This window comes from Adiantum capillus-veneris, chromosome 1 (genome assembly GCF_014529385.1).
Source record: "Adiantum capillus-veneris isolate H3 chromosome 1, ASM1452938v2, whole genome shotgun sequence".
Classification (NCBI taxonomy): Eukaryota; Viridiplantae; Streptophyta; class Polypodiopsida; order Polypodiales; family Pteridaceae; genus Adiantum; species Adiantum capillus-veneris.
In genome coordinates this window covers 127,557,409-127,629,497 of record NC_140931.1, presented here as the reverse complement: position 1 = coordinate 127,629,497, position 72,089 = coordinate 127,557,409, and the positions used below count along the sequence as shown (strand labels likewise).

Below are 72,089 nucleotides of genomic sequence, written 5' to 3'. Positions count from 1 at the left end.
GAAAAACAAGGCAGGCCAGGCAAGTGTAGCGGCCAAGCAAGGTCAAAGCTTTGGACAGCAATCAAAGAGCAGAATTAAAGCTTGCAGAATCCAAGGGCAATTGAAGAAGATAAAACGACAGGAAAAACTTTTCTTCATGGTCATTGGTCTAAAGATTAGTTGATAGGCTTATTAAGCCCCGGTGTCGTTAACGACCCGATTAATTTGTAAAGGGAGCTTAAACTCCTATTTATCAGTTCCTCCAAGTGTTGGTGCTACTAACAGCCCGCCTTGGCTACCGATTACATTGTACTCAGAGTTTGAATTGATTAATTGAAGACTACGGTGATTGCCAAAGACATATGCATCTGTTTTTCTTGTTCTCTCTCACACCTCCCACGACCAGAGGCCCGGTGCCTGCCCGGCTCACGTAGCGAACACATATCCCCCGACAACGGGTAGGACGTACCTAGTAAAAATATTCTCAAATAAGAATTGTGATGTTGGTTTTGCATCATTATTTTGTTATTCTTTGGCTTCCACCATTTAATCAAATAATTTGTTGCTATTATAATATATTGAGTGTGTGTGCGATATGCAAGAGATATTATGGGGCCTACAAAATCTATGCCCCACTTGGCAAAAGCTCAAACTCCTATTATTGGTCGTAATGGAATCTCATCTTTCCATAGAGGTGCCTTACTGTGTTGGCACTCATCACACCATTTTACATACATCTTTGCTTCTATGAACAAGGTTGTCCACCATATTCCTGCAAGAAATATCAACGTTGTTGTTTTGTCAGCCAAAAAATGTCCTCCTGGCTGGTCTGCGTGTGCTTGTTCTAGGATGGAGAAATATTCACCCTCAGTAGCACAATCTCAATTGGTTGTCTTTCACCTTTGATACAGTTGATTTGAGGTCAACACAGAATGCATCGCTTCCTCTTCAATAGTTCTCATCCGTGCCTTCCTCAATCCCTCCGGAAAGGTCTTGATTTTTAAATACTCAATAATGTAGGTATTCCATTTAAGATCTCCAATTACTTTAAAGAGTGTGGCATGTTCCACTGGTGGTCATCTCATACATGATTCACATCATTTTATGTAATCATGGATGCTTTCTCCCATGTTTAGCCCGTAGACACCAAGTCTCATGAGTCTTAGGAGTGTTTGCTTTTTCCCATTATGAAACCCCATATGTTGTATATGGGTAGGTATTGCTTGTGCTCGTTCGGCTCTACACATAGTCTCAAGATATCGTCATTACATTTCTTGTATAGCCGTCCAACTAAAACCTAGAGATTTCTGGTAGGAGTGATTGACGGTTTTCTTTCTACTTGTAATGATCCTATGGATAGTGGAGGAATGACTTCTTCACTCCACCTTGGAATCATTTCAATGGTGAATAGATACAAATCTGGAAGGTCATCATCAATACCTTTGGGTGCTTCTCCATGGAGCAATCTCAAAAGATGGGGTGCTCCTTGGTGTGTTGTACCTTTCTTGACAATCATGTGGTGAAATTAAACTCAAGAAATATGATAAACCATTAAACAATCTTTCTCGTATTACAAGGTTTGTTTACCAAGTACAATAGTGCATAGTGGTCAACGAAGAAAACAAACTTGTTCATGAGAAGATAATGTCTAAAATTTTTGATGGCATATATCATCCCTAGGCCTTCTCTTTTTGTAGTGGTATAATTCTTCTCTGCACTGTTTAGCTGCCTACTAGAGTAACAAATGGAAAAATCCATGTTTTTCTCTCCAAGTTGAGCTAATATGCATCCTATGACATAGGCTGATACATTCACATGGACATGGAAGATCTTGTCCCAATCAGGGGCTTGCAAAATTGGAGCAGAGATTAATCCTTGCTTCAATAAACTTCTTGCATTCTTTCGTCCACGCAAACTTAGTGATAAGCGCATAAAGAGGCTTAGCTATAATATCCTACATGTATATGAAACGTATATAATATCCAGAATGGCCCATAAAGGCTTGCACCTCCTTTACTTTGGTTGGTCTTGAAAGTGCAGCAATCACCTGTATTTTATCTTGATTAGTGAAAATCCTATTTTTGAACACAACATGTCCCAAGATTTTACCTTGCCTTACCATGAAGACACAATTCTCATGATTTAAGCAAATACGGTAATATTTGCACTTCTCAAAGACTTTCTCCAAGTGTTTTATGTGCTCGTTTCTCAATTGACAATGCATTCACAGATCATCCCTATTTATTTCCAAAAATTGTCTGAGATATTCCTTTAATGCATTACTCATTAGTCTCTAAAAGGTGACAGGTGCATTGGTCAAGCCAAAGGGAATCACCCTATATGCAAATATGCCCCATTTCATTTTAAAGTCCATCTTATTCTGATGTTCTGGTTTGATGGTTAATTGATTGTAGCATGAGAATCCGTCCAAAAAACTATAAGCTTCTTTCCCTTCAACTCTCTCAATCACATGATCTGTTATCAGTAGGGGATAGTTGTCTTTGATAATAGCAGCATTTACCTTTTTGAAATTCACAAAGACTCGTAATTTTCCATTTTTCTTGGGTACTACCACAATCGGGGACACCCAATCAGTGTGTTAAATCTCATAGATAAACTTTGCGTCCTTGAGTTTGTCTTTCTCTTTCTTAATCTTTTTGGAAAATGTCTCATTGTATGTATAGGGATGTTGTCTGCAAGGTTTGGCATCACTCTTAAGGGGTATCGTGTGTTGACAAATTTTTGGATTTGTTCCCTTAAGATCCTTGTATGACCATGCAAACACATCTCTATATTCTTGGAGAGTTGCTATCAATAGCTGCTCTTCTTCTTTGGTAAGGTCAATGGAAATGTATGTCGGCTTTGGTTCCTCTCATGGTTCTGCTAGGTCTATGCAATTGGATTTTTTTGGATAGCTCGTTGATCCCTGAGTTCGATGTCATTATTAGAGCTCCTAGAGCACTCATCCTCCATGTTTCCCTCTAAAGGTCCATCTTGGGAGTCTTGGAATACTTCCTCATCATTCTTGCTAAGGTCTCTTATGAAGATCTCATCTATTATGCATCTGTAATTTGTAACCCTCTCCATGTTGGGTTCTTTTGACCTTGATTCTGAAGTCAAGATAACATTTGTCATCTGGAAGGGAATTATATCATATCCTTCCTCATCACAGAACTTGGTTAGTGTCACCTCATTTACACACACATCAAGGGTGGCCACTATTTGTTGCCATCCAAATGGTTTGAGGATCTCTTTCGGAAAAGGCTCTGGTACATACTCCTTATTCTTTACTGGTCAGTCGAGAATGCAATCTTATTTTCTTAGAATTCCACACCCCAACACTCCGCACATCCAAATATGTGCTTTGCTTTGCAGCCAAGTAGGTATCTCCCCTTCCTGTTCATTTGTGGAGTTTAATTCGTCCCCATAGGTTTGCTCAACATCTCTTTAACTATGATCTTTTACACTTATTTTGTAATGACCTCTTTGTGTCTCAAGTAGATATATTCATAGCCCCAATCTTGTAACATTTTGAGATGACGCACGAATGGTCTTCCCGATATGATATCAAAGTTGCTACTCTTGTCAAAATTCATTATAGCAAAGGTGTGTTCATACGCAATACCACAAGAGGATACAATGATTTGTTCTAATATTCTTATTGGTCTCTCCATGTATTCGTCCGCTAATTGCAGTTTCATTCGGTTTTTCCTTAGAGTAGGCTTTTCCCATTTTCCACACATTCCCTTGGTTGCTATGGCAATTCCAACCCCACTCTCTAATATTGCAATCGTCTTTACTCCTTTGTATTCCACAGGTAAGGCTGTGTTTCCTTCTTCTCCCTTGCAGTAGTCTCCCACCTTATTTACTGGTATAGGTTCTGATTTATACTCTTCTGGTGTTTGGTTGTTTGATATTTTTGAAGGAATGATTTGTTGAAAACCATCAGCCCTATTTTCTTCAAAACAATTTCCACTTCTTCCCAAAGATGAGGTATAATCTATAGTAACTCGGATAGAGTTAGCATACAGTGGATAGGAGACGACATCAGCTCATGAAGAGTCTTATTGTCCATCATCTTAGGACCAAATTTCCATTTAGATGGTACTTTCCTAAATTTTTATCTTGTTTCATGGTCACCAATGAATGAAGGTAAAGTTTTTAAAGTCTGAGGTTTGCTGCTCTCCAATATTGTTATCCCTACATCACTATATAGTGATGTAGGGACATAAATTCTACCCCGGATATCACGGAGATAGAACTCATGGTCTAGATTTATCTTAGTGATAGGGGCTGACTCAAGGGTTTCACTTCCATCTTTTTTGTTTCTGATATCCTCCCACAGATACTATGGCCATGGTTCTTCTACTTTTGGTATTGGCATCACTGCTTGTCAGCCTACACCGTCTGTGATATTGGCTACTTCCCTCATATCTGGTGCCTTAGCTTCTAGCTCTTCCTGGTCTTTGTTTTCAATGCCTTGGTTCTAATTCCTCATCTACTTTGTCCTTGTCACCAGTCAATTCCCATTTGTCCACAATGAAGGGGTTATGCACGACTAGATACAACATTCCTTCCCGGTCAAAGTATCTATCTCCGTTATAGTCCACATCCACAAGGTCCTTGAACTCACTTGGTTTGATCTCCAATTTAACATAGTAGTAGTCCATACCATCCTTATAGATTTTAACTTTTAGCTCATTCTTGAATTGAGATTTTAGATACAATAGCTTGAAATCTGATGCTGGCCTAGAAGGACCTTCCCCCGTGGAAAATCCTTCCTTGAAGCTCACCCTGTTGAAGCCCTCTGTCATTATGGTGTATGATCTTTTCAATGGTGTATCAGATAGACCTTCCTCAATAATGGTCTTTAGCGGATATAGTGGTTTTTTATCTCAGTCTTGGGTTTCAATCTTGGTACAATCTTCCTGATCGCAACTACATGAAGAAATGACTTTACAAAACCCCAACCTTGTTACCTCATTGGCTGCTTTCTATTTACGCTAGTTTGACTTACTTGTTGAGTTGCACCCTCTACCTCTTGCACCATGTAAAAAATGCTTGATGGCTATGAGTTTACAGTCGCTTTGTTAGTCCAAGCTTACAATCGACAAAATTTTATCCCTCACGTTCACAAAATTCACAATTTTACTTGTAACACCCACAACTTAAGTTCAATTTCAATTTTGAAAGGACCACCAGGGTCTTGGAGACTATCTCTGGCTCTGGTGCAATTCTTGTTTCAGTATGTCTTAGAGGAACATGGATCACAATCCATATACCTCAAAGGAAAAATGGGATGATTTTGATCCCACACCTAGCCCTTGGCCTAAAGATCTCAAGTTTATGCGTTTTCTAATATTTGGGTCTGTTTAGGGTGGAAAAAATTCAAACCCTAGCCCTATTTTGGCTCTTTTTTATCTGAACAAATTTTGCCTCTTTTGACCCCTTTGTGAACTTCTTTTCACTTCCTTGCTTTGGAAACTTTTTGTTCCAATGGTTTAAGCTCCTCACTAGTCTAATTCTTGTTCACGATTTCGAGCCAAAGTGCATTTTCTTGGTACCATTAGGATCAACAAGTTTACTAGATGCTATGCTATTCAAGTTTTGGATTTGAACTAGTTTTTGTCAGCCAAAAGTGAATTCTCAAGTCTGTTCTGGCAGTTTACGACTATCTGCTGTTTTTTAACCTTTTTCACCACTTTTGTAAACTTTTTTGTCAATGGTTCTTTTGGGAAATGTGTTTCAAATCGTATCAATTACCCACTTGTCAATTTTCATCGCAAGATCATGATGAGGTACAAGGATTGTGATCCATGTTTGACCTCATTTTGGCATGAAGCTTGGTCAACTTATAGTCCTTGTTATGGTGCACTCTTTCCCAAATCTTTTTGAATTTGAATTACTTTTGCTCAAAATTTTGTGTGAGTTTTGTGGTTTATGGCTATCCAGCAAAATTTTGGTGTTTTGATCAACTTTTTGCACTTTTTATGTGGTCCCTTTTGGCAAGGTTGTTCCACTAGTTATCAGGAATGTACTGGTTTAATATCAGTCCCAAATGTCAAAAAGGTACATGGATCACGATCCATGTTGGGAAGCACTTTGCCATGAATTTTGTCTTGTTGGTTCTCTATAACCTGTAGATGCCAAATCTCACCCCTTTTTGAATTTGGAACATTAAAACTTCAATTCTCCCAAATTTTACTAGATTTCCAAGGTTTTATGCAGATTTGTCCAATTTTATGATTTTGGATGTGCTTTAGCAATCTATTTATGCGGTCACACTCAGCATTTTGGTATCTGAGAGCAAGCTTTAGCAATGGGTGACAATTTCTAGTCAGTTGACATAGATCATGATCCATGTCCTTGATAAAACTGGAAAGAAATTGTTCAGTTTGTTTCCTACAAGTTTGTTTATCCCTTTTTGCAAGTTGTTTTTGAGTTTGAATCAGCTTTGATGCTCTGACCGTCAAATTTTGAATTTTTCAGAGTTATGGTCTTTTGTACCAAAATATGGGTTTCGACAATTTTTACTCAGATTCCTATAACCCCATTTGATGGTTGAAGTTGTTATTTAACCTACTCCTATGAATTGAAATGAATCTATGATCGAAAATGAATAAAACGGTGCAAAAATAACAATGAAATGGATGGAGAAACAGTCCTTTCCAAGCATAGAGAAAATCAAAGAATATAATGCCTTTTGTATCTCACTCAAAGCTCTCTTTGCTCATAAAGAGTAGAACGAGCCAGTCCCAAACTCCAGTCTCTACCAAGCACTAAACTCTTGTCTAGCTGTTTTACTGCCTAAGTGTAGATGGAATGGGTGTCAATTTTTTTGAAAAGGATGCTTTTTTGTACAACTAGGTCACTCACCTCCTAAGGATCAAATCCTCGACAACGGCACCAATGTTAGCGGGTCATTACGATGGACGTCTACAGCATAGCTATCTGGCACTAACATATGTCAATACTGAGGGAAGAGACTCGGGATGGGGCAGGGAGACTCTTTGAGGTTGTCGATCTCAAGAAGTGAACCTATGAAACTATGCAATCGACTAATATAGAAAATCTATCACTCTCTAGTCTGAAAATGTGCCTATGTCCAGTTTCACCACTCAAGGTCATCACGCTTTTTCAACATCCAAACCAGAGTTGAAATGCAGCGAAACTTAAGGAGGAGTATCACAACACGTAAATGCACAATCCTACCAAGTTCTGTGGTCATCAAAGGAGGTACCAAAATCACGATCCATCCCAAAAAAAAAGTGCAAAAAACTGCAACAAAGATAGCTCTATGGTTGAAAACACTTTTCCAAGGTCAAAACATCAAAAAGTAACCACTTTAGCACTCAAATCTATGCATTTAGCTCACAAATAGGTTGTCCTGAACCACACTTAAATTCAAGAGCAAGAGACAAGGAGCACAATACACTAATCAAAATCAATTTTTGATTACTAGACAAAGAGAAAGATTGATTACAAGTTGTAGCAGAGTTGCAGCTCTCAGTCAACATCTAAAAACTCATAATGATAATGTTACTTTAGAAACTAAGGTTTTGATCCAAAGACTTGGGACCCTTTTCCCATGGCCATTGGCCACTTTACACAACTTGTAGGTTTTGAGCAAAAAATAGAGAATAATAGGCTTTGTGAATACACTTCAAGAATCATTACTTTCTAATGATACAATTCTTCTTCTTCAAAAAAAAAAGATAGAGTACAATGAAGTGTGTCTTGTAGCCAGCTCTTTGGGTGTCCGTCCACTACATCCTCCAAACACATCCACTTTTTGATTACCATTGGTCTAGCTGGATTTGTGAGACCTTTGCAGTTTAAGGAAAAATCTAAAAGATTAGGGCAAATCATTTTTTACTGTTTTTATTGGGCTTTTGCATAGATATTGAAGCCCTATTGGGATCATTAGATTTCTCAACTTTTTTTTTGTTTTGATTACCTGCACGTTGGGAAGGGACTCCTCTTTTGATTAGATCATTATAATATTCACTAAACGAATTGGGGAACTTGGCAAGGTCTCTTTGGTGTGGTTGTTCTTGTCTTCCAATTCTTTAGCAAATTGTAGTACATGATCTGAAACTTCTTTATTGACAGTTGAGTGCTCTTGATACAATCATCAGCATCATTGTCGAAATTTGAAAGACCTCTTGATGTATCATTGGGACTTTTGGGGGTTTGGGAGAAGGGTGTGAAGCCTTGGGTGAGCTAGTCTCACCTTTGTAACTTTGAGAGGGCTTATCTGATCCTTCCACATTGGGTTCAGGGTGAGGAAAATAAGGATCAAACACACCTTCAAGAAGAACATCAAAATAACCAAAGTTAGAATTATTAGCTCCTCTAAGACTTAGATGCATTTGTTTTATTGACAGGCGGCGGAAAGATCTTTTGAGGGGTGGCCTTAACTTCTTTAGCTACTTGGTTCATTTGTTTTAGCTGGGCTAGAGTAGGGCAGTCTTCTATAAGATGTCCCTACTGAAAGTAGTGGAAGCAGGAATAGGGTAAGTTTCTATATAAGAATTTTTGTTCATGCAATAGATTACCATCACAATCTTTGACGGGCACAACCAACTTGGGAGACTTGCATAGATCCACCTCTATAAGAAAATGTGGGTCCCATTTGGGGTTGATCCCCCCTCTAGAACTTTGCCCAAGAACTGTGCCTACATAAGCCTCAATGCTCCTTAACCAAGGGTAGTACTGAAAGCAGTGGAATCAGGAATAGGGTAAGTTATTGTATACCACTTTTTGTTCATGCAATAGATTACCATCACAATATTTGATGGGCACAACCAACTTGGGAGCCTGGCATAGATTCACCTCTATAAGAAAATGTGGCTCCCATTTGGGGTTGATCGCCCCTCTAGACTTTTGCCCAAGAACTTTGCCTACAGAAGCCTCGATGCTCCTTAACCAAGGGTAGTACTAAAAGCAGTGGAAGCAGGAATAGAGTAAGTTCCTGTATACCACTTTTTGTTCATGCAATAGATTACCATCACAATCTTTGATGGGCACAACCAACTTGGGAGCCTTGCATAGATCCACCTCTATAAGAAAATGTGGGTCCCATTTGGGGTTGATCCTCCCTCTAGACTTTTGCCCAAGACCTTTGCCTACATAAGCCTCGATGCTCCTTAACCAAGGGTAGTACTAAAAGTAGTGGAAGCAGGAATAGGGTAAGTTCCTGTATACCACTTTTTGTTCATGCAATAGATTACCATCACAATTTTTGATGGGCACAACCAACTTGGAAGCCTTGCATAGATCCACCTCTATAAGAAAATGTGGGTCCCATTTGGGGTTGATCCCCCCTCTAAACATTTTGCCCAAGAACTTTGCCTACATAAGCCTCGATGTTCTTTAACCAAGGATAGTACTGAAAGCAGTGGAAGCAGGAAAAGCGTAAGTTCCTGTATACGACTTTTTGTTCATGCAATAGATTACCATCACAATCTTTGATGGGCACAACCAACTTGGGAGCCTTGCATATATCCACCTCTATAAGAAAATGTGGGTCCCATTTGGGGTTGATGCCCCCTCTAGAATTTTGGCCCAAGAACTTTGCCTACATAAGCCTTAATGCTCATTAACCAAGGGTAGTACTCTATAGGTAGGTTAGGGAAGTCAACCCATACAAGAGCTTTAGTAGGTTTATCCCCTCTTGGATTGAAACCTATAAACCATTTAAAAAATACAATGGGGGTGTTTTCAATTAGCCATTTCCCCTCAGTAATCACCTGAAGAGCATTATTAGCATTTAAAGAAAAAAAAAAAAAAATTGCGGATGCCCTCTCTTTGCATCAACTGAAAATAGCCTAGAGCATATGCAATTGCATCTGGGTAGACACCCTTGCTTTGCATCCGCTGAAAAACGCCCAGAGCTCCTTGGCCTTGCCCAAGTTGGGCATATCCTGAAATCAATGCACTCCTCGAGACAACATTGCATCATGAGATATGCCCTCTCTTTGCATCAGTTGAAAATAGCCTAGAGCGTATGCGATTGCATTTGGATGGACGCCCTTGCTTCTCATCCGCTAAAAAACGCCCAAAGCTCCTTGGCCCTGCCCAAGTTGGGCATATCCCGCAATCAAGCACAAGAAGCAGAGACTAAAATATCATTGTAAATTATATTGCCCCTTGAGAAAACATTTCATAAAAACAAATACCCTCTCTTTGCATCAATGGAAAACAGCCTAGAGCGTAGGCGATTGCATCTGGGTAGACACCCTCACTTCGCATCTGCTCAAAAACACCTAGAGCTCCTTGACCTTGACCAAGTTGGTCATATCCTACAATCAATGCACTCCTTGAGACAACATTGCATCATGAGAGATGCCCTCTCTTTGCATCAGTTGAAAATAGGATAGAGCATATGCTATTGCATTTGGATGGATACCCTTGCTTCGCATCCATTGAAAAACACCCAAATCTCCTTGGCCCTGCTCAAGTTGGGCATATCTTGCAATCAGGAATGAGAATCATAGACTAACACGATCATTGTAAATTCTATTGCCCCTTGAGAAAACAATGCATCATGGAAGATGCCTCTCTTTGCATCGGTGGAAAACAGCCTAGAGTGTATGAGATTGCATTTGATTAGACACCCTTGCTTTGCTTTTGTTGAGAAACGCTAGCTTAGAGCTCCTTGGCCTTGCCCAAGTTGGGCATATCCCGCAATCGATGCACTCCTTGAGACAACATTTCATCATGAGAGATGCCCTCTCTTTGCATCAATTGAAAACAGCCTAGAGCGTATGCGATTGCATTTGAGTAGACACCCTCACTTTGCATTTGTTGAGAAATGCTTAGAGCTCCTTGGCCTTGCCCAAGTTGGGCATATCCCGCAATCAATGCACTCCTTGAGACAACATTTCATCATGAGAGATGCCCTCTCTTTGCATCAGTTGAAAATATCCTAGAGCGTATGCGATTGTATTTGGATGGATACCCTAGGTTTGCATCTGCTGAAAAATTCCCAAAGATCCTTGGGCCTACTCAAATTGGGCATATCCCACAATCACGCATGAGAAGTAGAGACTAACAATATCATTGTAAATTCTGTTGCCTCTTGAGAAAACATTGCATCATGGCAAATGCCCTCTTTTTGCATCAGCTGGAAAAAGCCTAGAGCATATGCGATTGTATCTGGGTAGACACCCTCGCTTTGCATCCGTTGAAAAATACCCAGAGCTCCTTGGCCTTGCCCAAGTTGGGCATATCCTGCAATCAATGCACTCCTTGCGACAACATTGCATCGTGACAGATGCCCTTTCTTTGCATTAGCTCAAAATAGCCTAGAGCATATGTGATTGCATTTGGATACACATGCTTGCTTCACATCCGCTGAAAAACGCCCAAAGCTCCTTGGTCCTACCCAAGTTGGGCATATCCTGCAATTAGGCATGAGAGGTTGAGATCCTCAAATGCAACCACCACACTCAAAAGGGACAACAAAAAACGTTGAAATGTAGCAGTGAGTACTGCAACATTTTTTCGGCCGTGGATCTGCTAAAAATAGCCGAGAGCTCCTTCGCCCTGCCCAACTTGGGCATATCCCGCAATCAGTGCATATTAAGAGACAACATTCTGGACAAAAATCTCCGAAAGTACTTTTTGTGATTTATGAAATGCACCACATTATGCATACATGTTGACCAAGGTAGTGCCGAGCACGACATTTTGTTTCAAGAACCACTGACTAACAATATCATTGTAAATTCTATCGCCCCTTGAGAAAACATTGCATCATGGCAGATGCCCTCTCTTTGCATCAGCTAAAAACAGCCTAGAGTGTATGCGATTGCATCAAGGGTTATAGGAAGCTTTCTTTCAAGGTGAAGTGAAGGTACGACCCCAAATCATGATCAAATCTTCACACCACGAACCTGACGCTTCCTTGCAAGGTGAGGAGATGCAGGGTTCCTCAGCTTCTAGCACTTCAATCGATGGCGTGAATTGCAAGATTTAGTTTGAGGTTGATGCATAGATCACTTCCACTATCATGCAACACCACAATCGCCCTCAACTGCATATCCCTGTGTTGTTGGCCTGCATGCTCCATTTTCCTGTATGTAACAAACGGGTGACATGGCAATGTCTTGGACACACTTAAAAGTGGGGCAATAGAGGTGACACACACACACCCCGGTTGGCAGCACCGAAAAATGCAGCAGTAGGCTGACGTTGCAATACCGTATGGATTCCGCTTTCCACGCTGGCTGTTGTATGAAAATCCTGCTTTTTGCGATGCACTGTCGACGTGGCAAAGTTGTACAAAAACCTTGCTTTTTGTGCTCGCTAAAACTTACACTGACTGAAATTGAGAAGCTTTTGGAAACATTGCTTTATTTTTACAAGCTTTTAAAAGAGAAGATTTTTTGGCTTTGCTTTTGGGCATCCCTTGTAACATATAAATAAGTGGGCAGTGCCCTCACTTCTCAGAGCATCTGGACGTAGAGTCTGAGAGTGAGAACCCTCCCACTCTCTTGTACTTTGAACACAGATTAATACAAAAAGAAATACCAAAAGAGGCGCCAGTCTTTGGGGCCAATATCTTGTTAAGTATGGAGCCTGATTTACCCTTGTAATTTTCTGTGGTAAAAGCGCACATTTGTAAGGCCCCCATTATGAGGAGAAGCCATCGTGCGTGAAGGAAAATCACTCACTGGAAACCAAAATTTTCACGGATAAGAATCAGGGGCAACTTTAAAGGCCTCGGGGATGGAGGCCCCCGAGACTTTTTTTTCGCCGGAATATTCTTTTTCGCCGGAATATTATGGCCGGCCGGCGGCTGAAAAGTGGTCGGAAAACAACCGGTCGGTTGGCCGGTGGCCGGTAGTCAATGGCCGATGGCCGGTGGTCGGAAGTCAATGGCCGGTGGCCGAATTCAAAAGCGGACTTGTGTTCTCAAGGGCGGCCACACATGGGCGGATTGGAGGGTCCGATTTGGACTTATTCGCACAAGGGCGGCTACACATGGCTGTCTCTCATAAGAGAGGGCAACCCTTTTGGCCTATAAAAGGAGGCCATTTCTACACACATTTAATAGTGTGAAGTTGATGCAACAAGGTGAGTGTGAGGTGGTGAGAGTGAAGCAAGGCGGGAGCTCCATTAAGGGTATAATCCCTTTGTAAACTACTTCTTGTTTTGAAGTACTAAAGCCATTGAGTGGCTGCTTTCCCGTGGACGTAGCCCACATTGGGTGAACCACGTATATCGTGTGTACTCTCTCTCTCTCTCTACTCTATAATCTCGTGTATATAAATCTGTCTCTCTCCATTAAGTAATCTACTCAATTATCTATTTAGCTACGTCTTATTTCCTAACAACTGGTATCAGAGCAAGGTTTGCTCGTAGCTAAATTATCTCAAGGAAAGGATTCCTGAATTGAGTGGGAGTTATGGCGGAGGAAGTGAAGCTCAAGATTGAGAAGCTCAACGGCAAAAACTACCAACATTGGAAGATGCAGATTGAAGACTATCTCTACCAGAAGGACCTCTATTTGCCACTAGGTGGTCTTGCGAAGAAGCCTGCAACAATGGCAGATGAAGCATGGATTGTCCTTGATCGAAAGGCACTGGGAACAATCAGGTTAAGCTTGGCGTCAACGGTGGCCTTCAATGTTTCGGAGATGAAGACCACGGAGGACTTGATGAAGTCACTTGACGACTTCTACGAGAAATCATCGGCATCCAATAAGGTATTTCTTATGAAGCGCTTGTTCAATCTAAAGATGGCAGAGAATGGTGTAGAACACCTGAATGAATTTAACACAAACATAAGTCAACTTCGACCAGTGAAAATCAATTTCGATGACGAAGTGCGAGCTCTCCTTATACTATCATCTCTACCGGATAGTTGGGACAGCCTTGTGATGGCTGTAAGTAATTCTATCTTTGGCACAAATACTCTTAAGTTTGATGATGTTGTGGGTATTCTCCTAAGCGAGGAAATGCGAAGGAGAAGCACAGGAGAATCATCAAGTGCTGCACTATGAGTGGAAACAAGAGGAAGGCTTAAGGAGAGGTTCAAAAACCAAAAGGGTCGTGATCGCTCAAGGCGGAGCAAGTCACGCACAAAGTTAGTTCTTGAATGTTGGAACTGCGGCAAGAAGGGCCACATCAAGAAGGATTGCTGGTCCAAGAAGAAGAAGGAGACAGAGTCTCAAGACAACAAGCCAACATCGGAGGCCAATGTGGCAGGTAAAGTAGAGCAAGATGCTCTAATTCTCTCATTAGACAATGTGTCTAATTCCTGGATAGTAGATTCTGGGGCTTCATTCCATGCCACACCACACAAGCAACATTTCCAAGACTACACCAAAGGTAATTTTGGGTATGTATACTTGGGAGATGATGAAGCTTGTGAGATTGTCGGCAAAGGTACAGTTTCTGTCAAAACTGCTAGCGGAAATGAATGGAAGCTTAAAGATGTTAGGCATGTTCCTTCTCTTTGCAAAAATTTGATCTCTACAAGACAATTGGACGATGAAGGTCACAACATTGCATTCGGAAACAAACGGTGGAAGATCTCAAAGGGATCTTTGGTGGTTGCCAAGGGTGAAAAAGTCGGTACACTTTACTTGTGTACTGTTAGCACGCAACCTTCAGCTTGTGCAGCAACTACAGAAGTTGATAGTGCGGTGTGGCACTACCGACTTGGGCATATGAGTCCCAAAGGAATGCAAATACTTCAAACAACGAAGCTTCTACCAGGTTTGAAAGAAGTGGACTTAGAGTTCTGTGAAGATTGTGTTTATGGTAAACAAAAGAGGGTAAAATTTCAAAAATCAGGAAATGAAAGAAAAAATAAAAAACTTGAGTTGGTTCATTCTGATGTTTGGGGTCCTGCAAGTACACCATCACTTGGTGGCTCATTGTACTATGTAACATTCATAGACGATGCGACTAGAAAAACATGGGTTTATGTCATGAAGAATAAATCCTATGTATTTTCCATATTTCAAAGGTGGAAAGCCTTTGTGGAGAATGAAACAGGTACCAAGGTTAAATGCCTCAGATCCGACAATGGAGGCGAATATTGCAGCCAAGCTTTTGAAAGATTTTGTGCTAGCAATGGCATTCGGAGGCAAAGGACAACCCCAAGGACACCTCAACAAAATGGGATTTTGGAAAGGATGAACAAGACAATCATGGAACGAGCACGAAGAATGCGGCTACATGCAGGCCTACCGCTTGAGCTTTGGGCGGAAGCTGTAAGTACGTCTGTGTACTTAATCAATCGGTCACCCTCAACGGCATTGGATGGGGGAGTTCCAGAAGAGGCATGGACATGTAAACAGGTGAATTATGCATTTCTCAAAGTGTTTGGGTGTGAGGCTTTCATGCACATAGATAGAAGCCTAAGATCAAAGTTAGATGCAAAGTCCAAAAAGTGTTTCTTCATTGGCTATGGAGAAGGAGACTTTGGGTATCGCCTATGGAATCCTGAAGATGGTAAAATCTTAAGGAGTAGGGATGTAATTTTTAACGAACAAAATATGTACAAAGATTACTTGGAAAGAAAACAAACAAAAGAAACAGGTGATGAGTACATGGAGCTTGAGGACGGTGAAGACTCAAGGACTGCAAACGGTGACAATGTGCAACAAGATCAACCAAATGAGGAGCCTCAACCTATTCCCCGAATATCTACAAGAGCAAGTAGACCTCCAGAAAGGTTTGTTTCTTCCTTCAACCATCTCTTGATCTCAGATTCTGGAGAGCCGGAATCATATGAAGAAGCTATGCAACATGAATCCAAAGAAGAATGGACGAAGAGCATGCAAGTGGAGATGGACTCAGTACATCGCAACCAAACATGGGATTCGGTTGAGTTGCCTAAAGGTAAGCGGGCACTTCAAAACAAATGGGTGTACAAGCTAAAGAAAGAAGCAGGTGGGAAGAAAAGGTACAAGTCTAGGCTTGTGGTAAAAGGTTTTTTTCAAAAGAAAGGTATTGACTTCAATGAAATATTTTCTCCTGTTGTAAAAATGAACTCAATTAGGATTGTCTTAAGCCTTGTGGCTGCTCATGATCTAAATCTCGAGTAAATGGATGTAAATACGGCATTCCCTCACGGTGACTTAGAGGAGGAAATCTACATGCTTCAACCAAAGGGGTATGAAGTAAAAGGTAAGGAGAAAATGGTTTGCAGATTAAAGAAGAGCTTGTATGGTTTAAAGCAAGCATCAAGACAATGGTACTTCTGGTTTGATCGATGGATGTTGGATCATGGATTCACAAGATGCAACTCGGATCACTGCGTCTACACAAAGAATTTGGGAGATGGGAAATTCATCATCCTAATGTTGTATGTTGATGACATGTTGATTGCAAGTGCTAATATGCAGGACATCAAAGACCTAAAAGAGGAGCTATCCAAATCTTTTTCAATGAAAGATTTAGGTGTTGCAAAGAGGATACTTGGTATGAAAATATCAAGGGACAGGACGAAGAAGACAATAAAGCTATCTCAAGAAGATTACATCAAGAAGGTACTAGAAAGGTTTGCAATGCAAAATGCAAAACCAGTTTCTACACCTTTGGCTGGTCATTTTAAACTAACGAAGGATATGTGTCCAAAGACACAAGAGGAGATAGCCTATATGTCTAAAGTTCCATATGCTGCAGCGGTAGGTTCTCTAATGTATGCTATGGTCTGGACAAGGCCAGACATTGCACATGCAGTGGGAGTTGTGAGTAGGTTCATGGACAACCCAGGTAAAGAGCATTGGCAAGCTGTGAAGTGGATACTTAGGTATCTAAAAGGGACAACAACAAATGCTTTGTATTTTGGAGGAACTGATATTTTTCTAGAAGGGTATGCTGATGCAGATATGGCAGGTGACAAATATACTCGAAGGAGCACTACTGGCTATGCGTTCACGGTTGGAGGCACAACAGTAAGCTAGGCTTCAAAGCTGCAGAAAGTGGTTTCACTTTCTACCACGGAAGCAGAGTATGTAGCAATGACGGAGGCAAGCAAAGAAATTCTGTGGCTTCACAGATTCTTAGAAGAGCTTGGATTCAAACAAGACAATTGTGTCTTGTACAGTGATAGCCAAAGCGCTATCCATCTTGCGAAGAACTCAGCCTTTCATTCAAGGACAAAGCACATTGAGGTGAGATATCACTTCATACGCACTCTTTTGGAAGAGGGACAGCTAAAGCTAGGAAAGGTGCATACAAGTGAAAATCCTGCAGACATGTTTACAAAGGTGGTCAACAAGGAGAAGTTGAGCTTTTGCTCATCTTCAATCGGCATTCAAGGATAAGAAGCCAGAATGGAAAGCAGTCACAAGTTTGGTTTGGAGATCAGTCTCCAAGTGGGAGATTGTTAAGTATGGAGCCTGATTTACCCTTGTAATTTTCTGTGGTAAAAGTGCACATTTGTAAGGCCCCCATTATGAGGAGAAGCCATCGTGCGTGAAGGAAAATCACTCACTGGAAACCAAAATTTTCACGGACAAGAATCAGGGGCAACTTTAAAGGCCTCGGGGGCGGAGGCCCCCGAGACTTTTCTTTTCGTCGGAATATTCTTTTTCGCAGGAATATTATGGCCGGACGGCGTCCGAAAAGTGGTCGGAAAACAACCGGTCGGTTGGCCGGTGGCCGGTAGTCAATGGCCGATGGCCGGTGGTCGGAAGTCAATGGCCGGTGGCCGGTGGTCGGAAGTCAATGGCCGGTGGCCGAATTCAAAAGCGGACTTGTCTTCTCAAGGGCGGCCACACATGGGCGGATTGGAGGGTCCGATTTGGACTTATTTGCACAAGGGCGGCTACACATGGCTGTCTCTCATAAGAGAGGGCAGCCCTTTTGGCCTATAAAAGGAGGCCATTTCTACACACATTTCATAGTGTGAAGTTGATGCAACAAGGTGAGTGTGAGGTGGTGAGAGTGAAGCAAGGCGGGAGCTCCATTAAGGGTATAATCCCTTTGTAAACTACTTCTTGTTTTGAAGTACTAAAGCCATTGAGTGGCTGCTTTCCCATGGACGTAGCCCACATTGGGTGAACCACGTATATCGTGTGTACTCTCTCTCTCTCTCTCTCTCTCTCTACTCTATAATCTCGTGTATATAAATCTGTCTCTCTCCATTAAGTAATCTATTCAATTATCTATTTAGCTACGTCTTATTTCCTAACATATCTCTAGGCATGGAACTCCGTCGGGCTATGTCGAATAGCTTGTGAATTGTGAACTATTTTGAAGTGAATCTCTGTTGTGTCGCGGTGGAATCTTGACTTGGAGTGTCCAAAGTTTGTTATAGTGGTATCAGAGCGCGGCCGATTTCTCTTCTACCAGGAAATCCCATCCTTTTCTCTCAACACTTCTGGATTCCAACAACGAATGTTCGACTTCCTCAGCATCTAGGGATGTGAGAAGAGATCACAAAGAATATTTTCACGAAGAGTACGGCCGCACTTGGCTTACTCAAGCGGAGATTGAAAAGATGGAACGTCAACAATTGGGTAACGATGCGTTAAAGATGATGATCAACCTTGCGAAGGATCAAAAATTTGCAAAATTTTTGACTCAGACGTCCTTTGACGGAGTGCACACCCAGTGGCAGAAGGCCACATAGCCACCCCTCAAACCGGAACTCAAGAAACCTATGTTTACAGAGCAAAAATTGGAAGGAGTGGTTGATACACGGAATATGCAGCTTTTTGACGCGATAATAAAGCTAAAAATCACGACAAAAAGCAGAAGAAAGGAACTGACTTCCCAGGTTATTTGAGTTGTCAATCTACTTTTGCCTCGGCAAGAAAACAAAAGAAGCACGTTCAATTTGAAGGAGTATCCAGTTCTCCTTCTTCTTCTTCTTCTTTTGACAGTTCTTCTAGCTCTTCTGACTTGAGCAAATAAGACAAGAAAGGGGAAAAGTGAAGCAAAAATCAAAGCTTTGGAAAGGGCAAGAAAAGGGCAAAGAAGCTTAAGTTTTGCCTAGTTTTTGACAGTTCTACAGAGGACTCGTCTTCAGATAGTTCGGGCTCCGACGATCAAAGATTTTACGCAAAGAAGAAGCATTTCTATAAAGCCAACCAATATGACTTCCTTGAAGATAAAAGCAAGAAAGTTCGAGAATTTAAAGAAGGTGGATAGTCAATTAAGTTTGATACTTTTTCTGGATTCCGAGATGCTTCGAGGGCTTTGGCATTCATACAACAATTTGATATAGCTTTCTCTGGAGGGCATTACTCAGAGCGCTCCAAGATTCGGAGGGCTACCTCTTTCTTCAAGGGAAATGCTTGAACATGGTGGTCCACCCTTCTATTGAACAAGAAAGTGCCAATTAAATGGCTAAAATTTAAAAGGCTTTTTATTTCTTCTTGGCTGACTCGGGAGTACAAACGACATATACAAACTGCTTGGAATTATCTTTGGATGACCAAGAGAGATTCTTTGGACGCATATTGTGAGAGATTTTGGATCTCTTTTCTACCATCCTCTTCATTTAAGAAGATCTTGTTTAAAGAACATATTGAGCAATTTTGTTGCGTACTTCCTACAGAGATCCTAGATCGCTGCTTAGAACAAAAGTCAGATTTTATTCAAGAACTGATAGGTCATGTGAAATGGGATTTTGCCATACATTCAGGCAGTCTAACTTACCCCACACATAAGATCATAACTCAAAGAACCGAACAGACTTTTGATAATGAAAGTAGAAAGAAGAAGATCCCCAAAGAAAAGAAAGATAAGGATGCACGACCTCGGCTCACTCTTCGGGAGAGAGCCAACTACATCAAAGAGGGGAAGTGTTTTGGATGCGGAGAACATGGGCACATCTCCATGAAGTGTCCTAAAAAGACACAAAAAGAATAGGATGAAGAAAGGCCAGAGAGTTCGAAAGCAGTTGAGGAACGTGGACGAAAAGGAAAGATGAAAGTACAACTGGTTCCAGATTGCATGGGTACTGACCCAAGCACGATTGACAAAAGTATAGAGCTTTGTCGAGCTTGGGGAAAAGTGAAAGATCAAGAAGCCCTGATTTTCTGTGATGGAGGAGCCAAGGCCAACTTCATTTCACCTGAGTTGGCGGCTTGACTCGAGATTACACCCGATCGGATGGGACCACAAGCAGAGGTAGTTCTAGTGGCACCCAGCAGGGACATGGCCATTACACCTGTCATTGGCAAACTTTGGTTGCATTGTCAGGGGTATTTGGGGGACGAGGACTTCTACATATGCCCTTGTAAGGTTGTGATGTTCTCCTGGGAGTCCCTTGGTACCACAAGAACAATGCCGTGGTTGATTATCCGGTGAAGAAAGCGACTTTGACTATAGAAAATGGCCAAACCATTGTACTTGATGTGAAATTTAAGGGAAAGTCTGTCCCTATTGTATCCGCTTTGGCCGTTTCAAAATTAATAAAATCTTGTCTGTTTGTTTACTTCATCTTTTTGAAAGAGTTAAATGATGAATATAGGACAAATATGTATGAATTCGATCAAGAACACCAAGATTTTCTCCACACTCATGCCGATTGCTTTTCTGAGGGCTTGCCAGATGAGTTGTCACCAGCTTGTCCTGAGGATCATCCCATTGATCTAATACCTGGAAGCACACCACCGAATCGGCCACCTTACCATGTGAGATGAGCCCAGAATGAAGAGATTATGAACCAAGTGAAAGACCTCTTGGAAAAGGGTCTTGTCTAGGCAAGTACTTCACCTTACTGCTCTTCGGTATTGTTGGTTTTGAAGAAAGACAGATCTTGGAGAATGTGCATTGACTATAGAGCTCACAACAAAATCACCATCAAGAAGAGATTTTTGATTCCTAGGATCGATGATATTCTAGATCGACTACAAGAATCATCTTGTTTCAGCAGAAGTGATTTGAAGAGCGGATGTCATCAGATCCGAATCGCATCGGGAGATGTATATGAAGACAGCTTTTCGGACGACCTTCGGTTTATGCGAATTTTTGGTGATGCCTTTTGGTGACATTATTGTCTTCTCAACGATGAGGTAGAACATAGAGAACATCTGCTACAGGTATTTCTGGCATTGTGAGATCACAAGTTGGTGATTAATGCAAAGAGGAGTAAATTTTTTCTACCAGAGATACACTTTTTGGGATACATTGTCTCGGCTAGCAGGAGTCCAGATGGACCCGGCCAAGATTGAGACTATATGTGATTGGCCCAATTTGAAGAATTTTTATGAAGTTAAAATCTTTTTGGGCTTATGTTCTTACTACTGGCGGTCCATTAGAAAATCTGTAGAGGTTGCCTACCCTTTGCATATCTTGACACAGAAAGGAGTTCCTTTCTTGTGGGGACCCACAAAGGTGACTGCCTTTCAGACTTTGAAAGAAAAACTGATTACAGGACCAATTTTGACTTTGCAGGATTTGAAAAGTCATTTGAAGTATATTCGATGCTTGTGGTCGTAGTCTGGGTGCGGTCTTAATGCAAGAAGGCCATGTCATTGCCTATGAGAGCCGATTGTTTTCAAGGGTGGAATTGACAGCACATATTTACAAGAAAGAGCTTTTGGTGGTTATCCATGCTCTTACTCAGTGGCAACATTACCTACAGGGAGCCGATTTTACGGTCTTCACTGATTATCAAAGTTTACGTTACTTCTTTTCATAGAAGCAGATTTCAAAAAAGCAGATATGGTGGGCTGACATCTTGTCACAGTTTCACTTCCAGATTGTCCATGTGCAGGGATAGAAGAACTTGGTGGAAAAAGCTTTGTCCCGGAAGTCGTTGGTCTTGGCTATTTCTGCGATTCATCATAGAAGCTTCGAGAACATGGTCGATTAGTATGCCACAGATTTAGATTTTTCAGATGTCTTTAGTCAAATATATAATGGGGAGGTAGTAGCAAGATATTCCATTCGGGATGGCTACTTGATGAAGAAAACGATGTTGTGCGTTACACAACCGTTCAAGAAAAAGGTGCTAACAGAATGCCATTGTCCACCATTTATGGGTCACCGTGGCATTGACACCACCTTGAGTGTTACTTCTTTTGGCCGACACTCAAGAAGGATGTGGATGATTTTGTATGCAGCTGCTTGGTATGCCAGAAGTTCAAGTTTGACAGGCATAAAGCATAGGGATTATTACAGCCTTTACCCATTCCCACTCTCCCCTGGGAAATTAGTGCTATGGATTTCATTTTTGATCTCCCGAAGACACAGAGTGGGCATGATGGTATCTGGAATATTATTGATAGATTTAGCAAGCAAGCTCATTTCATTCCAATGAAAAAAATAGTCAAGCCGTATCACTTAGCGAGACAATTCATTGCGCAGATATTCAGATTACATGGCATGCCTGAGACAATAGCCTCTGGCAGAGATCCCCGATTCACGAGTTTGTTTTAGAAGGCTATTTGGGAGAACATTGGCACGTGGTTGCAGTTCTCATCATCTTTCCACCCGCAGACAGATGGGCAATCTAAGATTGCAAATTCAGTCGTACTGGATTTATTGAACTCTTACTTTTTGAATTAGAAGACTCAATGGGAAAAGTATTTTCCCTTGGTGGAATTTGCCTACAATAACATGATTCACTCTTCAACGGGGAAGGTGCCATTTGAGATTATTGAAGGTGCTCCAAAGGTGCCACCCTTCTTAAGAACGAAAGATAAGATTTTTGAAGCCGACCAGTACATGAGGGACTTGGACACTACTTTTTCCAAGTTTCGGGAGGCTTTAGAGAGGTAGGAGATCGACATCATCGCCATTTGAAGTTAAAGGAGAATGATTGGGTGCTCTTACATTTTGAGAAGGCATGCCTGAGAAAGAAAAAGGGAAAGGAGCCGCTTTTTCCAAAGCTTAGCATGAGATACTATGCACCTTTCCAGATAAAAGAAACAATAAATGATATCCCCTTTAGACTGAAGCTGCCCGATACTTGGAGGATTCACAATGCTTTTCATGTGAGTCTCTTGAAGCCTTTTAAAGGTGATGTGCCCAATAATGGGGAGCCAGATGAGCAACCCAAAGTGGAGGAAAGCAAGGAGATACTCGTTTCAGAACAAATATTGACACATCAAGATAGAAAGATAAAAGGTAAAGCGATAAGACGGTTCTTGGTTAAATTCAAGAACTATCCCGCATTGGATGCAAAGTGGATGGAGGAGGAGGACCTGGCAGCTACTCCTTAGATTGTGAATCTTTACCTTGAAGCATTCGGTTTAGCATAGTCTACTTCGATAGAATCCCGCTTTCAGCATGGGCGGAATTTGATGCAGCGGGCTTGCACAAGAAGGGAGTCACTCCGCTCCTTTGTCAACAGATTGCCCTGATTTCTGATAATAGAGTCACTAATGTCCCTATTGGGTTTTCAGGGATACTGTGAGCTGATAGTATTCTATTGTAATGACTTTAAGATTTAGAATTCTCGATAATGTGATACTGATTTGTACTTGACTTGTTTAGGTGCAAAAACTGATAGACGAGATGACTGCATCATTTCGGTCTGATAAATCTCTATAAACATGATTGCAATAAGGATTAGTTAATAGGGCATCTATGAGGTCCTGACTAGAACTAGATGCAATTGCTAAATACGTTGCCGGTTAATCATGTTCTGAGATTGGAATGAACTTTGAATGTGATTGGTCATGTGATGTCAAGTGATGTTCAGTGATGCGATTGTCAATTGGTACATGTGCTAGATGTGTTGTTCCTAGTGCCTCAATACTAGCAGTCAGTGTCTACTTAGACAATTAATGGCCTCTGTCTGTTTTGCAGATGTAATCGGATTAGAATGCTTTCAAGAGGGGGGTATGTCACAAACGGGTGGCGTGACAGTGTCTTGGACACACTTAAAAGTGGGGCAGTTAAGGACACACACACACACACACCCCGATTGGCAGCACCAAAAAATACAGTGGCAGGTTGACGTGGCAGTATCGTACGGATTTTTGCTTTCCACGCTGACTACTATACAAAAATCCCACTTTTTGCATTGCGCTGTTGACGTGGCAAAGCTATACAAAAACCTTGGTTTTTGCGATGGCTAAAACTTATGTTGTCTGAATTGAGAAGCTTTTGGAAACATTGCTTTATTTTTGCAAGCTTATAAAAGAGAAGCTTTTGGGGCTCTGCTTTTGGGCATCCCTTGTAGCACATAAATAAGTGGATAGGGCCCTCACTTCTCAGAGCATCTGGACCCAAAGTCTAAGAGTGAGAACCCTCCCACTCTCTTGTACTGTGAACACAAATTAATACAAAAAGAAATACCGAAAGGGGCTGTCATGCCAAGGGTAGGACTATAGGAGGGCATGGCACCATACCAAGCCACCGTATTGGGGGTGAGCAAACGACGGAGCAGTACGGATTTTCAACATGCAGATTTTTTTATAAAACTCAGAAAACAACACTTATCAAGTAAGTGCGAATTCATGAAGAAATTGCGGGAATCTCCGTAGCGAGACGGTGGCCTTCCAAGGCACGGAGATTCCGGATTTGCAGTAATACTAGACAAGGCACGGGCCCAAGAATTTTAGCTCTTGCATTCAATTATGTGCATCAACCAAAGGGTTTCATTGCCTGTCGGAATCCACGGCTATGACTCAGACGGAGTCCAGTTGGCAACGAGCATGGCTCTCTTATAGGTTATAATTATCAGGCTTGTGCTTTCACGTTGTCATGCAGCTCCGTTGCCATGAAGAGAAAAAAGCAGAGAAATGCAAGCTAAGCTTCTTTGAAGCCTACACATTTAATGGTCAGTGATCAAGGCCTGTTAATAGGCCAAGTTTAATGATTAATGTATGCCAAATGCAGCTTATAAGGGCCAATAGATGCCTCAATGATGCCAAAAATGAGTATGCTTGCAGTGACCACAAATGAGAGATTATGATCTAGAACTGTAGTTCTTGAAGTGCTCTACCGGCCTGTCTTTACAGCTCGTCGATTGGAGCTACGGTGAAGAAGTTATGGCACTTTGAAGTTTAAGTCGATTGCAAATCCATACCAGATTGGGCAACTACAACTGAGGTGACAAAAATGGAATGAATGCACGGGCCTGAAGCGCTCACTTTGTGGATCGTGTTGGTCTTTTCAGATCAGCGGTCGGAGTTCCGGTTGCCAGCCGCCGTTAAAGATTCACCGGGGGCCGGTTTCGTGCCAGTCTAGTTGGCTCAGCCGGAGTGCTATATGGGAATTTTTCAGCTTTATTTAGGTTTTGATATGCGGGAGCAGCAAGTGCTTTAGGAGCCATCAAGGCTAAGAAACGAGCGAAGCCCACCTTGCGTGGAAGGAGGATCGGGTAAAAGCAGATTGACGGAGGGACAATTGAAGGCCTTCGAGCTCTTTTCGACATTATCAAGTCTTGTAGCAAACAAAAGGACCTACAGATGTGCACCACAATACGTGCTGACATTCTTGATAGGGGGTTGCTTGAAGAGGAAATTTCGCTTGGAAATGCATTACTTACCATGTATGCTAAGTGTGGTGCCCATAGTGGCCGCCCACATGAGGTTCAATGGTCACCCTATTTTAAAAGGGTGGTGTGAACAAAATAATGGGAGGCCATGGCGTTTAGAAAACGGGATGAGTGCAGCAGGGAGAAGGGGGATTGAACCGGGCACTGCGCTCCTCTAGCGGGTTCGCTCCTGAAGCAAGAAGTGTAGAGAGAGCCTTGGCGACCTCATTCGGCACCCGGGGTAGTCACTTATCAAAAGACCCCTATATCACGTGCATTCAAGAGGTAATTAGTAATACCCCAATATACATACTATACTTACACTGTGAGCCTATTTAAAAAACCCCCACCCCCCTCTGTATGTATACATTTTTATACATTTTGGTCTTTTCATAATCCTCTCCGGTTAACTCACATGATATCATACACATTCTAAAAAGTGACCGCCCCAGGATTCGGCACCACTCCCGCCGACTTTCATGCTGGTCAAATCCGCAGCTGCCACGTCATATACCCAGTTCCTGTGCCACGTCAGTAGCGGCGGCGCTATTGAAGGGAGAGGGCATGCTAATAATAGGCAGTGCTTTTGCATGAGATTCATGAGGGAAGCAAAACGTGAAGGCGAGGGGGCTCAAGGAGGATATCAACGACGCAAGAAGAAGAGAAGCGAGGAGGAGAAAAGCCAACGAGGGAAGCGAGGAACGACTCCATGGCATAACGAGGAGGTAACGAAGGGAATTGTAGGGGAACAAGCTTGAAGAAGGCGAAGCTTAATTGATCAGCTTAATATGAGAAAATCATTTGGTAAAATTAGATATTATATTTTATGACATTACCTCTCTCTTGAAATCATAGTCATCCTCGACTATGAGATAGAGAAGATAAATCCTAGTCATTAGTCCATGTTTCTTAGCGGGTAGAGGATCCTTTTTACCCTATGACATCATTCCAGAATGAATGAATAATCCATTTTGTGCTCGAGAGACTTAGCTGCTACAAGCATATCTACTCTTTAGTCCATATCATACTTTTGAAGTAGAGTGACAAGGTCTACTTGGTGTTTGGGAGACGTCGTTAGCACAAACATGATCCTAAGCATGCATACTTCTTAAATTTTTGTGCACAATAAAAGAAAGAGAACGAGTCTTATAAAAAAAAGACATTGTTCATTTAAAATGCATTTTGATTTGCTTATTTAGTGTAGCATTGTAAGCATTGACAAGGTTTGTATTATCCTTAAGCCAGGTTCCTTCCATCCATCTAGCATATTTAGAAGGATAATTCTTAAACTTAACAAGATATCATTGGCTAACGTTACTGTTTCTTAGGACCTTGTCTTTGTATCAAAGAATTGATTGGGGTTGCAACACCTCTTCTTGATCTTCAATCTCTGGCGGGACCTCCATTATTGGTTCTTTTGGTGGCTCTAATTTGTAAGGCTTAAGTAAGCTCACATGGTTAACATTGTGAATGAGCTAGTGGTTAGGCAACTTTAACTAATAAGCCATCTTATTGATTGTCTTAAGAATTTTAAAAGAAAGGACCATAGTATATTTTTGCTAGTTTAGCATAATACTCTTGGTGGCTCATAGGATTCTTGCCCATAGTATGCCTTAGATGAGCCTTGAGAAAATTTAGCAAGACCCAATCATTTTTCTTAAAGGCTAAGGCTCTTCTTTTATTATTAGGAGCAGCCCTTTTTGCCTTTGTTGTGAGATGGATATAACCTTTTTAATCTTTGGAAAAGATTCCTGTAAGTCTCGGCTATATTCATCTGCAACAAAGATCTTCCCATATACTTTAAGTAGTAAGGGACTTTTGGATCTTTCCTCTTTATCCTCGAAAGTTACTCTCCCCATAGAAGTATGTACAATGTCATTGTACGTATACTCTATAAGAGGTAGATACTTCTCTCATTGAGAACGTTGATCTACTTTTATGACATAGGCTTTTAGTAGATCAAGAATCCTTAGATTAGTTATTTCACTTTGGTCATCCGTTTGTGGATAGGCCAAAAGAGAAATTCAATCTAATTCCTAGATTCTCAAAGAGACCCTTCCAAAAATTACTGGTCATTCTAGGATCTTTGCCCGACACTATGGATGTTGACAAGCCATGATACTTGGAAATTTGAGATCTGAAGAGGGTTACCGTTTGATGTGCCTTAATAGTCTTTTTGACGAGCATAGAGTGTGTTTTCTTGCTAAGCTTTTCGAGACTGAAAAATTCCAAGTTGCTTCCCTCGGTCAAATTTTGACTTTTGGCATACCACACATTTTGAAACATACTCTTCATGGTATGTTTCCTTTTCAGGGTAGGCCAATAGAAATACATTTTTACTCCTTGAAGAGTAGATTATGAAATCCTTCTTTGCCCCACATAATGAGAAGCATGGGATTCATACTTGAATTTGCTATTGTATGGGTGAGTAACACATAGCCTATTGCTGTTTGGAAGATAGCCATCCTCCAAGGTGAATGGTTCTTTTTTTTCTTCCCTAATGCAAAGGTTGTAGTTGAATACTTAAAGTCTCGGACAGTAGCACACTCATCTATCATAAAAGATAGATCATTGTGAGTTGCTGTAGACACCACATTTACCCTTGGCCATCGTGAAAGTGCATCGACCACTTGATTGTGCTTGCCAGCAATGTGAGCAATATGAAATTGAAATTGCGAAAGAAAATTTTTCTACCTCATTTGTTTGCAAGAGAGCTTGGTTTGCATCATGAAGTTCTTGAGGCTTTGTGATCCATTCGTAGGATGAATGGAGCCTCCAAGAGATAGTGCTTCAATGTGTCTAGGGCATGTAGAACAACTAAAAGCTCTTTCTCGTATATGCCCAAGACCCATTCATTGGCATTGAGCCTTTGGCTCTCATATGCTATGGCATGCCCTTCTTGAAGCAAAATTGCTCCAAGGGAATCACCACAAGCATCACATTCGACCTCAAATGGCTTTGAGAGATCCAGAAGCATAAGGAATGGTTGGGAGGTAAGCTTCTCTTTGAGCTTGTCAAAAGCACTTTGTCCTTTAGCAGCCCATGAGTACTAAATGTTCTTCTTGATTAAATCATGCAATGGTCCCGTTATTTGAGAAAATTTTGCTATGAAGCGTCTATAGGATGCACACATACCAATAAAGCTTCTTAGTTCATGTAGATTCCTTGGATTAGGCCATGCTTTTATCACCTCCAACTTTGATGGATCCATATGGATACCATCATGAGAGATACTGTGACCTAAATATTGAATCTCTTGTAGAAAAAATTCACTTTTCTTTGGATTAATGAAAAGCTTATTCTCTCTCACAACTTGAAAGATTACCTGGAGGTGTCACTTGTACTCCTCAAGAGAATTTAAGTGACCTAAAGATTTTTGTCCATTGTGAGTTTGAATGTAGCTATAGCATTTGTCAGGCCAAAGCTTATAACTTATCAAATATATCTTCTATCCGTGGCACGAGAAAAAAAAAAATAGTGATCCTATTTAGTGCTCTATGGTCGACACCTTAAGGAAAAATATGAACCCTCTAGGGGGCCTTTGGGATTAAGGTTACTTAGAGGCCAGCCAATAGGAAGAGGGTGGTGGACACACTCTATACCCTCAAAAAAGTAGGGGGAGAAGGTAGCCTTACACCTCTTAATGACCTCTTACCTAGTGAGAAGGTAAGGGAGATGGCTAGGGGAAAGGGGGGGGGGGGGGGGGGAGGGGGGGACCACTTTGACCTCTTTTCCCCCACTTTTTGGCCCGGATTTAAAAATACACTAAAAAATTCAACTTTTCAAAAAAAAATCAAATTTCAAGTTTTCCTCAAAAGTTCCCCAAACCTATTTCATGGTCAAAAAAGTATTTTTGACCTCCAAAAGTAAAAAATGTGCACTAAAAAATCCAAAAATTTGAAAGTTTTTTTTTAAAAAAAACATCATTTTCCACCCTCCAAAGTCTTTCCAAACCTATTCTATAGCTAAAAAGCGATTTTCTCTCTCTACAAACCCTTTTCCAAGCTCTCCATTGCTACAACAACCACAAGCACCCCCTATAGTCCAACATTATCTCTCTGCTATCTTTCTCCCACCTCCATTGTATCACCAAGCAAGCTCCTCCCCCATCTCTTCCCCTTGTCCACCACATAGTTTCACAGCAAGCTAGCTCCTCTCCCTTCTCTCACCTCCATTACATCATGAAACAAGATTCTACTCCTTCTACTTTCATTCACTCACACTCCATGGAAACTTTTACTCCCAAAGGTGGCAAAATTATGAGCTCACATGGCTTGCATACCACAACAACATGAGGTGTGAATAGTGTGTAGATATTGCAAGGGTTCATCTCCAACATAAAGATAAAATGGTAAGAAAACTATGCTTGTAGCTTACATTCACAGTGTAACATCATCTACATCTTTAAGTTTATCATGCTGGAGAGAACAAACCTCTTTATGGTTTTCAATGTTTAGGCTTCACACCTCTTAACACTGCGTGGTGCTATTTTGTTGATGGCTTTGGTGCACCATCTATAGATGTGGAGCATGTGATTGAGTCTCACAATGCAAGTAAGTTGTGCTATCTATGGAGAGTCATGAAAGATGTTTCTTATAATTTATTCTTTATATAGTTGTCATTAGATTATTAGAATGATATCATTTTGTACTTTATAACTTTGTGCTCACATAATCTATTGTTTACTTACACAGTCAACTTTTTTTCAGAGGACATGAGCAAGCAACCATGAGGAACCTTTCACTACCATGTTAAAGGATTTTGATAAGAATAGTAGAATTTTTGTAGAATCTTGAACCAATAGGTACTCTCTAGGAACTCTTAGAAAAATCCATCCATATAGTACTACTATCTTCCCTAGTTTCATAGACACACAAATACTCAAGTGTATATGAATCTCTAGATGAGGAAGACAAATACTTGTAGGAGACGCCTAACAACAACAACATTGTCTCCATTTGTAATTATTTTCATGATGCTGGATTCCTCTATAAATGCAATATAAATATGTTTTTTGTTAAATGGTGTCGCATTGAGTGAGAGTATTTAATTTAGATTACTGGAGTTTCATACAGATTGGAGAAATATTGTTGACCTTTATGGATATTTTGGTTTTCCTGTAAGACTTTTCAAGTCTCAAGTTTTAATCACTCCACCATGAAGAAATTCAAGCAATATGTTGATTTCATTTTAATCATTAATGGATATTCTTATTAAAGTGGATCATAACCTTTATCAAGATGTCCTCATTTGGGGATGTTTAATATATATCATTTCACAAGTTGAGAAAGCTAAACTCTTGCTTTCCAACATGTTATTGTTTCCATACTATGCATATGCCAAGCTTGACTTAGAGAAATGACAACTTGAGATAGGTGTCGATGTAAAGGGGTGACTTACTATTGATTCGTGTTTCATCATACATATATTGTAAAGACTTTGAGTTTCCACCTTTTTTAGTAGTGTTGACAAGTTTTTGGTATCAAATCTTCTTAAATATCCCTATTCATGAGCTATTGGTAGTTATCTCTTTGATATTGCGAAAGATGATACCAATAGCTATTACCTTGTGAACTTAACTGTTTAATTGCGGATTTGATTTTTACTATGTAGCTCATTTGGATAGAGAAAGTGTAAACATAAATTATAGATACATGCATTGTTAACATAGAAGATATGTACCACTCGAGCCTATGCAAACCACTAATCAAGAAACCTTTGGTTGGATACTATAACAATAGGGTCACATGTGGTTTCAAATACCAAAGAAATGGCTTAAACAAAACATTCCCAAGAACACTAGGTGGACACAAGGAAGTAAAAATTGGCTCCTTGTTGTTGGACTTAGGGTTGCAAGGAAACACACACAGCTTGGAGAAGACGAAGGAAGTTCAAGGCACACAATAGAGAGTGTATTACTTAGTGTGCAATAGAAAGATAGATAGCCCTAGAATGATGGGAATATATACAATGCACGAGCAAAAATACCTCCTAACGAGGGAAAAAATGCCCTGGCGGTTCTAATGTGTTCACACACATCACTACCACATGTATATGGTAACAAATCCCCCCTAGAGTGATGAGGTGAACGAGAGATGGCACATGAGCAAAGGGAAGTGCCATGCCCTAAGGACATGATCAGTCCACAAAGGGGAGTAAGCCCAAAGCTTTGCGGAAAGCTTCAAACTTCTCACGAGACAATGCCTTTGTGAAAAGATCTGCAAGGTTGTCCTGTGTGGGCACATAAGCGAAACTGATCTCTCCTGCTGAGAGCCTCTCCCTAACATAGTGGTAATGCACCTCAATGTGCTTTGTGCGAGCATGAAAAACTCAAGGAATTGCCAATGCGCTCTGACTGTCAGTGTAGATAGTGTTGGGAGTGTCCTGTCCAACACCCAAATCAGCCAAAAGCAGTCTGAGCCATACACACTCAATTGTAGATGTGAAGATTGTCATGTACTCAGCCTCACAACTCTAAGTGGCCACAATAGGTTGCTTCTTACTCAACCATGATATGCATGAACTGTCAAGCATGAAACAAAAACCAATTGTGGACACTCGCGTGTCAAAACAACCAGCCCAATCTAAGTCCAAAAAAGCATGTAAGTCTGGTGGCAATGATCCCTGCTTGGGATAAAACAAGCCAAGATGTAAAGTTCCACTAAGGTAGCAAAAAATCCTCTTGACAGCCTGCCAATGCCTGGGCTATGCATAAATCTGCTGACCTGTGAGACTGCAAACTGAATATCCGACCTCGGGTTGCATACAGGTAGCCAACAATAGTTTGGTAAAGAGTGACATCAGCAGGATCACCAGCATCATGTAGACGCAACTTCAAACCTGTTTCCATGGGAGTGGCAATAGGTTTGCATCCTCAAGTCCAAGCTTACATAGCAATGTCTCTATGTAACTTTTCTGGCACAACGCAATACCACCATCACTTTTCTTAAACTGTATTCCCAAATAATGATGCATCAGCCCCAAATATTTCATCTTGAAAGTAGCATGCAAATCAGCCTTAAATTCAAAAATATGTGCCAGTGATTAGCAAATCATTCACATAAAGAACAACAATGAGAAGTACATTTCCCTCACGCTTGACGTACAATGTGCTTTCTGTTGGATTGTTACGAAAGCCTTGTTTGACCAATTGAGTGTCAGCTTTCTCATCCCAAACCCAAGGAGATTGCTTCAATCCATACAAAGCCTTCTTACATCTGCACACTTTGTTCTCTTGTCCTTTCTTGACAAAACCACGAGGCTACGTTACATAAACTTCCTCAAATATGTCACCATTCAAGAAAGCAGTAACAATGTCTGATTGATGTACATCCCAACCAAAAGGAGTTGCCAATGCACATAGAAAATGCATAGTAGTCATACGACAAGTGGGAGCAAAAGTATCTTCATAATCTATGCCTTTTTGCTGTGCATAACCCTTTGCAACAAGCCGAGTCTTATGGCAATGGATCTCACCATACGGCTTGTGTTTCAACTTGTAAACCCACTTCGTACCAATAGCCTTTTTACCAAGAGGCAAATCACATAAAGTCCATGTGTCATTTTCTATAAGTGCATCATATTCTGATTGCATGGGAGCCATCCAATTTTTTGAATTTTGTGCTTCATCAAAAGATAGAGGCTCCTCAACATCACGTAAGCTAGACACAGCCAAAGCATAACAACCTGATACATAAGATGCATGGTGAGAGCTTGAACGAGTACGACTAGACAAAGGTGCATCCAATTTACTGTCACGCAATGTATGCACCAGCCATTTTGGCATACCTCTAGCCTGCTCATTTTCAGCCCTTTCCTCATCAAGTACATCATGTACATTCTGTAAAAACCCCCATAGGCTATACATTTGCCTCGTTGGAATTTACATTCAAACTTCCACCACTCAAAAGAGGGAACAAAATTTCATAAATGTCTTGTGAACTTACATTACTGTCTCTAGTACATGACAGCAAGGGCTGAACAAAATCTTCCACAAACACTACATCCCGTGAAACCAAAATACACTTTGTTTGCAGTAATACAACTTGTAACGTTTGCTTTCAACACTATAACCAACAAAAATACATTTGACAGCCTTATCATCCAATTTTCTGTGTTGCTCTTGTGGCACTTAGCCATAAGCCAAACAGCCAAAAACACGCATGTTCTCAATAGATGGCTTTCTATCATGCCATGCTTCATAGGACACTTGTTGAGTACATAAGTGGCACACATGATAACCTTGAGCCAAAACAAATGTGGTAAAGCTTGACTCTTGACCATACATCTTGCCATGTCCGTAAGGGAACTATTTTTCCTCTCAGGAACACCATTTTGCTGAGGGGTATACGGCAGTGTACATTGGTGTTTTATCCCCACGACTAGCCATAAATTCATTAAATTCATGAAACATATACTCCCCCCCTCGATCGGAATGGAGGGTGCCCATAGTACATTTTGATACATTTTCAGTCATAGCCAGAGATTGTTTGAAGCACATAAAAACTTTGGACTTTGCTTTAAGCAGAAATTCCCATGCATGCCTGGAGTAATCATCAATGAAAGTCACAAAGTAAAGGTAATTGCCCAAGGACAGAGTTTGCATGGGCCCACAAACATCACTATACACAAGCTGCAACCTGCATGTGGCCCTAACTGAACCATCCTTTGGAAACTTTGAACGTTGCATCTTGCCCAAAATATAGCCTTCACAAACATGTTTGACAGGTGCTTCAAGAGGCGGCAAAGAAGAAACCATATCAGATTTCTGCAAATGCAACAAACTCGCAAAATTCAGATGACCAAAACGTCCATGCCAAAGTTTTGCATCTAAAATAGCCCTTGAATCTGCAACTGCATTTGCAAAATTTTTGATCCCAGGTACATAAAGCGCATCAACAAGTGTGAAAGAACTGCCATTTGCAGCAGTAAGCACAATCTTTCCAACCCCCTGAACCGGATAAAAGGCATTTTTGGCACAAGTGACTGAATTCCCATGAGGGATAGACTCAAGAGAGGTGAACAATTCACGATGTGAGGTAATGTGCTTTGTAGCACCACTGTCAAAATACCACACATGTGAATCTGGAGGAACTGACATGCATGCATCATGGACAACAGGATTGTAAGTGTACTCTCCACTAAAAGCCCATTCTACATCAACATCAACATCACAATCTCCTTTCACAGAAGACTCAACAATGGCTGCATTTGTAGTGGAGCCAGCATTTGCAATGGAACCACCCTCTTTCTTCTTAGCCTCTTTGGCCTTCAACTTAGGACACTGCTTGATCAAGTGAACATTAGCTTTACAATAATGGCAACGCATCTTCTTTTTTCCCTTATCACCAGAATTTCTAGACAAATTGTTGCCAGTAGAAGCATTAGGAACAGAAGTTTTGCCACTCGCAGCAGAACCATAACAAGTGGCTGCATTGTTGTTACCACCCTTTTTTTGAGAAGCAATAAAAGCCTGTTCAACTGCACGTTGCCTAGTCCTATTTTTTGTATAAAGTGACTCTTGCACAACAGCAATGTGCATAATGCATCAAACTTGACAACTTCTGGATTTCCTTGGGTCATTAGTCTCCAAGTACTAGCAAAAGTCTGGTATGAATCTGGTAAGGCATCAAGATCAGTTTGCACAAGGGAATTGTCTAAAATGACTTCACCCTACAGAAATAAGTTGCTCATTGATATCGTTGACACTAGAAAGGAAAGTATCCATATCATCTTCCTCATGCATAATCTTCGATTCCAGCTCTTTACGCAGCAAAGCAATTTTAGCCTCATTGCGGCTTGAAATAAAGACCTGCTAGAATATCCCAAGTCTGTTTTGAAGATTTTGTTGAACGAATGTGGGGAACAATGGTGCGCTTCACAGACAACACAATCAATGCATGTGCTTGCGCATCCTTTACATCCCAACGAGATTGTTCTACCGTAGGCAAAACAACTCTAATAGCAACAATTCTTGCAGCAAGACCTGGAACATCCTCAACATTGCCTGCATCCTCAGAACCAGGACGTACATTAATGCCCTGCACAATATTCCAAACGCCCTTTGACACAAGAACATGTTGCATCATGTAAGCCCACATAGGGTAATTGTCCCCATCCAATCTGTCCTCAACAACAAACATCTTGAACACATCTGTGTTGTTGTTAGCCATGGTAAATGCTGCACTTGATGTGAAAACTGCTCAAAAAGAGGAGAAACAAAGCAGGAACAACATGTGCTATATAGCACAAACGATAGAAGACTGTAAGGCACCTGTTATGCAAAAAATAGCACTGACAAAAATTTTCCACAAAAGGACGAAATAGCCTGTGCAGTACTGCGTGTAGCGGAAATGGATGCCGAAATGAGCCCGAATAAAAAATCTGAGTAGATTGGGCTCTATAAGCTCACCCGAAATTTTTGTTGACCTGCGAACGCTTGCCAAAGCTCACAAAAATCAAAGAAAGTATGTAGGCGTGTGCTGGAGCTGCTAGCGACTGAGCCCGGGAGGATGCAACCTGCTCTGATACCAATTGGTGGAATTAGGGTTGCAAGGAAATGCACACAGCTTGGAGAAGACGAAAGAAGCTCAAGGCACACAATAGAGAGTGTATTACTTAGTGTGTAATGGAAAGATAGATAGCCCTAGAATGATAGGCGTATATACAATGTGCTGGGGAAAAAAACCTCCTAAAGAGGGAAAAAATGCCTCGGTGGTCCTAGTGTGCTCACACACATCACTACCACATGTATATGGTAACACTTGTTTGGTTTATTTCTAGTGCTGAATGTTTAGTGCACAGGATTTGTGAGGCCTTTGACTTGGGGAGCTCACTAAAGTATATGTAACATAGCACATGTGTTTAACAGAAGGGATTTTATATTCTTGTAAAGTTACAGAAACATGTGTAGATAAGGCCTATAAGGGGTACTTTTAATCCATTTTGGTGAATGCACATGATATAAGAAAATTTTACATAGTGAATATTTCGGACCTTTGAACATAGAGAAAAGAGGGGGGGGGGGGGGGGGGGGGGGGGGGCTCTAATTATATCAAACACTAGACCTCCATCTCATGGACATGCATTAAAAAAAGGCCCTATTTGTCATTATAAGGCCCCAGGGACCCTAAAAAAGAGGGGCCACAAGGGCGTGCATAATGGCCATCCAGGGTCCCTGGGGCCTTATAATGACAAACACGCACCAAGAACAAGGGCAGTGGACACAAGGAAACAAAAAATGGTTGATGAGCATGATACAAGGTTTAGGTATTTGCCATTGGGGGGGAGTTTTCTATGAATACATCAAACTGCACACTTCTATCTCATGGCCATGGATAAAAAAAGATTGTATTTTCCATTTTAAGGCCCCAGGGACCCTCAACAAGAGGGGCCACAAGGGCATGAGAATGGCCATCTAGGCCATAACAAAATGGGGGGGGGGGGGGGGGGAGCTCTTGCTCTCTGTACATCCAACATAACATCTTTATATCATCCTCATACACAATATTTTTGTAAATTTTTTCCATGTAAAAGCCCCCAAGGCCCTTAGCAAGACTAGCCACAAGGGCGCGCAAAATGCCCATCCGAGACTTTTGGATGGGCTTTTTGCGCGCCCTTGTGGCCAGTCTTGCTGAGGGCCCTGGGGGTCTTTACAGTGAAAAAAATTGAAAAAAAATAAAATTAAGTGTTGAACTTTTAGGCTGCTTTCAACAACTTCGCGGCTTCCAATCAGCTCTGAATCTGGCTAGGCTTCTCTCACATGAATTTGTTCATCTTGTCACGCTCTTCAACCATTGTGTGATGCAAAAAAAATCATATCTTGCTTGGATTCTCCAAAAATCAACGTGCAAGTTGGTAATTTCTAAGAAAAGGATGAAAAACAGACATTTTTTACTTTTTCCTTAATCTACGAGCTCCAACGAGCATTAAAACCATGGAATCTGAAAATACTCAAAGAACCAATGTCTTTTATTGTGTTAAGGAATATATTTCATACATCCAAAACTTTCCCAAAATCTCGCCCTAACACCTTCAAAAGTGGCTTCCAAGGAGTACCCTCGGTCAAAATTTGAAACTGAAGGAAAACAAACACAATGAACTCCTAGACTGTGTACAAACTTTAAAATAATCAAAATTTTCTTCAAAAAAAGTTATTGCTAAAAAATTGAAAATAGGCTTCCCTTGGATTTCCCACTACGATAGAAATCAAAGGGTTCAAGGAGAGGTATGGTGTCACAAGTGCATGGTAGGAATCTCACCGGGTTTTTTTCGTCAAGATCTCTTGTACTTTATCATGTCTTCTCATGTACAATCTTACCAAACAAAAATAAATTTACACTTTAAATGACTACAAATCTAAAATATGGTAGACCTAGAGTGTTCTTACACATCAACAAACAAAAAAGTCCAAATTTCTTCTCATTAACTTTGATAAACATACATTCGTGAACAACTTCCAATGGGTAGTGCGGTCATAGTTCTTGCATCTATTCCATGACATGGTATGCTCATGGGGTGACCTATCACATACAAATAACTTTGGTGGGGGTGCCCTCATGTTAGGAAAGGGTGTGTTGCTGATGAAAAGTTGTTGTATTGTCCTACTAGGGATCTCTCCATGTTAGCATAATGATTTTTGGTGTAGTGGGAGCCACATTGCTTGAGGGGATCTTTGTGCCATCGTAAAAGCTTCGTGTTATGCCAGTCCCTTGAGCCATTCTTGCAAACAACACCACTCAACTAGCATAGTAAGAGGTCACCTTGTATCATGACGCGTTAGAGACATGTTCTTCAAACAAAAACATGTATGAAATCAACATTTGCAAGTTGTATAATAAAGACACTTGTTAAGTATATGTTGTACAAATTTGCGAGTATTTCCATCCAATAATTCTAAAATATACATTAGGATGATATTACCCACCTCTAATAAGCATGGATTTGAAGCACCTATATGCAAGATGTAAGAAAGAAGACTGTTTTAGAGAAAAAGTGGTGACACTTGACCTCTCTAACCTGCAGCCTTTCACTATTTGTGTACAAAAGCAACCTTTGTGTTACGCACTACAAAACAAGTAGAGGCAACACCTTAGACTTCAAAGTTTGTGATAAGAAGAACAAAACCAAAAGTAAGAAGTATATAGTGTTTCTTTCAAATATGTGATGGTATTCGCAAGCTTCTAATGTACACATCCTTTTCTTGTAATTGTTGTTGGAGAGTTTCAACCTCCCTCTTTGAAGAGGAAATACTGTCTTGTAATGCCACTCTTTTGAGTTGAAGAGCTTGGCATTTGTGTATCCAACAAATGCAAAGATACACCTGCACCCATACACAACCAATTGCAATAGTTTAACAAGCCTACTTCTCTCCTTCCCAAGATATTGAAGAACCATCAACATTCGTCTCACTGATGGTACGACGTTCCTGGGATGACCTCTGCTCACCCTCACGTGTGGACTTCGATGCAAACGCCCCCGACAAGCAAATATGTATGCTTTTGTTGTGCGGACTACATGGTGGTGGAGGCATACAATTTGTGATGTCCGTGAGCACCATGGTAGTTGTTGTGTGAGAAAGCAAAGGATGAAAAGAGAGAGAGGGGAGGGAGAGGGAGGAAGATGAGAGGAGAGAAGGGGACAGGGGGGGTAGAGGGAGAGAGAGGGGAGGAGGAGGAGAGAAGGGAGGAGGAGGGAAGAAGAGAGAAGACGAAGGGAGGAGGGAGAGAGAGGAGAGGCAGAGAGGAGAGAGGAGGAGGAGAGAACAAAGGTTTTTTTTTGGGGGGGATTTTCTTTGAAAAAGTGGACTTTCAGTGTTTGTAGGTTTAAAAAAAGGTCAAAAATGAATTTTTCATATGTATATATGTTGGGGGAAAGTTTTAAGTAAAAAATAAGTTTAAAAAACTTCTTTTTTAAAAAGTCAAATTTTGGCTCTTAGTGACCCACGTTTTTGGTGATATGGCCACACTCCTTTACTTCCTTCACTTTCAAAAAGCTAGAGAGAGAAAGTGACCTCCTAGGTCCACATCCTACATGTGTTTTAAAAAAAGGCTAGAAAAGCCTACTCAAAACTATCTTCTTGAATACCCTTGTCTCCTTAACCCTACAGAGAATTAGCCTTAATCCCTAAAAATTAGGATTCCTTACAAGGCCCATGCAAGGTCCATGCTCCGCCATTCGGTAAGCACTTTGTCCTTCGCATCGCTTGCAAGGAATTGCTTTGTGATGAAAACTCGTAGAGTTTTCCATGTCTTTGGAGCCTCATTGTTTCCACAAAGGCTAGCCCACCAATGACGAGCAAACTTCTAAAAGAAGTGCATAGCTACATGGCGTAGCTTGGAGGACTCCGTGAAGCCTTCATCTCCAAAGGCCACATCAAATTGTTGGATGAAGGCCAATACTTTGTCGGTGGAACCAAAGGTGCCATCATAGGTAAGTAAAGAGATACTCTTTCCTCCGTCTTTGAATTTCTTGAGCTTTTGGGACCTTTGCCATGCAGGGTAAGTTTTGCTATGTCCTCTCCTCTTGTATTATCTAGGAGAATAACTATTGCTTTCGTCGAAAGAGGAGGAAGGTGAAGAAGAAGGAGAAGAGGGTGACTTGCCTTTTTCTTCCTTTGTTTCCTCTCTTCTCTTTTGGAATGACGAGGAGAATGACTACGGGTTAACTGTTTCCTCTTGGGAGGAGTTGGCGACACTCTAGACCGTCGTCTTTGCAGAGCCACATCTTTAGAGGAACTTAGGGATTTACTTCTTTGTCGTTCTTTGGATTCCTCCTCTCTTATGGGAGAGCGTCTTCTTTTGGGAGTCTCATTAAGAGACCTCCTAATCTCTCTCTCCTCTTGGAGAGGAAGGGAAATCCCATAAGCACGAAGTTGTTGAGTAAATTCGGCTTGCAAAGTAGGGCTGCCCATAGCTTGATGCAACCTACTAACAAAATAATTGATAAACATGGGGACATCATCATTATCACCTTCATGTGCAAAGTCAAAGTTATCAATGTTCATTCTACTCTCTTGGTTATTGTCAGCCATGCTAATTATACTTATGTGTTTACTTAGTGTATTCTTTGGTAATTCAAAACCTTAGTTGCTACACCTCTTAGCCTTTGAAAATAAGCACTTAAGTATTTACACCCACGGCTCAAATTGGTTAATCATAGAGAGTAGTAGGGTGGGTTTAACATAGCAGAATTGCCGAGGGTAATCTCCTTTCAGACTTCTTATGACTCAATAATGGTAAAGCCATGGGCAAGTCTAAAAAGACCTCATTATTAAGACCAAAGCTCCTGAGGTATGCAACATATCCCACATAGTTGGCTCAACAAAACCGATATTAGATCCCAATTCCACTAACACTAATATGATTAACAAAATCAACCATTAATAGGCCACTTAAGGACCTCTCTTATTAAGCAAGAAAAGAGCAATCAAATGCTTTGATACTAGTGTAATGGAAATGGCCTATGAACTTTGAGAATAGCGGAACTAAGAGAATTAGAGTGAGCATTTTTGTGAGATTACTTTGACAACATAGAGGGTGAACTTAATTGATGGTAACAACATAAACTTAGTACTTAATCAACTTGGCATGAACAATACTTTTGCAAGAGAGAGAGTATTAGAGAACATGGCAATAGTTGAGGACTGGATATACTTGGAGCCAGTCCCCCCTCCGAAAGACATTTGTATTATAGATCTCCCATCAAGAGAGACTTGGTAAAATACAATCTTTGTGTTCCTTGTGACATAGGTGATGCAATGAAGATGGAAAGCTTCATGCATCACAAGCATAACATAAACTTTGCAAAAAGCATTAACTATCCCAAGCCTCAGTCCGAAGGCCTCAAACACCTTCAAAGGTGGAGAGAGCTAACGGGGAATGAGGATAGGGAAGAGGAAGAAGAATCATTCATAGGAGAAATAAATAGTTCCTCACTTATCATCACTCTTCTAGCTTAGCATATCATAATAGCATAGCAATGAAGATGAAGAAGATGGAAAGCTTAAGCATTGAAGCATGGCTCTTGGTTGGATTTGCATTCCATAGCCAAGAGTGTTGGTGTAGGCTCTCAACTTCTCAACAAGCTTGGCAAAGGAAATGGAGCTCTTGCACTTTGTACTTCGACACAATGAGAGAGAGTGTGTTTGTGTGTATGGGAGAGTATACCCCCTTTCATGCTTGGTCCACGAGGTGTGTGTGTGTGTTTGTGTGTGTGTGTGTGTGTGTGTGTGAGAGAGAGAGAGAGAGAGAGAGAGAGAGAGAGAGAGAGAGAGAGAGAGAGAGAGAGAGAGAGAGGTGGATTATGCTTGACATGTGCATCTTTCAACATGGAGGCAACGGTCAGAGATGGACATTGCTCAGTCGAAGGCAGGCCGGCAGAGAAGATTTTGTAGCAGTTAAAGATGGACATTGCTCAATTGAAGGCAGACATGGAAGATTTTGCAATAGCTAGAACAGTACTAGCATTACATTGAAGAGTGTAATAGAAATCATATGACTAAGCACACATTATCAGATCGGAATATATCTAGGAGAAGAGGAGAGAGAGAGAGAGAGAGGGGGGGGGATCAGGGTAGCTATTGTTGCATTCGGCTGGGCAATGTCTCTGAGGCTTTGAGCGGAACCACGTGATGAGTGTGTGTGTGTGTGTGTGTAGCTGTTAAATCTTAGATAATAAGACATAATTGAATTTTTACATTCAAAAGACAGCTGGCAATGGAACAAGGAATAGATATGTAGAAAAACAATTCAGTATTAGAATCATTTAAGTACAATGTTTGTAGGAAAGAGATCCCCTTTCAATATGCAGAAAGTAAAAGAACTTCCCAAGTCATCAGTGAGTGTTCCATCAAGAGTAGGGTAGCTTGCCAAAGTAAAAAAACCTTCCAAGATAAGATAGAGTCCTTACCTGCATCCATCCAAACAAGACAAAAATTCAGTTAGCCTTGGATGTGTTTTACAGGTATTAATGGACCATACCAGTGAGGCGGTCCGGGGCGGGCAACAAGAAGAGTGGCCTCTAAACACCCTTCGAGGCTCTCGTGCTGCTCAAATGGGGCTGGGGCAATCACAATTAGAGACAACAACAACCCACAGCCAGAAACCAAACAAGAAAAGGGACACCACCTAGTTGTAGATGAGAACTAGGACGCACGTGATATCTCCTTGTACTCAAACGCACAAAGAGAGGGGAATGCAAGATAGCCACACGCACCAAACACAAACATTCACCACGCCAGAGAGAGGTAAAGAGCACAAATCAACTTGAGCAACTCAGTCTTAGCCTTAAAGACTAGATGCACACAAATCTTGATGAGAAATAGAGAGACAAGACAAAACTTGACCTTGTTGCCAATACACAAATTGTCTTAGGGTCACGGGAGCCCTCTCACCGAGCACTCTCTTACATTTGACCTTTTAGGCAAACAATTCAACAAGCCCTCAAACCACCAAGCATGAAATGGCACAACAAACTTCAAGGACAATATACCTTCAACCACCTGATTAGCCAACTTATCAAGTCAATTTGGAGAGAAGATTCGTAGTTGCAGCATACAATTGCACCCAAAACTATAAATCTTATTTATGCACAAGAGTAGGCTACAAGTGTGGTGAAGAGTATGGCATACACTCCACTCCTCTAGATGGCATAACTAACTTCAAGCTTCTCCATGCACCTGTGTGTAATGATGGAATAGAGCACTCACGATGCACACACTCTAAAAAACTAGGCTTGAAAAGTGGTGTGTTATGTGTTGAGAATGGTGTGGTGTAGTGTGATCGTGTGATGATTTACAAGGGAGAGAAGGGCTCTATTTCTAGGTTTTAGAAGCCCCGATTTGGATTAGGCCTAATCAAGTTTATTTGAAGGAATAAAAGATTATGCATTTTTTTTTATTTTTTAATGAGGGTGGGTATCTCTTGTCCTTTGAGTCACATGGATGTGGGCTCAAGGAAAGAGAATTATTGAGGATGAAAGGAGAGAGGATTGAGTTAATAATTTGGGAGTGCCTACTCTAGTAGAGGGTGCATTTTACAATAAGGTTAGTGGTTAGTAGTTAGTAATTATAAAATATTTACAAAATCATTCACCAAATGGTGAGATATATGATGAGAAAAGTTAGAGAAGGGATAAGCTTGTAAAGCAAGGTTGAAGCTTGGAGAAGTTGACATTCACCTCTTTACAGCACCGGTAGAAGAAGCAGTCAGCATGGCGAAGCAGCGCGTGTCGATGAAGCTATGTTATCTTCAAACCTTGGAAAATTCATGATAAAAGCCTTCATTTGCAGAGGTTATCCTTGGATTTTTTCTGATTTTTTGAAGTTCTTTACAAAGCTGAAGAGAGTATGGTAATATGGACATATATGTAGAGAGAAAGGGGGACACATAGGGTGTAGAAATGGAGGATGAAGGCTATGGAGGTATGAGAGATGTGGCAATGGTGAAGAGGGTGAATTAGGACATGGGAGTTGCAGGTTTGGGAGTGGGAAGGAGAGGGAGGAGTGTGTATGAAAGAGGAAAATGATAAAGTGGAAGAGGGAGTGTGGCTGCATAGCATGGGCAAACTGGGGTCCACCAATAAAATCATAGCTCACAGCTCGTAGCTCAAAAAAATATGAAAAAATTTGAGGTAAAAATTGAGCTCACGAGCTACAACTTTTGTTTGTATCACCTTTTCAAATTCGGGGAGCATGTGATCTTTAAAAATTCAGCAAAACCGACTGTTTTTTCCACTGCAGAAAGTCCTTGTGAGGTCCTTCTTTGGATGATTCTTTTGAATACCTCCAAGAGTGAGCTCCCCATGGTGCATACATGCATGCCACATACGCTCGACCTTATTTGGTAGGTCTATCATTGAAGATATTGTTGAGATCATGATATAAGTGAATAGTACAACTAAGAAAATCAAATATTGAGGGGTCTAAAAAAATATGTATATGTCAAATATAAATAATATAGGTGGAAAAAATATAAAGGGGTCAAAATAAATCTCTCTCATTATAAGTCTACCATAAAAAGATGAATATTTTTGGTGGTCTAATTTATGAGAGTAATAGGGAATAGATGTAGGAAGGAAAAAATCACAATAGTGAAAAAATATACACATAAATAGAACTAGTTTTTTGGATTTTTGTTGGGATGGAGTTACACCAAAAATAAGAGAAGCTTGCATGAAATTATTTTTATATGGAATAAAGAGTATGCAAAATGGTAAGAAAAAATATGGTAATGGTGAGTCAATGTACATAGCATAAATAACACACACCTAAGTATAAATATTTAAATAAATACCAAAATAATTATGAAAAAGCCTTATATTTAGGCCCTATATACAATGAAATATTTACACACAAATGGGCCATAATATACTTATATTTTTTATATTTTTTATTTTTTTGGCTCCCCTAGCCCAGTGACTAGCTAATTAAGGGTTTTTAAGAAGATATGGGAAAAGTCCCCTAACTCACACACACCTATATATAGTGAAATAGTAGGGATAGCCACAATGTTTGGATGATTTTGGTAGGGTGGGCTAACTCACTATGGCAATTACGGAAAGCCGAAAAACGGCTATCACCAGTTGTTATCCATGTCCATCTTACAAAACTTTTGTACCTTAAACAAGCTAGGTCCACAGTAAAACCTTTGTGTTTATAAGTTTAATTATCACTTCTTTAATCTAAGTGCCAGATTTTCCCTTCTAATCTGAGTGGTATGATCCCCCAAGAAAACAAACTTCATGAGTTATTTATCTGCCATATTAGTGAGGTTCTATCGGTAAATAAGCAAATATATTTCCTTCTAAGTATAGAACTGATGTTGTTTTATTGTTACAAATGGAGTCCAATACAATCTACTCTTATAAGTCACAAACTAATAGCTAGCCAAGTGGTAGATGCCAACCATTTTTAGCAACCATATTCCTTGCTAAGTACCATAATAATTTAATGTTCATGAGTAATATGCACAGTGTACAAGAACCACAGTTAACGACATTGTAAAAACCAGTCAACTGCAAGCAGCAAAACCATCACAATGTTATTGAAAACCATTTTCCCTATTGTGTTAAGAAAAAAGCAGAGTACTGCTTACTACAAAGAATTCCAATCATAACCGGTAGCGAGGCAAATTTAGGGTAGAAAAAAACCTGAGATACTTGAGTGGTGAGGTTCATCTCTCTATTCGTGAAGCAGGCAGTAAATCCTCTCAGAAAAAACACAACAAAACAATCACTGGCTAAGTGAGGGGCAGAGGTGCGCCTCACCTGTTTAAATAGAGGGTGGACTGCCAGTCCTCTGAGCGAGAGTAATGAGTGAGCTGAGCCGCCCTCCTTTGTGAGTGTGTGGTAGCATCAAACGGTACGCAGATACCCTTGAGAGGGGAGATCCATAGCCAAGGAGAAGAGGCCGCCTTCTCAGTGTAATGAGGACATAGACTTTAATCACACATGACACTCCAAGGAAAGCATTTTAAGCTTTATTATTCAAGGGCCGGGTCCTATGGTCTTTATATGGCATATTTTGAACAGTGTCATTTAAAGTGTCCCATCAATTTCCAGGCTAGATCAATGTTGGGGGGGGGGGGGGGGGAGGGGGGCATTGTAACCAGAATACCTATAGTACCATAGTGTGTGTGTGTGTGTGTGTGTGTGTGTGTCTGAGAGAGAGAGAGAGAGAGAGAGAGAGAGAGAGAGAGAGAGAGAGAGAGAGAGAGAGAGAGAGAGAGTGTAAGGTCTCTGACCCCGAGCTAAAAGAACACCATTGTACCATGAAACAATCATAATGGAAAAAGTTACTAATTTTTATTAGTTTTTCAAAATCTGTCAATGCCATGATATTTAGAATGTCATAAAGCTTCCAAAATTGAATTAAAATAATTTTTGTCGAAATTTTCCAAAAATAGTAAGTTTTTGGTCACCCGACCCGTCAGTTTTGACCGTCTTGAAAAATTGCACCCGCACCCCAAATTTGAAAAAAATGCATTTTTCGACGCCGGGGGCTGCTAAAAATGGCAGGTACCCAGGTTAAGGGGAGGTGCTACCGACAGACATAGTCTTTGGAAGAAGAGCTAAGGAGGAAAGTGCTTCCTGTTTCTCATCTCGAGGAGTCCATTGCATCAGAATTTTGAGAGGAATTCAACCTAATCTCGAAAATATCCAATTTAATTCATGCTTGTTGCAATTCTCTCCAATATTCTCTTAATCCCGCATCTATTGTGCATAACCTTAGCTAAATTACTTAATGGATACTCTCTAATTCTCCGTATCATTGATCTATTGCATAAATCTTAATCTAATTATGCAAGCTGTTAGTCTCTCTTAATCATGGATTAATGCATGATTAAGGAATCAACCGCTAGTCACCATTGTAATTAAGAACAAGTCGGCATTGAGGTAGAGATGGTCAACTGCTTTCTATTGCCACACAATGTTTAAACAACTAAATTAGAATCAATATACTCATAGATTAGGATATAATTAGTGAAATTAATCCATCATTAATCACTAAGAAGGGAGAAACCCTCTCACCTATGCATACGGTAAATCTGCAAACCTCTACTTGCATTAGGAAGTGATTAAGCATGCCGAATTCATCCCTAGTAAATAGATTGAGAAGAAACCTGAAATTCTTAACTATCTAGGCCAAATAATTAACCTTAGGGCCAATTCCCATAGAACAAGTAAGGTGCTATGAAAAATCTCTATGTCTTGAAGTAATCAAACCTCTTGTATAAGGGGATTTTCTTATTGAAACTAATCCGTCATCATGGTTGTATGTTACTCTCGAATGTTAGCTTTCTTTTTCCAAGTTGTCAATTAAGTAGTGAGTATAAAATGGCCCCGGTAAAGAGAACTCGTTTCGGTGGTTCCCACAACCGCGAGGCGGAGATAAGCAACAGTAATGGAAAGGGAAAAGCTCCCATGGTCGACCAAGTACCGGCCATCTCACAGAGCAATGACGAGGAAATTATGGAGGTAGGTCAAGTTTTAATTCAAGTTTGTTAAAGCAACATTGCATTCGATAAGGTAGGATGAAAAGCACATTTCCCAACATGTTGTAAATCAACAGAAACCATGGCATTTAAATTTATTGTATTTTATATTCAAGTAGGAAAGAATGCTTTCGGAATATACTGTCTGAAGTAGGAAAGATTGGTTGCTAGGGAAAATTTAGCTCAGCTAGTTCATTTTCAATTCCAATGTTGATCTAGTGCGAACCCCCTTTTGATCACAGGGGGCAGCTCGCGAAGTTATTCGCAGGAGCTAGAGTTCCTGGTTCAGGGCTCTTGAATCCACGACTGCTGGTTAAGCGGTGGATATCCACGACTGCTGGTTAAGCGGTGGAAGTCCACGACTGTTGGTTAAGCGGTGCACAACCTAGTTGTATGGGCAACTAGGCAACAACGGGTGGAGTAAACACTCGCTGGGGGATTTCGTGCCTCGAGAGCATTGGAACTTTAAATGAATGAGTTTTTGAGTGAATTTTTACTAGAATTACTGTCTTTGTGCTGCTTTGCAATATTGGTTGAAGGGCTGTATTAAAGAACTTGTGAATCGAAAAAATAAACAAAACTTATATGTTGAACAATAATTGTGGTAGTAATTAGGTAACAAAGGAAGTGTGAGTATGGGGTGGAAAGTGGGGGCTTGGCTCGGGTTGCCAATGCCTATGAGAAGGGTGGTCCCGATTGGTCGGGAACTCTCCGTCCCCATAGTGTTATAAATCGACGCTAGTATTACTCATTGCCCCAAGAGCGGCGAAGCCTGAAGTGTACGTGCCTCTGAAATATGGGGAAAAAGGCACTCGGGACTTCTCTCCTCTTGGAAGGTGGGTCTTAGGATTGCTAGATAAGTTAATCAGGCTTCCCCTGCGGGGTGAAACTAGATCTTGATGCTAGTAGGCTCGAACTCGACTCACTTTGTGATGAGAGATCGTCCGCTAGATGAACCATAAACCACTTTGTTTGCTTTCACTATAGATCTAGTGGCCACCAAGTTTACCATCAGATCCATCGTTTGAGACGACGGGGTGGGGACCTCACACCTGGTATCACATCCTAGGTTTACGAACTGGTAAATGAGGCTGTTTGAACCTTTTAAAATAATAAAGGTTAGCAGGGTAGACGTACTCAAGGACTAAGCATTGATGTTTCAGGAAGATGCGAAGATTGCTTACTGCAAGTTTAGAACATTTGAGATAATGTAGATGGAGGCCTGTCGTTCTCCAAATTACAATTTCCACCGAAACATGATGAAAATTTTTATGAAGGCCTTTGCTCCTTCATCAACGGGAATCTGAGTATTTGTCACTGACTTGAAGAAGCTTCATTGGGCGCATGAATTGCGGATTATCCAAGTTTTCTACTTCCTTGGAACTTTTGGAGAAGTTAAGATCACTGTAGATGGAACTTGAATCGATGGGTCTTCGATCAAGCAAAGAATGTGATCCCTAGTGATAGAAATAATCCTAATGCCATTCTGGATGTGTTTCCTCCAAACGAGAATCTTGTAATATTTGAGCCTATTAGCAATGTGTACAAGAAATACTATTCTGATGAGATAGTAGACTATAAGTATTTGTCTTCAAACACTTATCACTTGTACTATTGTGCTCCTGAACAACCAGCAGTTAGAATCCTTTAACTGTTGAATCAAGCTAGATTTGTAAATACTTGGCATAAATAAACTATGGAACTCGACTAGGATAAGGAAATTTTGTCTCTGAGTCTCTGTCTCTTGATAAAGTGGAATCTTGAATTTTATTTAAGTCTCGTGTCTATTTGAAATCCAAGTAATCGTATCAAGAATCGCATGTAACCCATGTAGGCACTTCCTGCTGCTCTCTACTCGACGGCACAGGAAAAGAAGCTCGTTCTTAAGCAACCCCAACCTCCACTCTTTAAGGGTGAGGGGGCAAATGTGGAAAGAGATGCGGAAGTATGGATGGAGGCTATGAACAACTATTTCGAAGTTGCGGGAACCCAACCTGTGAATCAAACGATGCTTGAGATGTTCCGCTTGTCTGGCGATGCCAAGATATTGTGGAAGCAACATTGGAGGGACTTGGATATCAAGGAATCTTCCCAGTCATGGGAAGACATCAAGGCTGCTATGATGGAGCGATACTTATCACCCTCTCACAAAGCCTTGAAGATGAATGAGTTTTTCTCACTTCGACAGCTGACTTCTTCCGTCAAAGAATACTACTCGAAGTTCGTCACACTTCCGAGATATGCTCCTAGGATGACATTGGAACAGCAAGTAGCACGGTTCTTCCAAGGACTCATTGACCCCTTGAACAACCGACTAGAAGCTCTCAGGCCAGCAATTCTGCAAGATGCCTTGCTAAGGGCCAAACTGTTAGCTAAAGAGATTCAGAGGACTACCCAAGATAGTCAATACTATTTGTCAAAGAGGGCCAGGCCAAACAACTGGAGTAATAGACCAATCAACCCTGCATACGACCATCGTCCGATAGTAGCTACTACGGCAGCTACCGAGTTTCCCAATATACGATGCTTTGAGTGCCAAGAGGATGGACATTACAAAAGCCGATGTCCAAAAAGGATTTCCCAAACATCCGGTGCTAATAATGTACCTCTGAACGTCAATGGGCGAGGTCAACCAAACGAAAGAGGAGGCCGAGGAAGAGGAAACATAGGACAAGGAAGCTGAGCTTTCGCTAATGCCGGAGTGAGACAACTAACTGTGGGTGACGAAGCTGATGAGAGAGTAGCTCTGTATGCTGCAATTGATAATCTTAGTGAGCAATAATTCAAGCACCAGGATCTCATCAAAGTTCAACAGAATAAGACGCATAAAGCTAAAGACTATTCTATTATCAAAGGATGTCTTTACTTTAGACAAAGGATATATGTACCTAAGTAGTTAGCATAGAGTTTATCTAGATGTATTCTTGAGATGAGGACATCTCAAATTTTTCACGTTGGGGAGGATGTAAGGTCTCCGACCCCGAGCTAAAAGAACACCATTGTACCATGAAACAATCATAATGGAAAAAGTTACTATTTTTAACAGTTTTACAAAATCTGTCGATGTCATGATGTTTAGAATGTCTTAAAGCTTCCAAAAGTGAATTGAAATAATTTTTGTGGAATTTTTCCAAAAATAGTAAGTTTTTGGTCACCCGACCCGTCAGTTCTGACCGTCTCGAAAAACTACACTCGTATCCCAAATTTGAAAAAAAATGCATTTTCGAACGTCGGGGGCTGCTAAATATGGCAGGTACCTAGGTTAATACACCTTAGTTAGAGCTTAGTATAGCAATTTCGGCATTAAATTTTGATTCGTATTACCCGTCTTAGGTTAAAATTAAATTTTCCTAAAGTTGTGCGGGGAGGAACCGGGACTCGGGGGCTGTGTGGGAACTGGCTCCAAGCCATTGCAGACTGAGTTTGGCAGTAAGAGGATGCCTTCACACACTCACAGGGCTTGTGGGATACTTTCCATGCAATGGAGAGAGAGAGACTAGGTGAGCTCTTGAGCAGGTTGGGACACTTGGTAAGTATGCAACTAGAGATGCCATGCATGAAGTGAGTATTCCTCCAGATGCATATAGCAGGCAAATTCAAAATTTTCAGCTTGTGAGCCTATATAAGAGCATGCTCACACACACACAAAGCACACATATATGGTCACACACACACACACACACACACACACACACACACACACACACACACACACACACACACACACACACACACACACACACACACACACACACACACACACACACTCCTACACACACACATACCTTGGGGAGGTGCTGCTGGCAAACATAGTCTTTGGAAGAAGAGCTAAGGAGGAAAGTGCTGCCCGTTTCTCATCTCGAGGAGTCCATTGCATCAAAATTTCGAGAGGAATTCAGCATAATCTCAGTAATATCCAATTTAATTCATGCTTGTTGCAATTCTCTCCAATATTCGCTTAATCCCGTATCTATTGTGAATAACCCTAGCTAAAATACTCAATGGATACTCTCTAATTCTCCGTATCATTGATCTATTGCATAAATCTTAATCTAATTATGCAAGCAGTTAGTCTCTATTAATCATAGATTAATGCATGATTAAGGAATCAACCGCTAGTCACCATTGTAATTAAGAACAAGTCGGCATTGAGGTAGAGATGGTCAACTACTTTCTATTGCCACACAATGTTTAAACAACTAAATTAGAATCAATTAACTCATAGATTAGGATATAATTAGTGAAATTAATCCATCCTTAATCACTAGGAAGGGAGAAACCCTCTCACCTATACATACGGTAAATCTGCAAACCTCTACTTGCATTAGGAAGTGATTAAGCATGCCGAATTCATCTCTAGTAAATAGATTAAGAAGAAACCTGAAATTCTTAACTATCTAGGCCAAATAATTAACCTTAGGACCAATTCCCATAGAACAAGTAAGGTGCTATCAAAAATCTCTATGTCTTGAAGTAATCAAACCTCTCATATAAGCAGATTTGCTTATTGAAACTAATCCGTCATCATGGTTGTATGTTAGTCTCAAATGTTAGCTCTCTTTTTCCAAGTTGTCAATTAAGTCGTGAGTATAAAATGGCCATGGTAAAGAGAACTCGTTTCGGTGGTTCCCACGACCGCGAGGCGGGGACAAGCAACACTAATGGAAAGGGAAAAGCTCCCATGGTCGACCAAGTACCGGCCATCTCATGGAGTAATGACGAGGAAATTGTGGAGGTAGGTCAAGTTTTAATTCAAGTTTGTTAAAACAACATTGCATTCTATAAGCTAGAATGAAAAGCACATTTCCCAACATGTTGGAAATCAACGGAAACTACGACATTTAAATTAATTGTATTTTATATTCAAGTAGGAAAGAATGCTTTCGGAATATACTGTCTGAAGTAGGAAGGATTGGTTGCTAGGGAAAATTCAGCTCAACTAGTTCATTTTCAATTCCAATGTTGATCTAGTCCGAACCCCTTCTTGATCACAGGGGGCAGCTCGCGAAGTTATTCGTAGGAGCTAGAGTTCCTGGTTAAGGTCTCTTGAATCCACAACTGCTGGTTAAGCGGTGGACAACTTAGTTGTGTGGGCAACTAGGGGACAACGGGTGGAGTAAACACTCGCTGGGGGATTTCGTGCCTCCAGAGCATTGGAACTTTAAATGAATGAGTTTTTGAGTGAATTTTTACTAGAATTACTGTCTTGGTTCCGCTTTGCAATACTGGCTGAAGGGCTGTATTAAAGAACTTCTGAATCGAAAAAATAAATAAAGAATTTATATGTTGAACAATCATTGTGGTAGTAATTAGGTAACAAAGGAAGTGTGAGTATGGGGTGGAAAGTGGGGGCTTGGCTCGGGTTGCCAATGCCTATGAGAAGGGTGGTCCCGATTGGTTGGGAACTCTCCGTCTCCATAGTGTTATAAATCGACGCTAGTATTACTCATTTCCCCAAGAGCGGCGAAGCTTGAAGTGTATGTGCCTCTGAAACATGGGGAAAAAGGCACTCGGGACTTCTCTCCTCTTGGAAGGTGGGTCTTAGGATCGCTAGATAAGTTAATCATGCTTCCCCTGCAGGGTGGAACTAGATCTTGATGCTAGTAGGCTCGAACGCGACTCACTTTGTGATGAGAGATCGTCCGCTAGATGAACCATAAACCACTTTGTTTGCTTCCGCTGTAGATCTAGTGGCCACCAGGTTTACCATCAGATCCATCGTTTGAGACGACGGGGTGGGGACCACACACCTGGTATTAGAGCCTAGGTTTACGACCTGGAAAATGATGCTGTTTGAAACTTTTAAAATAATAAAGGTTAGCAGGGTAGACGTACTCAAGGACTGAGCATTGATGTTTCAGGAAGATGCCAAGATTGCTTACTGCAAGTTTAGAACATTTGAGATAATGTATATGGAGGCCTGTCGTTCTCCAAATTACAATTTCCTCCGAAGCATGATGAAAATTTTGATGAAGGCCTTTGCTCCTCCATCAATAGGAATACATTAAAGTTGGGAGATTACATGGAATAGTAATGGTGGTATCTTCTACATGAATGCTACAAAATTTGAGTATTTGTCCACACTGACTTGAAGAAGCTTCGTTGGACGCATGAATTGCGGGTTATCCTAGTTTTCTACTTCCTTGGAACTTTTGGAGAAGTTAAGATCACTGTAGATGGTCTGGAGACAACCTTGAACCGATGGGTCTTCGATTAAGCAAAGAATGTGATCCCTAGTGATAGAATTAAGCCTGATGCCATTCTGGATGTGTTTCCTCCAAACGAGAATCTTGTAATATTTGAGCCTATTAGCAATGTGTACAAGAAATACTACTCTGATGAGATAGTAGACTATAAGCATTTGTCTTCAAACACTTATCAGTTGTACTATTGTGCTCCTGAACAACCAGTTAGAATCCTTTAACTATTGAACCAAGCTAGATTTGTAAATACTTGGCATAAATAAACTATGGAACTGGACTAGGATAAGGAAATTTTATCTCTGAGTCTCTGTCTCTTGATAGAGTGGAATCTTGAATTTTATTTAAGTCTCGTGTCTATTTGAAATTCAAGTAATTGTATCAAGAATCTCGTGTAACCCATGTAGGCACCACCTGCTGCTCTCCACTCGACGGCGCAGGAAAAGAAGCTCGTTCTTAAGCAAGCCCAACCTCCACTCTTTAAGGGCGAGGGGGAAAATGTGGAATGAGATGCGAAAGTATGGATGGAGGCTATGGACAACTATTTCGAAGTTGCGGGAACCCAAACTGTGAATCAAACCATGCTTGAGATGTTCCGCTTGTCTGGCGATGCCAAGATATGGTGGAAGAAACATTGCAGGGACTTGGATATCAAGGGATCTTCCCAGTCATGGGAAGACATCAAGGCTGCTATGATGGAGCGATACTTACCACCCGCTCACAAAGCCTTGAAGATGAATGAGTTTTTCTCACTTCGACAGTTGACTTCTTCCGTCGAAGAATACTACTCGAAGTTCGTCACACTTCGGAGATATGCTCCTAGGATGACATTGGAACAGCAAGTAGCAGGGTTCTTCTAAGGACTCATCGACCCCTTGAACAACCGACTAGAAGCTCTCAGGCCAGCAATTCTGCAAGATGCCTTGCTAAGGGCCAAACTGTTAGCTAAAGAGATTCATAGGACTACCCAAGATAGTCAATACTATTTGTGAAAGAGGGCCAGGCCAGACAATTGGAGTAACATACCAATCAACCATGCATACGACCATCGTCCGGTAGTAGCTACTATGGTAGCTACCGAGTTTCCCAATATAAGATGCTTTGAGTGCCAAGAGGATGGACATTACAAAAGCCGATGTCCAAAAAGGATTTCCCAAACATCCGGTGCTAATAATGTACCTCTGAACGTCAACGGGCGAGGTCAACCAAACGGAAGAGGAGGCCGAGGAAGAGGAAACATAGGACAAGGAAGCTGAGCTTTCGCCAATGCCGGAGTGAGACAACTAACTGTGGGTGACGAAGCTGATGAGAGAGTAGCTCTGTATGCTGCAATTGATAATCTTAGTGAGCAATAATTCAAGCACCAGGATCTCATCAAAGTTCAACAGAATAAGACGCATAAAGCTAAAGACTATTCTATTATCAAAGGATGTCTTTACTTTAGACAAAGGATATATGTACCTAAGTAGTTAGCATAGAGTTTATCCAGATGTATTCTTGAGATGAGGACATCTCAAATTTTTCACGTTGGGGAGGATGTAAGGTCTCCGACCCCGAGCTAAAAGAACACCATTATACCATGAAACAATCGTAATGGAAAAAGTTACTATTTGTAGCAGTTTTCCAAAATCTGTCGATGTCATGATGTTTAGAATGTCATAAAGCTTCCAAAATTAAATTAAAATAATTTTTGTGGAAATTTTCCAAAAATAGTAAGTTTTTGGTCACCGGACCCGTCAGTTTTGACCTTCTCGAAAAACTGCACCCATACCCCATATTTGAAAAAAAGGCATTTTCGAACGTCGGGGACTGCTAAATATGGCAGGTACCCAGGTTAATACACCTTAGTTAGAGCTTAGTATAGCAAGTTACGGCATTAAATTCTGATTCGTATTGCCCGTCTTAGGTTAAAATTAAATTTTCCTAAAGTTGTGCGGGGAGGCACCGGGACTCGGGGGCTGTGTGGGAACTGGCTCCAAGCCATTGCAGACTGAGTTTGGCAGTAAGAGGGTGCCTTCACACACTCACAGGGCTTGTGGGATACTTTCCATGCAATGGAGAGAGAGAGACTAAGTGAGCTCTTGAGCAGGTTGGGACACTTGGTAAGTATGCAACTAGAGATGCCATGCATGAAGTGAGTACTCCTCTAGATGCATATAGCAGGCAAATTTGAATTTTTTAGCTTGTGAGCCTATATAAGAGAATGCTCACACACACACAAGCACACATATATGCTCACACACACACTAAGTACACACACACACTCCTACCCACACACATACCTTGGGGAGGTGCTGCCGGTAGACAGAGCTTTGGAAGAAGAGCTAAGGAGGAAAGTGTTGTCCGTTTCTTGTCTCGAGGAGTCCATTGCATCAGAATTTCAAGAGGAATTCAGCCTAATCTCGGTAATATCCAATTTAATTCATGCTTGTTGCAATTCTCTCCAATATTCTCTTAATCCCGCATCTATTGTGCATAACCCTAGCTAAAATACTCAATGGATACTCTCTAATTCTCCGTATCATTGATCTATTGCATAAATCTTAATCTAATTATGCAAGAAGTTAGTCTCTCTTAATCATAGATTAATGCATGATTAAGGAATCAACCGCTAGTCACCATTGTAATTAAGAACAAGTCGGCATTGAGGTAGAGATGGTCAACTGCTTTCTATTGCCACACAATGTTTAAACAACTAAATTAGAATCAATTAACTCATAGATTAGGATATAATTAGTGAAATTAATCCATCATTAATCTCTAGGAATGGAGAAACCCTCTCACCTATGCATACGGTAAATCTGCAAACCTCTACTTGCATTAGGAAGTGATTAAGCATGCCGAATTCATCTCTAATAAATACATTGAGAAGAAACTTGAAATTCTTAACTATCTAGGCCAAATAATTAACCTAGGGCCAATTCCCATACAATAAGTAAGGTGGTATCAAAAATCTCTATGTCTTGAAGTAATCAAATCTCTCGTATAAGGGGATTTTCTTATTGAAACTAATCCGTCATTATGGTTGTATGTTAGTCTCGAATGTTAGCTCTCTTTTTCCAAGTTGTCAATTAAGTAGTGAGTATAAAATGGCCCCGGTAAAGAGAACTCGTGTCGGTGGTTCCCACGACCGCGAGGCGGGGACAAGCAAAAGTAATGGAAAGGAAAAAGCTCCCATGGTCGACCAAGTACTGGCCATCTCACGGAGCAATGACGAGGAAATTGTGGAGGTAGGTCAAGTTTTAATTCAAGTTTGTTAAAGCAGCATTGCATTCGATAAGGTAGGATGAAAAACACATTTCCCAACATGTTGGAAATCAACGGAAAGCACGGTATTTAAATTAATTGTATTTTATATTCAAGTAGGAAAGAATGCTTTCGAAATATACTGTCTGAAGTAGGAAAGATTGGTTGCTAGGGAAAATTTAGCTCAGCTATTTCATTTTCAATTCCAATGTTGATATAGTCCGAAACGCCTCTTGATCACAAGGGGTAGCTCGTGAAGTTATTCGCAGGAGCTAGAGTTCTTGGTTAAGGGCTCTTGAATCCACGGCTGCTGGTTAAGCGGTGGATATCCACAACTGTTGGTTAAGTGGTGGAAGTCCATGACTGCTGGTTAAGCGGTGGACAACCTAGTTGTATGGGCAACTAGGCGACAACGGGTGGAGTACACACTCGCTGGGGGATGTCGTGCCTTCAGAGCATTGGAACTTTAAATGAATGTGTTTTTACTAGAATTACTGTCTTGGTGCCGCTTTGCAATACTGGTTGAAGGGCTGTATTAAAGAACTTGGGAATCGGAAAAATAAACAAAGAACTTATATGTTGAACAATCATTGTGGTAGTAATTAGGTAACAAAGGAAGTTTGAGTATGGGGTGGAAAGTGGGGGCTTGGATCGGGTTGCCAATGCCTATGAGAGGGTGGTCCTGATTGGTCGGGAACTCTCCGTCCCCATAGTATTACTCATTGCCCCAAGAGCGGCGAAGCCTGAAGTGTACGTGCCTCTGAAACATGGGGAAAAAGGCACTAGGGACTTCTCTCCTCTTGGAAGGTGGGTCTTAGGATCGCTAGATAAGTTAATCACGCTTCTCCTGCGGGGTGGAACTAGATCTCGATGCTAGTAGGCTCGAACTCGACTCACTTTGTGATGAGAGATCGTCCGCTAGATGAACCATAAACCACTTTGTTTGCTTCCGCTGTAGATCTAGTGGCCACCAGGTTTACCATCGGATCCGTCATTTGAGACGACGGGGTGGGGACCTCACAGCCTCCGTGGTCACATTTTACCTCTTTTGGTCTTTGTTGATCTTCTTATTCATGCCAATTTTTTATACACGTGATTCCGAAAATGGTGCCGCAACCATCGGCTCTTTAATCCAACCAGCCCCAAATTAATTCTCCTGAAAGGTTGTGAGAAGGCGATTAAAATGAGCAGCTAAGCGTAAGAAGTCGAGCTCGGAGGAAAGATATTGAAGCTCCCCAAGTTACCCGTCCCCCTACTGGCTCCTCTACCATAGCATCCTTGGGGTTTCTAACTAAAGAAAATTCACGTTTGGATTTTGGTTTTTGGAAAAAAATCTCATTTAAATTTTGCATCAAGTGGGTAAGAAAGGTAGAGAGACAAACCAAAAATAGTCTATGATATCTACCATATGAGTTACGATCTTCTTTTAACGCCTGAGTATTGTGTCTAATCTAAACACTTTGAATGATGTGTCCTCTAAAAAAAGGCACATTATTTATGCAATAATTCAAACCTATGTTATATGTTATTGCAGTTTACAATGGAGCCACTTAACTCTTCATTCAATTTGAGGTTGATGGTGTCAGATATGATGAGACATGAAGGAATTAACCTTGAGGAAGCTACACTCTTAACTCCAATCCCACAATTCAGATACAGAGGAGACAAAAGTTGATAGTGTTAACGGTGCAAAATGGCTTGCACAAATATTTTTGAGTCTATCAAAGAAGCATATTGTGGATAATTTGAATGAAATACAAGCTTCATGTTGTTGAATGGAATCCAACCATGTGTCTAAGGAGATGTTGGAGTCGCTACACGAATTACAAGCATCATATAGCCGCATTGAAGTAAGCATATTTATTCTACGGAGAAGTTGAAGATGAGGTTCGAGGACTTAAAGCTGATAATATGAGCAATAACATCAGCTTGCAAGGGCAAATTCCTTGAAGTGATAGTAATCAAGAGAATTTGCAAGGAAGGATTTCTCACATAGAGAGAAAACTGAGATGATGTTAAAGCTCCTTGAAGGTCTTCATGGAAAAAAGGATGTGAAATCCAATATATTCCTTGGAGGGAATAATTTAGGTGGTCCTGCCATCCTCATCAGCACTCAAATCGTCAGGTACTTATTCTTGCATAATGTATGGTAGACAAGGAACCGCCGTGTGTTTGAAGGAGGTCTTGAAGGAGGTCTTGAGGTGGCAAGCTTTGCAGAAATTATACAAGAAAGCAAAGTGCTAATTTGGACGCTCGGGCGCAAGCAACACTCGGAGGATTGGTCTAGGACTACTTCTGCCTTGTTGTCAGCAGAGGGTATGCTTAGGATGGGGAAAAATCCTGGCTATCGGTATTTAAAAGATCTCAGAAGAACATGATAATGGACCTTTTGTATCAAGGATAAGGAGGCGAGTTGGTTGGGATCGCTGCCGATGTAATTATGCTCCCTGGATGATGTCATGGCTCAACACGAGCATGACAAGACATTGTAATTTTTTGGGTTGATTAATGTGATTCACTCACAATTGTGAGTTTTGGGGAAAAAAAAGTGTAATAAATAAACTGACTATAATGGCCAAGCTACAAAGCAATAGCCTCAATGAGGTTAGGGAAATGCCAAATAAGTTGAATGCCATTATTATACACCATCAATCAGGTGCTAATAGCATGGAAATGCATCATGAAATGTGAATATGTGCACACATTATGTACCTCTTTGTGTTGTTTCTAGTTCAATAATATTTGTCATTGTTTTATAGTGTTGTGATGTGTTGAAAGTTGGTGACTTTTGTAAGTACGATCAACTATTGATTGAGTTTTTGTTGATGATTACTTTTGATAAAAACCTTTATATCTTTGACTTTTAGATGGTGGGGGGACCACGGCTATTGTTACTTGAGCATGCAAAGAGGGCTAGGTTATGTGTTGCAACACGTAGAGATAGACAAAAGGCTAGAAGAAATCAAGTACAACATCCTTTGCAAGGTATATCAAACGTTGTGGAGAGGAATGACACTAATATTTTCCATGAAAATCTATGTCATGAAAACCCTATGCGAAGAAGAGAAGTTGGTGTAGGCCATGTGTTATATTCAGGAGCAAATGAATATGACCATATTGTACTTGAACATGAATACATACATGAAGGTTGTGATGATGAGCACAATCAAAATAATAACGCCAATGTCTATTTATATGGTGACTACACAAAAGTTACTAGAGGTTGTTTGGGTAGAAGCATGTTAACGTGTCATTGAATATGTTGTCCCGGACAATGCTAGTTACTTGTGCTTGTTAGCATGTACTAAAAACGGATGGCCAAGTCCTTTGAATTTCAAATGTTCCATAAAAAAATTATTTGTCCTTCTCATGTGCTTTTGTTTTCAAAACTGAAGACGACGTGGGGAGTCTCTCTCTCTCTCTCTCTCTCTCTCTCTCTCTCTCTCTCTCTCTCTCTCTCTCTCTCTCTCTCTCTCTCTCTCTCTCTCGTTCGTTCCTTCCTTGCATCGGGCATCCTGCCTCAGAGATGAGTTGTCAAAGATGAGCTCTTTCTCCCGTTTCGACACAGACCTACAGATATGGAGAACCAGCAGCCAACATTATTGCCACTAGCTCCAATGCTGGAAATGGAGCCGTACTGTAATGTGATGGCAAGAAAATCTTATGTGTAGCCCACCCACTCCAAATGAAGTCATTGGTTTTGTTGGTCACATCTATAGTTTTGTAAGGGCATTTTTTCATAGTATGTGTGTATTACAGCATCAAGTGTTGACAGCTATACATTCAAGTGATTTTAAGTAAGTAACATATTATGCACGTGTACACTTCTCAGGAAAAAGCAGAAGAGAGCCACTATAGGCAATGAATTACAACTCCCAAGATCCAGCTCTTTCTGTAATCAGGGAATATGAGAGAGTAAGAAAGAGGAAACAACGGGAGCAGAAACAAATGAAATCTGAGCGACAACATCATGCTCTCAACGATGAGGAGAAAAAGAAAATCTCCTCTGAGATTGTGAGAGCTTTCAAGAGTAGGACTGAAGGTTTTAGTACAGAAGCAAAGTGGAAAATCTGGAATCTTGTTGCTCAACATCTGCATGTTCGAGCGATCCAGGAGGAGGCTGCTGTACAGCTGCAATTGTCTCCAATGTCCGTAGCACACTGGCTACCATCAAGCAGCCAGGTTCCAATGAGGAGCTGCTTTTGAAGAATGCAATGCAGATGATGTTGAATTCAAAGGAAAACATGCCTATTGAAAAAATTGCCAGGGTCCTAAATGTCAATCATCGCACCTTGCACAAGGCGAGATCATGGCAAGCGAAGCCTGATGTTGATGGTCGATTGTTTTCATTGGTTGCCTGTCACAAGCAACACCGTCATAGCCCTATCACAAATGAAATTACGGAATTGGTCTACACATTTTGGAAAGTGGAGACTCGTGTTTCACTGAACAAGAAGGATGTTTGTCGAAAGAGGATGGGGAGGAAAAGCTACATAGAACACCCTGTGCACCTCCTAGACGAGCCTCAGGTGATCAATCAAATACTTGTACCATAACTTATGCATTTTATGCATCGCATCTCTAGTGCATAGTAACTTGTATATGTTGAACAATAGCATACTGATATGTAGTTCTTGCTAGCTAGCATATGGACTGTACTAATTAGTATGTTGACTATTCTAGTTAGCATATGGAGTATGCTAGTTAGCATGCCTTGGGTTCTAAATAGTTGGTTAACACAATATGTATGCTAATTAACATAAATTCAAGGATTTCCTTCTTCAGTTTTCGGACGATGTCTTCGTGTGAGTTGTTGATTTTGTAGAGAATTACGCCTTCAAGGAACAAAATGAGATTCAGTCTATGCATTGGCACTCTAGTCAAGTAACCATTTTTGTACACATAACATACTAGCACAGGGCAGGGGAGGACTTCTTCATATCAGATGACAAGGTGCATGACACGTTGTTCATGCGACACTGCTTCATGCTACAACATGATTGGTTACAACAAGAGGGTGTCACTCCTAAGCAACATTGGGTGTGGTCTAATGGTGCGGCCTCGTAGTTGAAGGGATCCAGGCCTTTTTACTTCGTTGCAAGATATGGTGGACTCACAGAGATGGGGATGAGCTGGTTCTTCTTTGGATCAAGGCACGTCAAGGGAGAGAATGATGGTGCAGGAGCAGTTGTGAAAAGAACCTTGACCCATGAATAGCTAAAACCTAATGGAGCTATTTTGCAGTGTGCAGCTGATGTGGTTGCTTATTGCGCAGGGAGCAACTTCACACTATCCTTCAAAAGAAAGGGAATGTGCTAGTGAGTTCGGGAGGTTTAAGAGGGGGAAGTGAACAGGGAGGTGGTGGAATTGTGCCACTGTGGCAAAAACTTGCTCTCTGCATGCTTTTCGTGGTCACAACCTGGGGATCCAACTGCCCTTGCAACAAGAGCCTTGGCATGCTTCTGTGATGCATGCATGCACAGAAGATGGAATTGTTGCATCAATAAAGCTCACGTGTAGCCTTGGGATTATCATACTCTACTACCATTACCTGATGAGGCTGTGGCAGATTCTAAGCCAACAGATGAAGCAGCCGCCTACGATGACTTCACGTACACAGGTCATCATGATGTGTTGAGTAGCGCTCTATGTGGTGGTGACCACTGTAAATCTAGATGCTTCGACCAACGTCGAGGATGTGGATTTCTACCTAGTCAAGTGTGTTGCAACAAAGGAGAAGGTGGAGAAGGGGTACCTCGATGAGTGGGGCAATGCAATTGATAGAGGCTCATATGTTGTGCAAGGTTTGTATTACGAGCAATTGGATGCATACACCTTCAAGCTAGACCACAAACAACCCATCGTCCACATACTTTCACATCTGGTATGATGTATCAAAATACCCATGGAGCACATCCCAAGGAGACAACAGGTGTACACAATCAATCGAGAAATCTATGAAGCAATCTATAATAGCATGCCCTTCATCTTTTAAGTTGTAATCACTGCATCTTCAATATACTTCTTGCTCGGAGATAATGCAGTTTTATCAAAAACTTGGGTATCTTCTGTCTCTTGTGTGCTTTGTGTATACATGGCTTTGGTGTCTATCACAGAGAGGTCTCAGTTTAAGAGAGATCATTTGTACAACCTGTCTCATTTAAACCTAGAGGATCTAAGCTCATCAAGAAAATGTAGAACTCTAGAGAGGTGATCAAACAAGCTAAAAGTCCGCCTCCTTTGGTGTCTTGCAATTTACGCTTTTTACAGCAGGACCCCATATTGTTTGGCTAGGTATCCCACAAATATAAATGGAAACTGTAAAAGAAGGCACACCGAGCTTATAAGAAAGGCATCAAGGTTTGGAAAGATGTGTACAAAGAAGACCAGTGGCTTCCACAATATGATGATAAGAAGGTTTGCTAATTGTGTTCTGTGGGTACATAAATGGCTACTTAGCATACTATTTATGCTAGTTAGCATAAACAACGTGCTAATTAGCATACCTTTTGCTGGGTTTCAAGGAGAAGAGATGGCATATTCTTGTATATTTTGTATGCTAATGCTAATTAGCATACTGTTTATGCTGATTAGCATAAACTTATATATACTAGTTAGCATATACAGTATGCTAATTAGCATAACTTTGCTGGTTTTCAAGGAGAAGAGATGGCAGCTTTCTGTATACTATGTATGCTGATTAGTATACTCTGTTCTGAGTGGAATGCTAATTAGCATATTGTTTATGACAAGTGGCATAAAATTAGCATATCCTTGCTGGTTTAGGGGAGAAGAGATGGCAACTTTCTTTATAATGTGTATGCTAATTAGCATACCTTTGTTGGTTTCAAGGAGAAGAGATGGCAGCTTTCAGTTCACTGTGTATTCTAATTAGCATAACGTTTATGCCAGTTGGCATAAGAGTATCCTAATTATCATAACTTTGCTGGTTTTAAGGAGAAGAGATGACAACTTTCTTTATATTGTGTGTTCTAATTAACATACTATACTATGAGTGAAAGTTAGCACAAACAAAAATGCACAGTATGCTAATTAGCATACTATGTATGCTAATTCGCATATTTTTTTGCCAGTTGGCATAAAAAATCTGCTAATAAGCATATCTTTGCTAGTTTCAAGGAGAAGAGATGACAGTTCTCTGCATCCTGTGTATGCTAATTAGCATACTTTTTATGCCAGTTGGCATTCTGTGAGTATGCTAATTAGCATAGTTAACTGGCATAAATAGTATGCTAATTAGCATAGTTAACTGGCATAAATAGTATGCTAATTAGCATAGTTTTGCTGGTTTCAAGGAGAAGGGATGGCAGATTTCTGTATACTATGTATGCTAATTAGCATACTATACTGAGTGGAAGTTAACACAAACAAAAATGTACATTATGTTGATTGAAGGTATGCTAATTAGCTATGCCAGTAGGCATAGACCGTATGCTAATTGGCATACCTTTGTTGGTTTTAAGGAGAAGAGATAACATCTCTCTGTATATTGTGTATGCTAATAAGTATACCATGTATGCTAATTGGCATACTGTATGTTGGTTTCAAGAAGGGATGGCAACTTTCTATATACTGTGTATGCTAATTAGCATACTATGCTGTGAGTGGAAGTTAGCAAAAACAAAATCCACAGTATGCTAATTGAAGGAATGCTAACTAGCATACCATGTATGCTAATTAGCATACTCTTTATGCCACTTGGCATAGATAGTATGCTAATTAGCATACCATTGCTGGTTTCAAGCAGAAAACATGGCAGCTTCCTATATATTGTATATGCTAATTAGCATACTATGGTATGCTGTGAGTGGAAGTTAGCACAAACAAAAATGTCAAGTATGCTAATTAAAATGTATTCTAATTAGCTATTGTGGGTATGCTAATTAGCATACTGTTTTTGCTAGTTATGCTAATTAGCATACCTTTGCTAATTTCCAACGAGAATGTATACAAATTCAATGTCTACAAGACAAAAAAGAATGCCAACATTACACAAGTATTGTCTTAAAAAAAGAATAGTACAGGATCTAATCATTACTATCTAAAGTGGATGTCGGAATAGTTACAAACATTGGAAAGGCAATTTACAAATTTCTCTCATAATGTTACCAAACTACAGAGAGCCTCCTACTTTGGATAAGATCGTGGTTTAGAGCGCTTGTACACTCGCTTTTTCCCATTGTCCGTTTGCTTCTTTGTTTACTGAGCTTTTGGGTCTTGCTCTCATTAGTCTTCTTGCTGAGCTTTTGGTTCTTGCAACTCTCTTTCTTCTTCTTCTTATTGTTGCTTCTGTAATTGTTCCCTGTGTAGCTTCTCTCTTTCATGTCTTTTCGCTTCTTTATCAGCCTCCCTTTGTCTCCTACGCAAGACTTCCTTACGTTGGGCCTGCCAATGCATTTTTTATGCTAGCTTCCTTCTCACTTCTTGTGAAAACAAATCTGGGGTAGTACCAAACGCATTTTCAACTGTATGCGCTGCACGATCCTCTGATTGCAGCCATAGGAACAACCAGCTGCTCAAAGTGTCTATCAGGAACTTTTTCCGTTGTTCTTTGGTCTAGTCCTTTATCTTAGGAGTAACAAGCCAACTTCCTTCAGGGTTCTGGCACACTTTGTACATACTATCGCCAATAATTAGACGGTTTTGGGGCCCAAACTTGCAGTTCTTCCAAAACAATCTCAAATCCTATATATCTGCCAAGGTTGGCCACCACTACAATGATTATGTGAAAAAGACACCTCTTAGCTAGCCCGCTGCTCTTTGAATATTGTTTCTAATATTGCATTCACTTTAGGTGCCATGCTAGTGCTCCATATATACACATGGAAAAATCGGAGGCACCAATCCAAAAATTTGTGGCTGTCTCTACGACAAAATACATACCTCCTACCTTGCAACTTGTACTTTATCATTTCCCTTGCATGTTTAGGGGGAATTTCATCGTGAATTGGCTCTACAACTTGAACAAGCAGGCCATTTAAATCAAGAACCAAAGCGCGTCCCTCGTCTGGCAACGGCTTTGGCACGCATATTGGGTGTGGCAGTGCATACAACTTAGCAAAACTAACTTCCCCTCAGAGATGAAAATAAATAAAGTACTCAACAATTTTTGTTAAGCGTTTAAGATAGCTAGCCAGGTGCTTCTCAATCTCGGATTTTTCTTGCCCTGTGACATATAAATGGTATCAAATAAAGACATCATAAAGGACAAGCAAAAACTACTGAACTATTGCACAGTAAAATAATATTGAAAAGAGTTTCTCCATTATAAATATCCAGAGAGATACATGCCACAAGGTGTGGAGCTTGCTAACACTACATAACTTGGACACAACAGGGAATAGATTCAGTATAATTTCTTGCAAGCACGTGAGCGAATGGCTTTCTTTTCACCTCTGTTGCGTTCATTTATGTCATCCAGGGTGCTCAAAGGGGTCTCGTCCCTAGGATCTTCTAGAATTTGTTCTACGCCACCTTTTCTCTTTAATTTCACTTTGTTTACAAAACCTGCAGTGGGCTATCATCACCGGCGTATTGCACAGTCAGCCCACTGTTAGTCTTGAAACCTTCCTCTTGAGCACTCGTACCTTCCTCTTGCACACTCCTAATTGTTTCCTCTAAGATGCTTGTTTGATCATCTGTAGGGGGCTTGGGTTTGGGATGAGTAATCATGATAAAATCTTCATCATCATCATCTGTTTCTTTACCATTTGCAGCATCCTCATGCGCTCTTGCATGCTGTGGCATTACATCTGCCCTTTCATGATGTCTATCCAGCTCATTAGATTCATCATTATAGAGATTCTCTTCTATCCTTTGATTGACAGGTGTCTTGTCAGGTTCGCATCTTGCATCATTGATACCTATGTATTCCATCACCCGTTAATTTTCATCGATACCATTATGATTGCTTGTATGCATAGTGTGACAAGTAGCATTCCATGTATGGTAGGCATCTATATCCTGTAGACATTCATATTGTCTATGCTAACTAGTATACAAAGTGTGCTAACCACCATGATCAATATGCTAACTAGCATACAAAATATGCTAACAAGGAAGTGTGAATCTAGTGTGTATACTAACTAGCACAGAATGTATGCTAATTAGCATACATAAAATGTTAATTAGCAAAATCGTATGTATGCTAATGGTATGTGTTTTAGGGCTTGACTACTCCCCTGTTCATACTCAAGAGCACGACACAGACAACATACTTATCATCCGATGACACGACTAACCCATAGGTGCACGTAGGCAATCTCGTTAGTTTGTCAGGCTGAGACCAATCTACACATACGCACTTTTATGATGCATCAATCATTAACTCTGGTAGAATGGAACCCACTCTATCCCTAAACGCTCATAACAGCATTTACACTTCCAATGAACTCGGAATCGCATCAAACTTACTAGGAACCATCCTCTCACTAGGATATACTTACCTATAAGTCTAATCTCACCAGATTTGAACCCTAGTTATCTCGAATACAGTCGCGATAGACTAACAGGTTATAATCCAAAAGTGGGCGAAACTTAAGTTTATGAGTATCTATGTGTAGCTAATCTCTTTCTCATTCCATAAAGCACCTGATTGTTGAAAACAGACACTGTTTGTGCTACTTACAAGCAAAAAAAGCTCGAGGAAGGATCGATCGCGAACAGCTCGAAAATGTGAATGCGTGGCGTGGGCGCGTAGCTCTCGGAGAGACTACCGCGATGGTGTAGTCACGTTGTGAATCCGGTGAGGGAGAAGCGCGTAGCGAAGAGGATAAGACACACTCATTCTCTCTCTCTCCCTCTCTCTGGCTCGTACGACACAGAATTAATATTCAAAAATGTTGTTCAAAAATGGTTCTAAGGTGATTGTTATACTTTAGTCACCTTAGCTCAAAAATGTACATGGGGTTCTCTTACTCATTATTACAAAGTGTGAACAAATCTGAGTCCTGACTAACTTACATAACCCAGACGAATGGATCAAAATGATAAGACGTCCTTGACATAAAATGGGAATTTGATATGCTTTACAAGATGGGCTCATTACAACAATTGGACAAATGGGGCTCCAACACTCCCCCCCTCCTAATGCATGGCTACCACGACATGATCGTCTTTGTTTTCATTGTCGTTGTCGTCTTTCTTGGTTGATTTGATGTAGAAACGCATCATATCGCATAGACTCACTTGCCATTAATGGGCCCAAAATTTTTGACTTGTACATGAAGAAGCCTGTGTAAAATGCCTCTTCGAAGGTTTGGAGATGGTAGCTTGTCAGAAACATTAGCCGTTTGAAATAGACATACAATACTGGCTCTGTAGGTGGCCCACTTAGATCGTATGACAGCTCTGAGATGCTTCTTTCGATATTCATATACTCTGATGTCTAGCTTTCTGAGAAGACTGTGAGGTTTTTCCTTCTTTCTCTCATGTTGGCTCCTTGATCGGACAATTTCAATGCCTCTTGATGATCTCTTTGGTGATCTGGATCTCCATCACTTCATTATCCATGCCTGCCACTCTGCAAGTTCCATCTTCTTGGATAGTCTCAATTAGATGTTGTACCCTTTTGAAATCTATCCCTACTGGTGGTAGTGATACAAAGTTCCACAAGCCAACTTTTTTGAGCCATGACCTTTGCGGTGATCTTTTCAAGTAATTTTCTGCCTCCTTAGGGATCATCACTGTATCCACTAAATTTCTTTTGTCATCCACATATGAACCTTGATAGATCTGAAAGGCTGCTGCCTGTTGCACGTCTGTAGGTATCCAGGTGGCTGCTGGATTTAGGGAATTGGGTAGAAGTGCATAGGGTATTGCACCTTCCGTTGCCAGGTTCTTGCCTTTTCTTTTTCCCGGAGAAGCATCCATAGATCCTGTATTCACAATTAACAGTTAATGCAAAAAAATAGTACTACTCTTCTAAATTGATTACCACTTAATCGTGCATCTAGATGAGCCTTCTTAGTCCCAAGATTAGTTAAGGTAAAATGTTAGCAGATAGACAAGCTCTTCCATTGTGCGACTCTGGCGGCTTCAAATTAATGTTGTTGGTGAAGGAGAACAAGTCCAAATGCCTTGAAATTTTGTGTGGTGTATGTTCACAGGGCATGTAAGGTCACTCTATAAGCCCAAACTGAAAATCTGTTCATTTGCAACTTTTTCTCTGTCTATCGCGATAGACTAGCCTTTTTTTTGACAAGGGTCCTACTTTGCAGTTGTGCCTCCACCAATTGGTTTCTCATACCTTGCACATGATCTGATCCCATTTTCACCTCAAATGAATGTCAAGTGACCCCTTTTTGGATCAACTCCCATTTTTCCAGATTCCTTCTAAGGAGATGTTGGTCTATCTTCTTCATTTTGTGTTGTTTTGGGCTCAAACTTAGTGGGTAGCTCTCTTGCATCATTTTGAAGCCAACTGTTAATTCCAGTTTTTGATAAGATGACCTAGTATCCCTCTGCTTAGTCTATCACGATAGACTGGTACTTTAGTGTCAATTTGTCATTTTTTGCCTCTGTGATCATATGTCTGCCTTCTCCCAGTTGATGTAAGGTTTCTTGACCCCTCACATGTGAATTTTAGCTGACTGCCCTTGAGATGTCCTGTTTTGACTCTGAGTTGTCATCATGTCTTTCTCAACTTGCCATAGGAGTCCATCCTGTCACCAAATTTGGTGTACTGCCTTCATGTTCTTCCCCAAGTCTATTTTGTTAAAATCTTGAAAAGTCTTTCCCCCAATTATTGGTGTAGCAAGTCTATCACGATAGACTAAGTTATTTGGCCAAAACATGATCCCTCTTGCACTTTGATTTGATAATGGTGGTTAATATTCCTTGTTAGCACCCCTCATGAAGCCAAAGTCAAAATTTCCTTGTCTTATTGTAAATTCAAGTCTATCGCGATAGACTAGTACTTGGTCATTTTTACCAGTTTTTTTGATGTTAGTTGACCACAATGGTGTTAATAGGCCCTCCTAGACACACACATCAAGTTTTAATCAATTTAGAAGAGTGTACTCCCTGTTTGCAGCACTTAGCTGTTCCTGGAGTCGCAGTAGACCACTTAGGTGATGGTCGCCGTTCCTTTTGGTCATTGTATGACTCCGACTTTCTTTTATTTCCTTTTGACCTTTGATCCAAGCAGCCAGTTGTTGTTTTGGTGTTTACAACACCAAGAACGACCATTTGGACATCTTTCTGGCCTGTTGCCTGCATTTGCCCTAGTGGAAGAGTTTTTTTCATGAGTGGACACATTCCATCTCGTAGTTGACCTCTTTTGGATGTACCTTGTTAAATTTGGTGTCATTTTGTCACTTGGTCGGCCCGTTAGAGTATCGTGATGCTTTGTGTGGTTTTCGTCAGATAGGGACTTTAGGCCCCGTTTTGACGAACTTTTTCATGGTCTAACCCTTCAGTCTGTTTGTTGAGGTTATTGGCTTGCTGTCTATGAGTTTTGGCTCATTTCCGATCACCTTGGTTCAGTTGCCCTTTTGCACGTCCTGTGAAATTAGGGTTTTCTGAGCGGCTTCATTCGCGCTTTCCGAGGTCATAGGATCGATCCCTAAGTTATAGGCATTGTGCCTTTCAATTTTGGTTCCATTTGGTGGCCTCTAGGTCTCCCTAACAACCGGTCTTGTGTATGTGTGCACAGGTTGTGATTGTGATGCCGGCGAGGTTTTGCGACTAACTGAAGTAAACAACACTTAGAGTCAGTGTTGATGAGCGTACCTCTCATATCTGATGTCGATCTGGTGACCGTGCACGATGGATAAGCTTCTGGAAGTCTCAACTGTTGTAGGGAGCTCTCTCTCTCACTATGGAAAATGACTCAAATGAGAGATTTCTAGCCTAGCCTCTCTATATGTAATTGAGACTCCGACACCAAATTTTCCCATCTTTTACCTGTGGCCATAACTTTTTGCGAGATGCGGTTTAGGCTCACAAATTTCCTGATTTGGACTTCGGTTGCTCCAGTTTTACCATTTTTGTAGATTTCTCCTGTTGAGGTCCCTTCATGACGGTGGTCATTTTGCCCTGTCACCTTTGCAGTCCCTATTTTTTCTATGTCTTCTTTACCTTGCTCCGATCAGGCGTCTCTTCTTTTGTGTTTCCATCTGGATTACAGATTTTTTTCTATAATTTTTGCTAGAAAATGGCTAAAATAAAGCAAATAAATCCCAAAATAACCCGAAAATAGAAATTCTAACCTATAAAAATACCATTGAAAAGAAAAACACTTTGTATCTCACTTTTCTCTCGTCTATGTACATTCTCGCTCATTATCGTCAACCTTGGCCTATTTTTTGCTGTTTTTAGACAGTTTTTGGCCAGATTTGACTTTCTTTATAGTCTATACACATCCCTAGGGGCTCATGAATGATGATTTGGTCCCCAATTCTGATTAATTACGAGGGCATATTCTTTTTCCCAAAATCACACAATAAAACGCAAACATGGTTGAAAAATTGCTCACAAACATTGCCCTCTAATATATGACATGAGTCTGACATGAGTCCGCATTTAGAATGCCTCCCCCCCTCCTAGTTGGATTCCTCCCAGACGACAGGGTATCGTCAAGGGTATGTGCTGTGCATGGGTGTGAACTCGTGCTAATGCAGGCCTTGTAATATAGCCCTATATGCATGTGCAGTCAATGCATGCAGAAAGAATTTATGCAGTGTAAGAGGAAGGTATAAGCGATTCGATTATTGGCATTTGTTATCGAGGCTTCCTGTGGTAGCTTGAGTTAGCTGGCAGATTTTCTTTGCAAGGAGTAGTTGTAAATCTACCGCTCTTTGTTTGATTGTTTTCCACTGGTTTTGAATTGGCGTATGTGGTTTCTTTGAAGTCGATATTGTCGTATCTGGTGGAACATTCTTTCTTTCTGCTTTGATGACTTGGGTCTTATAGATCCTTGTAGTTTTTGTTGTTGATTCTGTTTGTTTCCTTGTGCTGTTTGCATGATGTGGCTTGACCTTCGCAGTTGTAGATAACTCCTCGATTGTCATCTTTGGCCTCCCTTCTTGTGTTGTTGGCCCGTTTTGAATTGGCAATTTAGGCTGCCATACCAATATAGTCCGTTGCGTATTTGACAGATTGACTATGGTTCTTTGAAGTTTTGCTGGCTTTCGGTGTTTTTTCTGTTCTTCTGACCCCCTTTTTTATAGGAATTAGGCTGTCGTGCCTTATCCAAACTTTGTATTGCCTCTTTTGATGTAATTGTGCCTCGGTTAGCTCT

General features: G+C 40.8%; 1 pseudogene; it reads left to right on the top strand.

The window, feature by feature from the left end:
• Positions 1 to 62,302: 62,302 nt before the first annotated feature.
• Positions 62,303 to 62,822, top strand: LOC147465532 (uncharacterized; annotated as a pseudogene).
• Positions 62,823 to 72,089: the final 9,267 nt, after the last annotated feature.